The 70,178-nt window shown below is 50.3% G+C and overlaps 3 protein-coding genes across 4 annotated transcripts; 2 read left to right on the top strand and 1 right to left on the bottom strand.

The window, feature by feature from the left end:
* The first annotated feature begins 9,866 nt into the window (after positions 1-9,866).
* RUFY4 (RUN and FYVE domain containing 4) lies at positions 9,867-29,986 on the top strand. The gene is made up of 14 exons (XM_064587036.1): positions 9,867-10,576; positions 10,732-10,863; positions 11,959-12,115; positions 12,238-12,344; positions 13,728-13,853; positions 14,153-14,259; positions 14,601-14,744; positions 15,151-15,220; positions 15,686-15,823; positions 16,239-16,865; positions 17,693-17,799; positions 23,259-23,405; positions 28,518-28,628; positions 29,170-29,986. Exons 3-14 carry the CDS (start codon positions 12,076-12,078, stop codon positions 29,270-29,272), a joined length of 1,827 nt encoding a protein of 608 aa, XP_064443106.1. The 5' UTR covers positions 9,867-10,576; positions 10,732-10,863; positions 11,959-12,075; the 3' UTR covers positions 29,273-29,986.
* Positions 29,987-34,874: 4,888 nt separating this feature from the next.
* Positions 34,875-42,839, top strand: CXCR2 (C-X-C motif chemokine receptor 2). Of its 2 annotated transcripts, none has more exons than XM_064587038.1 (2): positions 34,875-34,973; positions 40,884-42,839. In XM_064587038.1, the coding sequence occupies exon 2, from the start codon at positions 40,909-40,911 to the stop codon at positions 41,977-41,979; it is 1,071 nt and encodes a 356-aa protein (XP_064443108.1). In that variant the 5' UTR covers positions 34,875-34,973; positions 40,884-40,908; the 3' UTR covers positions 41,980-42,839. The 2 variants fall into 2 exon arrangements, with proteins under 2 accessions (XP_064443108.1, XP_064443107.1); XM_064587037.1 differs by lacking the exon at positions 34,875-34,973 and adding an exon at positions 37,647-37,716.
* Positions 42,840-61,243: 18,404 nt separating this feature from the next.
* LOC123842718 (C-X-C chemokine receptor type 2) lies at positions 61,244-65,536 on the bottom strand. Its single transcript, XM_064587039.1, has 2 exons — positions 65,455-65,536; positions 61,244-64,485 (listed from the first exon to the last, which is right to left on the bottom strand). The coding sequence occupies exon 2, from the start codon at positions 64,475-64,477 to the stop codon at positions 63,410-63,412; it is 1,068 nt and encodes a 355-aa protein (XP_064443109.1). The 5' UTR covers positions 64,478-64,485; positions 65,455-65,536; the 3' UTR covers positions 61,244-63,409.
* Between the last annotated feature and the right edge of the window lie 4,642 nt (positions 65,537-70,178).

Consider the following 70,178-nt stretch of genomic DNA (forward strand, 5'->3'; position numbering starts at 1 on the left):
GTCAGGGGTGGTGTCAGGCTACCCATCCTCCCCAGGCTGAACTTGGAGATGGATGGCTCTGTTCAGGGGGGGAGGAAAAGAACAGCACAAGGCAGAGCCTGGATGCCCCCGGGGTAGGCCCTCACTGGCCTGATGCACCCATGCCTCCGTTTCCCCCCTTGGCACTGAGGCACCCCAAGCACAAAGGAAAGATGGGGAGGGGAAAAGAGGACCGTACCAAAGGCCAGGTGGCTCATCGCTCCGCCCCAGGCAGGAGCGCACCATTTAATATGACTAGGACAAGCGATACTAACTCAGCGGCCAGGATCCAGCCTGAGGCCAGATCCAGCAGGCCCAGGCCTGGAAGGGAGCAGGACAGCCTGGGGCCCCAGGCTGCTGCCTCCTGCCACATCAATGGGTCACTCCCCTCCACCCCTCCCAACCCACCCCGGACCCCCAGGCCCAAAGGCCTTGTCGTCCTCCCTGGCTCCAGGCCCTGGGGCAGCCACAAGAATGCACCTTTCAGACCTCCGGCTGCAGGGAGCCAGACTGGCCAAGGCCCCAGCCGTGCACTTTGAAATCACTACTGTGCTTGCTGAGGCCAAGCCTGCGGAGGGGCCCCACCATTGTCAGAGTGCTGGGGCAATTCTAAAGCAGCCTTGTTCCTGGTAGACACAAGACTTTCGGCCAGCTTGGGTTCATGGATTCCCTGTCGGCTTTGCTCCGGAGTGCGCAGAGGTCTAGGACACTTCCATCCAACCGGGGCTCCCTCGGCCTCCCCTTCACTCAGGGTGGGACTTAGGTGGCCATCTGAAGGCTCTCCCAGCCTCTCCTGGCTCCTCCCTTTCACTCAGCCATTTCCCCTAATAAAATCTTTACACATTTAATCCCAACTTGTTTCTCCAAGGACCCGGACTAGTACAACCGCTCAGTAACCATAACAACAGCAACAACAATAGCGACCCTTCATTAAATGTTAGCAATATGCCCCACACTGGTCTAAGTGCTTTTAAGGGCAGCAGAGGATAGCGAGGTACAGGGAGGTTACATACTGCGCTCAGCGAGGCACAGCCCTGAAGTGGCAAAGCCCAAAGCTGACAACAGTTTGGTCCCGAAGCCCACTGGGTCACCACCATCCCACACTGTGTCCTCTAGGAGAGAGATGCCAGCCCTCCTGCTTTCTGCCTTCCAGGAAAGAAAGAGGGTGCAAAAGGGAACTGCAACTCCTGAGGAGTGGGCAAGACTGACACGCAGAGAACCGAGCTGGAATTGAGAGAGAGAAAGAAGGCACAGTGGCCCCCTGGAGACTCCTGATTCCTACAAGCGAGAGCGCCTCCCCTCCCCAGGGCAAGGACGGGCTGAGCTCGGGGACCACGGGGAGCAGAAGAGGAAGGAGAAGGTGGCCCTGGAGCCCTTTCCAACCACGCCCACTTCTTGCCATCCTTGGCCCACCCCCTCCCGCCACCCCCCTTGGGCATGTGACTAGGGTGTGCCAGAGGTGTCAGCCAAGGGACTCCTGGCAGCACCCAGTCCCTGCAATCCCCATCCCTCCCCACCCCCGCCATTCCTCGTCCTCCATCCCTTGCAGGGCAGAGCCAACAGGCCTAGCCCGGCCGGGTCTCAGGGTCCCAACAAAGCCAGGCCTGTGCCCTGCCCGTGGGAGTGACATCTGGGCTGGGCAGCAGGTAAAAGTGAGCCAAAGGGACATGGCAGAGAGCCAGCTGTATGTCCTCCAGGTGAGTTCCCAGCTTAACCCCTGGCCTGCTGGACCAGAGTTCTTGAGGCTGTTGGTTAGGGGATGAAGGGGTTGTGAGAAGTGAACTCAGGGACAAAGATGGGGAACCAGCTTCCAAGGGGCACCCATACACCTGCACACATGGACACACACACACACACGTGCGCACACACACGTGCACACACACAGATCCCGATTTGGTCCAGCCATATGAGAAAGACCCATCATTGGCTCCAGGCACCCCACACCCACCTCTCATCCATCCTCCACCCTGTGCCAGGGATATTTTAAAAGGCAGACTCCACCCCCTCCCCATACACATACAGTCTTCCAGGGGCTTTTTATGACCCACGTAAGTCTGAAGTCCAAACTCTTCAGCTTGGTATTCAAGGCCCTGCCCATGCTGACCCACCTCTTCTCCAGCTTCTGATCCAACCTCTCCCTTCCCACCCTATCCTCCAGCTCACTGAGGGTACCACACACTTCCAGGCCCCTGAGCTTTCCTCCCCTGTGTCAGTGAACTCCTAGTCACTTTGTAGGACCCAGGTCAACCTGTCACCTCCTCTGCGAGGGCTTTCCAGACTGCCCCAGGCAAAGCAGGCCACCCCCTGTTCTAGAACCAGGGGACAGCTTATCCAGGCCTTTCTGCACATTGTCTCCCGATGATGTGTTTGGACATCCTCCCCGCACCACCAACCTGGGCCTCTGAACAGGGGGTGAGGACTTACTGAGGAAGACTAGTGTGTGTGCTCAGGACTCGGCAGAGGGCAGGTAAGTGGGAGAGAGAAAAGGTGATGGGCACAAGGATGAAGGGTGGGCAGGTAAAAGAGAAGGAGGGACAGATGGGGGGCAAGGCAGATTTGCTGAGAGGGGAGCAGACAAGAGAGAACAGAGAAGCTTCTAGGTGCAGAAGCCACATGTCACACATGGCACCAGGGCCCACAGGACTTCTGACAGAAGGCTTTGCCAGGAGGCTTTGAGGATTGGGCCCAAGGACACACCAAGGCATTCTTGACTCCTTGGCTTCAGCCGTGGCAGGCAGAGTGGGGTGAAGTGGGGTTTGATGGGGACCTTGAGAAGTTCCTGAGAAGGGGATGCTGGCAGGAATGACAAGAGGAGCTGGACAGAGGCATAACTCACACTGAGGCCACAGGACAACCCCCTGGGCCTCCTCGTGACTACCCCCACTGCTGGCCCCTGCGGGTCACAGGGTCTTACTCCCTCCCACACTCTCCAAACCTCGAAAAGCCCTCTGTCAGTGGACCTCCGACCGTGGCTGAGCTTGACCCCGGTGGTCTCATCCTCGCTCCCATCCCATCCCCACACCCATGCCCACCCATGGGGTGCCCAGAGGAGCTCAGGTCCAGGGAGAGCCCCAAGGTGGAGCAGGGATCTCAGCTTCCCAAGCAGGATAGCTCACCCAGCGTAGCAGGCCACACCTGCCCATGGCCAGACCCTGTGCCCAGCCTCCCCCTGGGTTCTCTCGCTTCTCTGGGGTCTCTGCCTGTCCCAGTCTCATATGTGGCCATCCTTCCGCTGGGCAGCCCTTATTGAGCCCATCCTCTGCTAAGTACCTAGGATACCAAATTCTCAAAAACTGGACTCTGGTCTAAAACCACTGGCTCCTTGGGATGCCTGGGTGGCTCAGCTGTTAAGCGTCTGCTTTCAGCTCAGGTCACGATTCCTGGGTCCTGGGATGGAGCCCCTACATCGGGCTCCCTGCTCAAGAGAGAGTCTGCTTCTCCCTCTGCCTGCAGCTCCCCCTGCTTGTGCACTCTCTCTCTGACAAATAAATAAATAAAATCTTTAAAAATAAATAAAATAAAAAAACACACTGGCTCCCAGACTTACTGGGGAGACAGACTTGTGAAGAGATGTCACCAGAGCGCCCTACCATTCTCACATCCTTGGTCCGAAAGAAACACTACAGCCAAAGTCCCTCATCCCCTATCCCCGGGGGAGGTTTGGAGACCCTGCCTCTGCTCTGGGCCCTAGGACTTCTCAGGCTAGGAGAGGGAGGGGCTGGCCCGAAGTGCCAGGGTTGCTGTGTCTGGTGGGGAGGGAGTCCACTTAGGGACCAGAGCTGGGACAGTCAGCAAGGGGACTGAACCCTGGACATTTTGCCCATGTTCCCTTTGCTCCCCACCACTTGGCTTCTTTGCAGATGGCAGCCTCCGCTTCCCACCCACAGGCCACTGCCCCTCCAGGGGCTGCCGTAGCTTGCCTGCCCTTGGCACCACGCTCTGTCCTGGTGCCAGGGGCCCTTGGCAAGTTCATACATCAAACCGGGAGGCAGCAGCTGGCTTCCTGCCCTTTGGGAAAGAGGAAAGGTTGGAGGCATGGCCCCATCCTCAGCTTCACACCCTCCTGACCCCACCAGGGACCCAGACCTGCCCCTAGAGAGTGGGTAAGTCTGAGAGAGGTGGTCAGCTGACTCCCACCCACCCCTACCCTAGTGCAGGCCTCTAGAGCTTCTTCCCCCTTCCCCTCCTACATCTGAGCCCCACCTTGAGAGGGAGGGAAAGATGAGAAGGGTCACTACAAAGGGACATATTAGGGTACTAGAGAATCTCCCCTTCCCCAAGATGTCTCTCATGCCCCAAAATGCCTGAAGTGCTCCCTTTATAGAATAATGCCCCTGATTCTTGAGATGCTGGGGTCTTCCAGAGACACCCATCACAATAGAGGGATGAATCTACCCAACCGAAAGCAGAACCAAAAGACAGGGCCAAAAATGTTCATAGCAGAGCTATTCACAATAGCCCCAAACCAGAAATAACCCAAATGCCTGTCAGTAGCAGAATTGATAAATAAACTGTGTATCTTCACTTGGTGGAGCACTGCCCAGCAATGAGAAGTAACCATCTACAAGCATGTGTGAGACAATGGATGAAATTCACACCCCTAATGTCCAGCAAAAGAAATCAGGCACAGAATAACGGCATTTGTAAGAAGCTCTACAACAGGAAAATCTATGTTGTCAGAAGTCAGGAGAGCCAGGACAGCAGGATAGGAGAACCCTCAGAGAGGAGCTGGCGACTGGAAGGGAGCAAGTAGAAAGACTTCTGGATGCTGGTAATGCTCCACTGTTGGCTGAGCACTGGGTCATGGGCACATGGGTGTGTTCAGTTTGGGAAAAGTTCGTGGGCTTCTCTGCATTATGAAACACTTCATATTTATAAGATACTAGACCGAAATGGAGGAGTACCTGATGCCGCCTTAGCAGCTGCCACGGAAGATGAAGGGGTCAGGTTCATACACACCTCCGCTTCGCCCCCACCCATCTCCAGCCCATGTCCACCTCTTGTCCTTGTCCTTTCTCTGCCTGAATCAGGCTCGGCCTCACCCCCTAAGCCCTCCCCATGGCCGGCCGCCTCTCTAACCTAAACCGCCACCCTCTCTCACCCAGATGACTACAACTGCCTACTCCAGGCAGGTCTCCTGGCTTTGCGCCTCACCCTTTCCAATCCATATCCACAGCGCGTGGATGGCAGGGTTCACGGAGAGCCAGGAGCAGCCAGAGAAAGCCTCTGTCAGATCCTATAAGGGCTCACACCTCTTCGTTTCAGGACCTTCAAGTGTGCTCTTCTCACCCCCTGGGAAAGCTTCTCTTCCCTATCTTCTGCTTGCACTGGTCTCCTTGCTTAAATAACACTTCCCCCACCTTCCCAGTCGAAATCTGGTCCTTCCATTGGCTCCCATGACACCCTTACTTCTCTCCCACGGCACTGTTTCCAGTAATGCATTTATTCATGCAACTATTCATTTGCGCTCCGTTCTGTCTGTCCCGCTGGATTGACACCGCCTCTGAAGGCAAGAACGGGGGCTGTCTGCTTTCCTGCCTTTCTCTCCAGCTCCTAGCTCAATGCCTGGCTTAGAGCAGGTGCTCAAAAATGCTTCTTGACTAAGGGACTAAATCTTAATTGTTCCCACTACAACAACAACAAAAAATGATAATGATGTGACTTGTAGAAGTGTTAGCTGAGGCTGCAGCAGTAATCATATGACAACACATAAATGTACCATATCGACACATTGTACACCTCATTAACCTTATACACATCAAATGTATCTCAATAAAAATAAATTTTTAAAAATACATTAACCTATGGGGCGCCTAGGTGGCTCAGATGGTTAAGCATCTGCCTTCGGCTCAGGTCATGATCCCAGGGTCCTGGGATTGAGCCCCATATCGGGCTCCTTGCTCAGCAGGAAGCCTGCTTCTCCCTCTCCCTGTGCCTCTCCCCCTCCTCATGCTCTCTCTCTCTCTCTATGTCTCAAATGAATAATTTTTTTAAAAACTTTAAAAATACATTAACCTACAATGAAATAAACTCAATTAAAAGCTAAGGTAATAAATACCCCAAACTCCTCCCCCCAAAAAAATTCTTGTTGAATAAATGAATGGCCAGGCCTTTGCAGGCAGCCTTTGGGGAAGGCAAAGCTGCCTCTGGAAACAAAACTTCCACCTGTCGGGGTCAAGACACCTGGGTCGTGGTCCTGACTCTGCCACTCACTTGTTTTGCGGCCGTGGACAAGTCACTTCTCTCTGGGCTTCAGTGTACTCATTGTGAAATGCAGGTGTGAGATGCATCGGGCCCCTAGGTGGGCTTGAAGAGGCATATGACGTGTGTGTGTGTACACATGCCCATGCACATTTCCCTAGCAAGAACATACATAGCTTTCATCAGATTCTTAAAGAGATCTATGACCTCAAAAGGTTCAGAACCACTAACCAAGATCCTTTTCGGCTCTGGGGGTCTATGATCATATATAACTAGAGAGAAAGAGGAAGTAATCCAACCCATAGTAGAAGGAGTTAAAGAACTTCCATCAGGGGTGTAGGACCCCACAATAGGAACACAAGGGAGGCTGCAGGACCTGGCCTCCTGGGGAACTCCCAAACTCAACGGGGCTCTAGGTGAGTGAGCAGAAGCCACACCAACTGACCCAGGGGGCTGGTTTTTCAAGAGAGGGGGCAGAAGCAATCCAGAGTCTCCTCCTCTCTGCTCCTGCCACCATCGGACAAGCACCCACTTGTCTTGGGATACGGCAGAAAGCAAGGAGGTGGGGCTGGCACTGGAGATGCCCCCCAGGGCCCTTGGCACCCAGGTCAGAGAAGGCTTGGCGGGAATGCTCAGGAGGGCTGCCAAACCCCACCTTTCCTTCTCCCGAGGTTGGCAGGCTGACATGTGGAACCAAAGGAGAGCTTAGGACATAGGGTGATCATGGGACCCTGAGGAGGCCACCTGAGGGGTGAAGGGCCTATACCTCCAGGCCCCAAAAATCCAGAGCTGGGGTTCTGAGGCCTGGGAAGCAGAGTGGACAGGTGTCCCCAGAGCAAAGCGGAGGAGCAGGCCACAAGTCCCGGACGGAGGAGGAGAGCAGTGTGGGCAGCAGAGGCTGGGAGGACAGAGCGGGCCACCAGAGGGAAGGCAGTGTGGTCTGAGCAGAAGACAGCCTGCTTCGGGACCGGGCTGGGGGCAGCACGCAGGGGGAAGAGGGAAAGTGGCCTGGGTGGGAGGGGGCTGCCCCGAGGGGAGGAGGTGATATGAGCCTGCGGCCCAAGGAGAGACGCTCAGCGTACCTACTGGAGGAGGACGGGGGAACACGGTCCGTGATGGTGGCATGCCAGTGGCAGGTCTGTCAGTGGGAGGGCCCTGGCTAGGAGCCCAGATGCCGGAGTAACTTCTAAGCCCTGACTCCTGAGGGGAGCTGAGCACCCAAGAGATGTTTATCCGCCACAAGAACGCGGTAAACGCCTCCTCCAGTGAAGTGATAGGCCGACCGGCTGTTTTTTCCTGGGTCAGGGGTCTCCTGAGAGTTGCAGGATAAATGGGGGCAGGGGGGGCCTGGCAAGGGGAGAGAGCAGCCAGCGACAGCATCCCCCCTGGAACCAGGGCCAGGGGAGCCGTGGGCACGGGCTGGGGCTGGGATGGAGTTTCATCCTGCAGATGAAGGAGGGGGTGAGTCATGGGCGAGCACCAGGCACTCTCAAGAGGCTGCTCAGAAACCAGCTCATCCAAATGCAGACAGACACTTGTCCCCATCCCTGTCCCTGTGGCTGTCACACACCCACGCACTCACTCCTCCCCCACCCTTCTCCTTGATCACCCACCTCCACTGCCCCTGGCTTCTTCCTCCATCTCAGCCCCGACTGCCTGTCCCTGTCCCTGTCCCTGCCCACCCTCAGGTGGCCCGCCTGGCCCCCAGCCCCTAGCTGTCTGCATCACGAGTGCAGAAGGTAGGGAGACAGAGAAAGTGAAGTCAAGAAGGGTCTGAGATAGGAACAGATGACGGAGGGACACTGTGAACTCACTTCCACCTGAAACCTCCAAGGACAGAGGAGGGTTCCTGAGGCTCTGAGGCGGAGAAGCCCTGATGACCTCTGGAAGGGCCTGACCGTTGGAGGTTGGGCCAGGTCACTTTCACTCTCCAGACCCTCTGCCCCTCTGCCAGGACTAAGAAGCCATGGTGCACTAAGTAGCTCAGGCTCCCATCAGAATCCCACCTGGGCCACCACGACAAGGTCTAAGACAACTAACTACTACGCCTCACCAAGCCTGTCCCTCCCTGTGATCAGTCATCACAATGATGACCAGGGCTAGAGCTCAGGAAGGACAGAGAGTTCAGCTGGTAAATGTAGCCTTATGCCTGGCACTGTGGAGTTAACCACGAATACGCTCTCATCCTGCTTGGAGGGGCATCTGGTCAAGTGAGGCACCAGCACACACATGCGCGCGCGCGCACACACACACACACACACACACACTCCTGGCTTCCCAGGCTGCCCCAGTGTGGGGAAGAAGGGCTGGGATACAGCCACATGGTACATTTTGAGTTGCCCAAACCCTATGTGCTCCAGGTGGAGGGATGTAAGACATCAGCATTTTCCAAACCCCGCACAGCAAACAAACCTGAGGAGGCTGGAAACTTCCCAGCCCCCAGACAGGGCGCAGGTTGGGATAAAGCAGGTAGCCTAGAGCAAGGTTATCTAGTCCTACCTAGTGACCCCAAATGTCTCCCTGTCCTCCACTTCCTCCTTGGAGAAATCTAGTGCCCACACCTAGTGGTGCCCCGACAGACGCCTCATGCTGAACAAACACCTGCCTCCCGGCACAGGCCTATCCCCAACCCTCTGGGTCAGCTGCGCACTTGCAAGGTGCCAAGACTTACTGGAAACGGAGAATGCAGGGGGGAGGGTCCAGCTGCCCAGATCATCTTCAGGTCAGCCCTTGCTCTGCTAGGGCCTTCCCGGTTCAGACGGCGCCCTCCCTCCTGCCTACAGAGGTGGGCGACCACCGCCACCGCTACCCTGGGACACACAGTCAACTCTGGACCAGCTCAGGGGATATAAATTCTTTCAGTGCCTTTCCCAGCGCTCCCAGCCCTGCCCAACTTGGGTGGCTCCTACACCTCACCTGAACCATTTGCCTTTTTAACCGTCAGGTCCTACATCCGCCTCCTCCCAAGGACACAAGAGACCCAGGAGAGACCTCGGCCCAGCTCGCGGCCCCTTCACCCGGGGCCGGCCCCACCCGCGCCCCCCGCCCCCAACCGGGGCCTCCGACCCCGACTACCGGCTGACAGGCACTGCCCCGGCCTGGCTCCCAGGTGAGCCGGGCTCGGCCCGCCACCGCCACCCGCTCCTCCCCCCCGCCCCCGGCCGCCCCGCGGCGCCCTACCTGAAGCCGCAGCCTCCCGCTCTCGGCGCGGGCGGAGGCCCCGGGCTCCCAGCGCTCGGCCCGCGCCGGGGCCGGGGGGCTCCCCGGGGGCTGGGGGCCGCAGGGGGGCCCGGGCTCCAGCGCCTCGCAGCACACCAGGCTCACGGTGCAGCCCATCCGGCCGGGCGCCCGGAGGGCCGGGGCCGGGGGCGGGGACGCGGGCGCGGGCGCGGGGCGGGTAGCGGGAGCGGGGGGGGAGTCGGCCCGCCCTGGCCAGCGCGCGGCCCGGGGGCGCCTTGCACGTCGGGGGGAGGGGGGGGTGACGCCCCCGGCACGCCCCCGCCCGGAGCGTCCTGGCCCCGCGCCGCCAGCCAGCCGGGGAGTGCGGGCCGGGCGAGGGGCGGCGACGCGGGCGCCCGAGCGCAGCCGGGGGCGGAGAGAGTCCGGGGGGCGCGGGGAGGGGCGGCGGCGGGGGTGTGGGGCCCGGGCGGCGACCGGCCGAGTCTGGGAGGGCGAGAAAAAGCCCGACGGCTGGGCAGATAGGAGAGAGAGAGCGAGGGAGAGACCGCGGACGCGAGAACGCGGGGACCCGGGGGACCGAGAGGGGGACGGAGCCTCTGCGCGGGGACACCAAGTCCCAGAGAGGGAGAGACGGGCAGGAAGTGGCGGCGGGAGGGCAGAGCAGGGCTCGGCCACCGCGTGTGCCACTGTTTACAGGCGGTTGCTGAGGTCTGGGGAACCGTCGTCTGCGCGGGTGCCTGCTCCTCTGTTCTCTGCCCCCAGTACCCGCCGTCGGGCACCCCAGCCTAGAAAAACGAGGACCGGGAGGTGGAAAGACCAGGCGGAGCACAGGCAGAGTGGGAGGGCCGCGGCCTCGCGGGGCCACCCAGCCGGCCCGGTCCTGGATCCAAGCGTTCACGGTGGTTTCACTTCCATTCTTTTAGCGGGGGGTGCCGGGTTGGGCAGGATGACAGTGGGGACCAGGAGGAGGAGGGAGATACAGGGGGAGGGGGGCTGTGCTCCCTCTCCCCACGTGCACCAGGCTTCCACCAAGAGACAGAAGCCAGGCAGTCTGGAGAAGCAGCAGTCACAGCCTCTCTGTGCCACCTGGTGGGGACGAGGGAGAAAGACAAGAGCTAGTGACCCCGCTGAGAAGGGGAAGGAAACTTGGAGAGGGGCAATTGCTGCCATCACTGGGGTGAGTTGGTGTTTGGCCAACAAGTGGCTCTACCCCCGGTTCTGCCCGAAGGGTACCATCCCCCAGCTCGCCCATTCTGCCCTGGCACCCTGGACCCTGCCTCTCCCACTTCTCCCCCCACCCACCCAGTTCTGTGCTCCTCCTGCTCTGAGCAGGGTTTCCCCCTCCAGGGTGCTGGGCTGGGCCTGAGTCACTTCCCAGGCAGCACCCTTGGGAAGGCTGCGCAGGACCCACAGTGACAAGTGACAGGCTCAGGCTGCAGTGCCCGGCTCTCCAGGCCTTCCCAGGTGAGTAGCAGGGAGGGGGTCTGGGGGAGGCTGGAGAAAGGGGGCAATGCCAGGAGCGGGGGGCAGAGGCTCCTGGACAGAAAAGAGGGAGCTCGGGAGGTACATCTAGGTATTCATGGATTTTATAGAGCATCTGGACCGGAAGGGGATACAGAGACCTTCAGTCCGCCCCTTGGTCTACAGATGGGGAAACTGAGGCCCAGAAAAAGCAAAAGGTCACACAATGAGTTAGTAGCAGGGCCAGGATGGAGACCCAGGTCTCTTAAGTCCCAGCTCAGTGTCTCCTGAACACCATCCCCACACACCCTCCCTCATTTACCTTCTTTTCTCTCTCCCTCCCCCTCCACGGTGTCCCCTGCTTCTTCACTCCCACCCACCCCAGAAATTCCAGCAACTCCACCCTGGGAGGCAGGGCATGTGGGTTTCCCATGCCTGGTCTTTACTCCAGGTTACATCAGGATAAGCCACCGGCCCCCAGCAGACACAGTATTCCTCTCTGCAGGCTGCAGTTCCCCGAGAGAGAACCACAGGATTAAAACCAGGTGCCCTGCTCCCCATACACACCCAGCATTCTGGCCCGGTCCCAACTCTAGGGCCTCATTTTACTTCTGCCTCCCTTTCCTCAAAGAACACACATTTTCCACTCAGCTGGGGGCCAGGAAAGGATGAATGTGCGCCTCAAGGATGATGACTGCTCTGGCAAGGCTCCCTGTGGGGGAGAGGGGTGACTTTCCCTCAGCCCAGCGTTCTAATGGCGGGAGCATTAACATGGCGGCTCATGTCAGGTTGCCCTGTGTGAGGGCACACTGACCTGAGTTCGAACTCTAGCTTCTCCACTTAGAGCTTTGTGGCATTAGATAAAAGACTTATCTGTCTGTCTGAGCCCCCCTTTCGCCTTGTATCAAATGGAGTTAATGACCTCCTAGATTATTATGGGGACTGAATAAGACAAGGATGTCAGGCGCGGAGCATAGCGCCTAGCACCAAGGAACCACTCTGTTAGTGGGGGCCACACTCTCACCTTCCCACGCTGGCCTACGAGGAAGAGCTAGGGTGTTTATCCTACCTGTGAACTCACTGTGTGACTCCAAATAGATCACATTCCTGCCCTGGGCTCTGATTCTTCCTTCGGATAAGGAGCCATCCAGGAAGGGGCTCCTTCCTGGGTTGACCTTCCAGAGCCACGAGGAATCACATCATTTTGAAATACTCATGGCAGAGGAGGGGGTCATCCTCACCAGGAACTTGAAAGGTGAGTGAGTCCCAAGGGGTTTTCTGGGATCGAGTTGGGGGAGAAGTGAGAGGCCTTGGGACCCCCTGTGTCAGAGCCCTCACGACCTGATGCCTGATGTCCACCATCCTCCCCCCACCCAGCTGCTGTCTCGGCCATCCTCCACGGCTATGGGGGCCGGCAGCAGCCGGTGACAGATGCCAGTGCTGAGCTACACAGACTCTGTGGCTGCCTGGAGCTGCTCCTGCAGGTGACCCCCTCCCTGCCCTCCTCCCACCCACCCCACACCCCACACCCAGAGCGCCAGAAGGGTTTTCCCAGATACTGAGGAAGAGCGACCGCCTCAGCCCCCTCAGGGTCAGCAAGCCCTTCCTGACATCCGACCTCACTCTAGGGGATTGACACCACAGCCTAGGAAGTGAGGTGGGGCCTGGTGGGGAGGGGTGGGGCGGGGGCGCCACCCTGCTCTGAGGACTGAAGTTTCAGAGGCAAGATGTCCCAGGGCTGAGCCTTCCTGCTGCTGGCCCTTTTGTTGAGCACTTACCATGGGCCAGGCTAAGCCCTTCTTATGCCCCACCTCATTAAATTCTCATTCTAACCCCCCTGAGGTGCTCGATGACCCTACCACCCCCACATACACACACAGAGCCTTCCCAGGTCTCTGTGTGTGATGCACATGTGTGGTGGGAGTGTACGTGTGTGCATGTGTGAGGTTTGTTGGGTGCACATGTGAATCTCCTGCCAGTCTAGCCTTCATCTGCTGCACTCCAGTCACACTGGCCTCCTTGAGCTTCCTAAAGCACACCAGGAATGCACCTACCTCAGGGCCTTTGCACTTGCTATTCCCTCTGCTTGGACTGCTCTTCCCTCAGAAATTTGGAGGGCACAATTTCTCATTTCCTTCAGATCTGGACTTGAGTAGTGAGGCTCTCTCTAGCCACTCTAATCCAAATATTTTGAAGATTACTTATTTATTTATTTGAGAGAGAAGAGCACAAGCGGGGGAGCACAAGCAGGGGAGTAGTGGCAGAGGGAGAGGGGACAGCTGAGCAGGGAGCCCAACTTGGGGCTCGATCCCCAGACCCCGGGATCATGACCTGAGTGGAAGACAGATGCTTAACTGACTGAGCCACCCAGGCGCCCCTCAAGTCCAAATTTTTAACACACACCCACACACCCTAAATCACACACACGCAGGCATACACACCACACACTGACACACATCACATACATACGTGTGTGCACACACCACGTACTTTCTGTTCTCTTTCCCTGCTTTATTTTTCTCCTTAGCAGTCAGCACTAACATACTATATGTTTTACTTACTCAGTTTGTTCATTGTCTGTCTCCACTACCAAGTGTAAGCCCATGCGGTCAGTTTGTTCATTGCTGAACTCCCAGGGCGCAGAACAAAGCCTGGAGGAAGTAAGTGTTCAACAGGTGTTAGTGGAATGCATGAATAGAATACCAAAGGCTCAGAGAGGTCCAGCACCTTGCTCATGGTCACACAGCCAGTAAGGGCGGAGCCAGGTCTGTCTACAGTAGCTCTTTCCTCTCTCAGCGTGCTGGAATGCAAGGTGGCTGCTGGGGGAAAACATTTCTATGCTTTCCTGTCCCTCATCCCGCTCCCAGTTTGACCAGAAAGAGCAGAAGAGCTTCCTGAGGCCTCGGAAGGATTACTGGGACTTCCTTGGCGCCACCCTGTGGCGGCAGCGGGCTAGCACGGAGCTGGCACGCTTCGTCCACGCACAGGACAAGGTATCCAGGGCCAGGGGGCAGGGTGGCTGGTCTCAGCACGAGGGGGCCCTGCCACCAGGCCCTTGACGGCAGAGGTCTCCAGGGGCCCCTTTCCCACCCATCCTGCTCCGCTGACCACAGACTGCCCTGGTCCTCCTGTCTCGTTAGCCCTGCCCTCAGCATCCCTCCGGCCACCCCTTTGCTCCCATGACAATACAAGTTCCCATCTTGTCTCCCTGTGCTGGCTGAGTTCCCTCCGATAGCACCCGGCCGCCCCCGGCCGCCCCCCCACCACCGTTCTCCCACTGTGCCCTCTGCAGTTGAGGACTCCTCTGGCAAAAGGCCGCGCCTTCATCCGCTTCTGCCTAGCCCACGGACAGCTGGCCGAGTCCCTGCAGCTCTGCCTCCTGAACCCAGAGCTCACCAGGTGGGGCTGTCGGCACATGCTCCTTCTGACTCCGCCTGAGCCCACTGTCCCTCCCTTGTGAAACATGCCTCTTCCCCCCACCCCAGGGATGGGTTAACATCAAGAACAACTAAAATGACAGCCATGAAAGAAAAGTCAAGGGAGAAAGGGCAAAGGGGGGTGGTCAGAACACAGGAGTCCCAGCAGCACCACGATGCTTAAGCCTCCTGCCCCCCAGGGGCCACAACCCTGCCGTGGGAACCATGCCATGTGGTGTACAGCAGAGGCAGATTCTCGGGGTGGGGGCGGCCAGCAATAACACCAAGGTCAGAGGCCAAGGCTGCTGATCACCGTTACCACAGGAAATGGTATGGCCCCCGGAGCCCTCTGGTGTGCCCCGAACTCCAGGAAGACCTCCTGGACTCTCTCTACACTCTCAATGGGGTGGCCTTCAACCTGGACCTGCAGTGGCCAAACCTAGATGAAGCCTGGCCCATGTTCTCAGAGTGAGTGGGTCCCACATGGAGGGAAGCCCTCTTTCCAGTGCCTTAACTCCACCACCCCCTGCAAGCTCCAAACTCAGCCTGCGCCCCATCGATTCACCTCCCCTTCTTGCTGTCTGAGCCCCTGATCCTCCACCCCCCTCAGCCTTCTGTTTTCCCGGTGTAATCCCATCATGTTGCATGAGGCTGCATACAGTACTCACTCATAAGGAGTTGCTGGATGCTTGGGCTGGACGGTCAGAAGGACGAACCCCATGGTGGATGTCGGGATGAGTGGTGGGCGGGGTGTGTGCATGGATGGGGGAGGCGCATCTGTGAGGATGGGAAGGTGGGAGGGATAGTGCGGTCAATGGGTGGTTGGACCCCTGCCAGAGAGAGGCCCCCGGCCCCCCTTGCCCTTTCACTGCAGGTCCCATTACTCCAGTGCCAGTCGGACCCAGGGAAGAAGACCCAGAAAGCCCAAAGATTCCCCAAAGCAGGTGCCGTTGCCCAACTTCACTCCAAGTTGCCTCCTCTCCATCTCTCTTGGGCCCCCCAGGATGAGCAGTAACCAAGCAGACAGACAGACAGCTATCGATAGGGAGAGAAGGGGACCGTTGGCACCATCCACGGGAGCCAGGGGCCCAGGGGGTCAGGGAGGTGGTGGGGTGGGTACCCAGAAGCACGTAGGATGCACACCAGGGAAACAGCCTCCGTTGGACAATGTGCAAATGTCTCAGTGCAGTTCAGGGAGCAACTGAAGAGCCAGGTTTCTGGGTTCAAATCCCAGCTCTGCCCCTAATCACCAAGGTCCTTGGCAAGGTACTTGTCTTGCCTCGAAGGAGATTGTGAAGATGCGTTGAGACAGACCGCGTGTAGAACAGAGCAAGGCCCCCAGCCACATGCTCAGGAAGGGGCAGCTTGTGACTATTGCTGTTCCCCAGTCTTGCTTTGCACCCCCTCAGCTTCCGGGCACCAGGTCCAGATACCATGAGGATTCAGCCTCTGACCAGAAGGGGGAACCCATCACAATACAACCTGTTAAGTGCAGTGATGCAGACATGCACAGAACTTGGGACCACAGAGAAGGCTGCTTGAGAGAGGTGACTCTTCACTGCTGGGGGTCTGTTTAAGCTTTCACCACAACCCTACGAGGCAGGCGTTATTATTCCCAATTCACAGACCAGAAAACTGAAACACAGAGAAGTTCGGGGGCAAGATGGAGGAGAGGAGAGAGTGGGAAGAACTTAGCGGAAGCCAGATGGAAGGTGCAGCTGAAGGAGGGAGGGAGGAGAGGAAAGAACACTGAGAGGCACCTCAGCTCCCTGACCAGACCGAAGCTTGGGCCCCGGATCCACCTAGGGTGATGGCAGGATTCCGGTTCCTGGGTCCTGTCCCGGATCTCCTGAATCAACATGCTCTTAGAGTTAGCCAGTTCCTTGGTTTAGGTCTGCGGCCTCTCCTACACACCCGGTCGGCGAATTGGTGCTGAGAGTGGCTTCGGGGGCTTCTCTGCAGATCTCAGCCCCACATGGAGACCCCTCAGAATTCCAGCCAGAGGAACCGCACACTAGCCAAGCCGGCTATCTGCAAGATGCGCCCAGGGAAGACGGGTTAGCTGGACTCCCCAGGTCCCAGCAACACAGGCATCCTCGTCCCTTTGTGGAAAAGAAGAGAGATCCCAGGAGGCTCAGGCCCCCCCAGAGCATGTGGGAACCAGAGGGGGAAGAGGTTCAGCAAGCCCAGGAGAAGGGAGCCCCAAAAACTGGGATCTGCCTGGAGAACTCAACACCCAGCATCCGGAGACAGGGGGAGTGGGCCGCCGGAGCTCCGAAGGAGGTGATAGGGACAGAGGCTGAGGGCAGAGGGGTTGTGCCGGGTGCAGAGGAGACTCACAAAGGGGGAGCAGAGTGGGGTCATGTCCACAGGCTGCCGGCCTCCAGCCTCACAGGGACAATAGAGGACACGATGTCAGGAAGCCCGCAGGAATGGGAGGTGCCTAGCATTCGGGGAGAGCCCCGCGTCCTACGGGACCTAGGAACAAAGGAAGACTCCACCTCAGAGAGACCACAAGAGGAAAGAGGAGTGACCAGGGTGACCAGGAGGAAGGAGCCGGCAGAGGTGGCCTTGCAGGATGTGGTCAAGGTGAGAGCAGCTGAGCACTGTACCTGCCTCTTCTCCCCTCTCTAACCTGGCCCACAGGTGAGAGTCTTCAGTGGTGATGTGGCGGAGGGACATTGCAGCCCACAGATCAATTCTTTTTTTTTTTAATTTTCTTTTTAGATTTTATTTATTTATTTCAGAGAGAGAGACAGAGATAGTGAGAGAGAGCACAAGTGGGGAGGAGAGGGAGAAGCAGGCTCCCCGCAGAGCAAAGAACCCAATGCAGGACTCGATCGCAGGACTCTGGGCTCATGACCTGAGCTGAAGGCAGACGCTTAACCGACTGAGCCACCCAGGTGCCCCCCAGGCGCCCCCCACAGATCAATTCTGATTGGTCTGCAAAGGATGATTATTCTTAGAGGGGGTCTTCTTACCGTAGCCTCACGCCAGGCCCACTTCATTCATCAGTCCTACCTGCCTGGCCCCTGAGGGCACTTGAGTCTGAGACCCCTCCCCAACAGCTCTTCGGGGCAGCCACGTAGCTGCCCTTGTTGTAGATGCTTCTCCTGGAGATCACAAGATTGATTTCAAGCTTTCCTTCAGCCTCCTCTCTAGCCGCAGTCTTCATGCCCCTTGAGCTCTGTAACTTTCATCCTTCAGCAAAGGAAGAAATGGTGGCCCCAGGCTCACCCAGGGGCAGAGCCTGGCCTCTCAGCTCCCAGTGCTGTCCCCAGTCCTGCCCTCCACCCAAGGGCTGTCTCACCTGGCCTGGGGTCTCACGGGGATGTTTGTCAGGTCAGACCTGGAGCTGGGATCTCTGCCCTCCTCCCTCAGCTTCCCTTTCCCTTCCTTTACCTCCCACCCCCAAGAGCCTGAGACACGAGCTCCAGAAGACCAAGGAGCAGGCCCAGTACCAGGAGCAGCTGCTGAAGGAGCAGGAAGGGGAGCTGAAGACACTGCAGGAGCAGCTCAGCAGGTAACCTTGGCAACCCCCCCGGCACAAACAGGCCTGGCAGGGAGGCCCGCAGGACCGGAGGCTCCTGGCTCGCCCCTTGGTGGTCACGCCAGTAAGCGTCTTCTGAGTGCCTCCCATGCTGGACACAACTTGGGGATGCTGCGGCATGCAGGGCATTACTCCTGGGGCTCCTCAAGCAGCTCCCACTGATCCCCACCCCTGCCAGCCCCCCCGCAGGCCTCCCTGAGAGCCTCCAGGAGAGGTGGATGCCTCCTGACCCTCCCTCCCCTCCCACACTCACCTCTGCCCCTCTGCAGCTGCTCCCCTCTCTTTTCAAGCCAGTCTCCCTCCCTGCCCCTCCACACTCCTGCCCTTCGCTCTCCATCTTTCCCCCGTTCATTTGTCTCTCATTTTCCTGCTCCCTGTTACAGCCGCTCGTTCACCCTCTCAAATCACAATCGTCATCATAACTATCACTTACGGAGCATTTACTGTTCTAGGCGTTTCCTCCTAACCAGACTATGAGGTAGGTTCTCTAAGAATGCCCATTTTATAGATAGTGAAACTGAGTCTCCAAGGTGCCACACAATTCACCCAGTGTCACTAGTTAGCAGAGAGCTGAGGTCTGCACCACAGCGGCTGACTCCAGAACCGGTGGGCTTCCACAAGGGCCCCCAGGCAAGATTTTGAGTGCCTGTATTATTTCAGTCCCCCCGTTTCTCCCGCTCAGCCCCCCTCACCACCCAGCTTCTTCGACTTCCCGGCATCACACTAACCTCAAGAGCCTGGAGCACGCTCTCTCAGGGTCTGAGTTTCTCTTTCAGAATTTTTAAAATATCTCTGCCACGCAAAGGTCTTGCTTTGTCTGACTCGGTCCCTCCGGGTCTGTCTCCCGGCTCTGTCCCTCGCACGTGGCTGACGCCCGCCCCGGGACACCCCCCCCCCGACCGCATCGGAGCCGGTGGAGCTGTGCTTCAGACTGAATCACTGGGCAGTTGACAGACTCTCTGCTTAAAAGGCTGAGAGAGGCTGTGGGCCCAGAAACCAACCCAAAAAGATCCCCCCGGGCTCCTCCCACCGGACACTCAGGAAAAATCCCCAGGCAGTTTGGTCAGGAAAGATTCCCGTGATCCTGGCCCTAGGTGAACGCAGGGGCCCTGCCCACCCAGGGGCCTTCTCTGGGAATCAAGATGGCCTGTAGGGAGCAGCTGGGAGGCTTCAACGAGACCACCAGGTCTGGGGGAGCTCCCTCGGCTGGGGGAGCCCCTGAGTCACAGACCACCACCCTGCGGCCTGTCATCCCATCCAGCATCCCACAGACTCTCAGCTCACCTTCTCTGTGCCGGCCCTGTGGTGCGTGCCACAAATCCTCTTGACAACACAGACCAAACCCCTGTCCCTGTGGAGCTTCCCTTCTAGTGGGGGAGGCAATCGGTAAACACGACAAGCAAGTTAATTGCATAGTGTCAGATGTGACAAGTCCTAAGAAGAAAAAAGTCGAGCAGGGAAAGGGGATGGGGGTGTCGAGGGCTGAAGTTAAATATGGCGGCACGGCCAGGGAGGGCCTCCTTGAAAAAGTGACGCTTGAGTGAAGACCTGAAGGAAGTGAGGAGTAAGCCATTTGGGTATGTGGTCGAAGAATGATCCAGGCAGAGGAACAGCAAGGGCCAGGGCCCGGAGGTGGGAATGGGCGTGGCAGGTCCCAGGAACATTCCTGAGGCCCAGTGGAGTGAGGAGGGAGAGGAGGTAGGGGCAGGTCAGTCGGGTAGCAGGAGACCCTTGCAGGTCATCAAAAGGACCTTGGCTTTGACTCAGAGTGAGATAGGAACCACTGACAGTCCTGAGCAGAGGAGGGACAAGATGCAACTGTTTGCTTTAATGTTAATATGTTCGCTTTTTTTTTTTTTTAACAATACAGTGGGGTTTTGTGTATTCATAAAATTGTGCCTCGATCAGACATTTTCATCACCCCAAAGAGGAGACCCTGTACCATTAGCAGTCACTGCCCATTTTCTCCCAACCTCCCAGCCCTAGGCAAGCGCTCATCTGTCCCCGTAGACGTGCCTATTCCAGACTGATCTGTGCTTTCGAGGGCTCGAGGCCGCTGCTCTCTGGAGCTAGTCTGTAAGGAAGCGGGGATGCTGACGAGGAAGGGGAGCGCGGGGGGAGCCCCCAAATGCTCTCTGGCAATGGAGGTGCAAAGAAGCTGCAGGATTCTGGGTCCACTGTGAGGCCGGGCTTCCTGGTGCGAGAGAGAAACAGATGTCAAGAATGACTCGTTTTTCCGCCTGACCCGCTGGAAGGCTGGAGTCCCAGCTGACAGTCTGCCGTGGCAGGGCAGGCTTGTGGGGAAATTTCAGGAGTTGGGGTGAGAGCATGTTAAGTTTCAGACACCCATTGGACAGGCAAGTGGAGCCGCTGGGCAGAGGAGGGTGTGGAGCTCAGAGGAGAGGCACAGGCTGATCTGCCGGAGAGCCGTCAGAACGCGGGTAGTGGGAACAGAAGCTTCTGCGGCTGGGAGGACGATGCGCTCCCCTGCCTCCTGGGATCCAGGGAATTCAGGAGGAACATCTCACTCCAGGGGCCAATCCCATCAAGCTGGGATTGGCTGTCTCACCACCGCCAGAGAGAAGTGCCATGGGGCCCACTGAGTCAGCCAACAATAGTATGGTGCCTCTACTGTGGCCGTGAATGGGGTGACAGCCATGAACAGAACAGGCAGTGTCTGCTCTCCGGGACCTGCGGAGACAGACGACAGATCAACAAATAGAAATGGAACATCAGCTAGTCATGGGTGCTGTGGGAAAACATCAGTCCAGGAAAGGGGATAGAGACAAGAGAGTCACCTAGACTTAGAGTCACAGGCTTCCTCGCTGAGGAGGTGACAGTTGAGCAGAAGCCCCGATCACTGGAACAACTGGACCATGCAGATATGGTGGGAGGAGTGCTCCAGGCAGGGGGACCTGCAAATGCAAAATCCCTGTGGGGCTGGAGCAGAGTCTTGAGCAGGAAGTGGGGGGTCCCAAGGGCTTCAGGATTGCTCTGTCTGTGGTGTGGAGAATAGAGTGAAGATGGACAGGGGTGCAGCCCTTGGGTGCAGAGCCCCAGACTGGACACACAGGGGAGACACCAGACCAGCCAAGCATCAGACCCCAGCAGACCAACCAGGGGCTAAGAAAATACACTTGGAACTGAGCTGTGGGGCATCCGACACCCACTTCCCAGCTCTCTGGCCATGGCACCTTGAGAAACTGACCTTCCCTCTCTGGCCTCTGGTGTCTGATTTGCAAAAGGAGATGGTTGGATCTCTAAAGTTCCTCCTTCCAGCTCCAATGCTCTGTGAGACCATCCTTCCAAGCAGGTGGGTTTCCTCTGCCCTGGGTAAGACCTCAAAGCAAAGGTGATTAGGTCAGGTATGAGTGGAAGAGGTCCTCAGATGGGGAATTAGGCAAACAACACACACACACCCCCAGCTCCCCCCTGAGTTCCTTTGAGGCACATCAGGGGCTCATAAGGATCTATCCCTTTCTCCCACCGGTTGCCCACTCAGCACCGGTGCCATAAACCACCGAAGTGTGGGGAGACAGCAAGAGTTGATGGCCTGAGAGGCCTGCATCCTGATTTCTGCTCCCTTCACTTATCAAGCTGTGTGACCCTCGGCAAGTGTGATTTCCTCTCTGAAGCTCTAGTTTCTTTCCTGTAAAATGACGATCATATTATCTATCCATATATTTCTGAAAATTAAAACGGAGCCAGGCTATAAAGCCCTGAGCTCAGGGTCTGGCATGTAGTAGGTGTTCAATAGACTTGAATTCCTTCCAGGTCCCCTCCTGCACCAGAGGTGTCTGTCAGCCCCTGCTTGAAATACTTAGGTGTCTTTCCATTGCACTGAGATTAAAGTCCACCCTTCCCGGGGCCCGCGAGGCCGAGATCAGGCCCTGCTCCTTCCCACCTCCTCTCTTGCCCACCCCCACCTCCTGTCCTTCGTGATATTCCAGCTTGCCTTGCCTTCTTTCAGTTCCTCAAACAAACCAAGTTCTTGCCAACTTGCAGACCTTCGCATGTGCCTTTCCGTGGCTCTCCATGGCCAACTTCTCATCTCTTGGATCTGCCTAAAGGTCACCTCATCTCAGGAGCACCCTCTCGAGTCCGTCCCCGCCTCTTCTTCATCCTGGTCATATACTTGGCTTCACGGTGTTATTGGCCCATCACTTGTTTTGAACACGGCCCCAGACACATTCTAAGCTCCACCAGGAGGCATAGGCACTGCTGTATTCCTGCCCCCTCCAACAGCCCCTGGCACATAGTAGGTGCTTAAGAAATGTTCCCTCCCCACCTCAAAGACACACTGTAACCATGGTGCTCACATCCGGACGAGCACCAGCCGCACCAAAGGCCCTGGGATCAGTGCGCAAGTAAACTAACTCAGGAAAATGAAACAGCAATACTAAGAAGGAAGGATACTGGAGACCGGAATGTTCATTAAAAGTCAGAACATGGCCCTGAGCACAAGAACACCCTTCCTTAGGGTTGCAGGGACTGACTGGTCTTTCGGAATTTCCATGGGTATCTGTTGTCGGTTTGATTTTACAGCCCACCCAGCTTTCTTCTCGGAGGCCTGCTACGCAGCGGCGTTGTAAAAATTCACAATTCAGTTCCAAGTGAAGCCTCTTGCAAGCCTCAAACACACTGAAGCCTAGGGGTGTGGCCACACACACACACACACACACATCTGAGGTCACAGGATATGCACCCGCCTTTGCAACACCCTCCCATCTGAGTGATGGAGGGAGGGGCTGGGACCCTCTTATTTCCAGTCCAGCAGATTTCTTGGAACCTGCTGGGACGCCACCAAAGACAAAAAGAAGAGGCCAGAACAGAGCTGAGGCAATGCCAAGCCCAAACTGAAAGAAAAATTTAAGAAAGCCGTATGTTTAATATTGCTTTTTTAACTGAGAAGACAATGTGCTGTAATTTTTCAAAAGATTTTAAAACCTAAAAATCACCCCAAACCCCACCCCACCTACCCCCCCTCCCAAACCAGTAATTGTTCTCAGCTGGGCACAGCCCATCCAGCCTGGTCCCCAGAAGAGCCCCCCTTCCCTCCAGACAACTGCCATGATTGTGAGTATGCCTTTCAAGAAAATCACATTTTAAAATGGAAATGTTAAAAAAAGAAAAGAAAAGAAATGCAAATGGCAACGTTGGCTACACCCTGTGTTCATCCCTCTGAACGGCTGGTAAGGAGTCAGCCTCCAGATGTCACGCCGTACACGGTGCTCCGCTCGGTGTGTGTGTGAGCATGTGTGGCATGGGAGGGAGTCGGGGTGTGGAGAATGTGTGAAGAACGTGCAGATATTTGAGTGTGTGTGTGTGTGTGGTGTGTGTGCGCACATCAGCTGTAGGAGGCACGGCCAGCTTCCCCCAGGAGCCCCGTGGCGGGCACGAATGCCAGCACTGAGTCCTCCTTCTGTGCCCAGGTGTCAGGAGGAGAGGGCCCGGCTGCAGACGGAGCTGGAGCAGAAGCTGCAGGAGGCTGAGAGGAGGGACACCATGTATGAGGAGGAGCTTGGAGGGCAGCGGGACCTGGTCCGGGCCATGAAGATGAGGGTGCTGGAGCTGATTCAGTAAGGGCGGACGCGGTGGGGCAGGAGTGCGGAAGGGGGGATGGCTTGGGATGTAGAGACTGGGGAATGAAAACTCTACTCCACTAAAGACTATCAAGCAGGGTTCTGAACCTTTTATGTATGCTAACTCATCTCCTTCTTGTGGCCACCCCCGCTGTTCTCCTCATCTTATAGATGGGTCAGAGAGGCTGACTTGGCCACCAAGGACACACAGCATATAAATTGCAGGGAGTCTTCTGGCTCCAAGGCACGCCACCACTCCAATGCAACCCCACACACATACACACCTACTTAAGGTTAGGGGAAAGGAAAGGAACCCATGGATGGAGAAGGAATTGAGAGAAGGGGGAGGTTAACCAAGAGTTAATCGTATGTCCTGTACCTGACTACCTGCTAGACTTCCACAGACCACTGGGCCTATGGGCCACCCTGGGGCAGCTGTCCTAGGTTCCAGAGGCTAAGCTCACCAGGATCGATTCCAAACCACTAAGCCACTGAGGGATGGAGGAGCTGTGTAAAGCCTGGTTTCTGCCCTAGTGGGGAGCTAATGTTATACTTTGACCCAGTTCAGGAAGCAGGACACCACTGGACTCAGGTTCCATTAGAATTAGAAGGTCGCTGAGGGATCATCTAGGACTAAATCCTCTGGCACAAAATCCAAGTGATACTAAAGAGGAGAGAAGGCAGAAGTCAACCTGGAAAGAACAAACCAGCAATTTAAGGAATGATCTCCTCCAAGGAGCTGTCAGCTGGGAGAAAAGAGGATATAAAATATTAGCTGTATATCTCACAAAAGAATTTGAGGTAGCCAACAATGAAAGACATATATACACATATATATGACTGTTATATATGATATATATATATGATTGTTAAATAAAAACAGGCAAAATGGAAGAGGAAAAATATATACTCCCAAGGTATTAGGATTAGGGTTAGGGTCGAAATTTAACTCTGAGCATCTTGGCAGCAGAATCAAAAATGGAAACACAGAAAGTTGCCTAAATGTCACTAGGCATTCCAAGGAAATACACCAGTGCATCAGGAGGGAAAAATGCTTTTCCTCATGTTAAAGAAACTCATCACAAGATCCCAAACTACATAATATAATGTTCTTTGCAGAAGCATCATGGAAAATCTGGCCCTAAGCAAAAAGGGGGGTGGGGAGCCATAGAGGCTGACTTCTGCATCAAGATGGTAGACTGACACATCACCTCTTTTCCACCCTGAGATCTCACTAGAATGATCATAAAGAAAGAAAGAAAGAAAACTTATAATAGAGAGAAAGATGGAGGAGCCAACCACAGAGAAGAGATTTCAGCTACTTTCCAGAAACTGGAAAATGGATGAAAAGGTAGATACTGGATTTAGCCCAGGTTAGAACTTCAGGGCCCAGAGACACCAGGAACTCAGATGGCAGGAATGAGATGAGGGACAGATATCAGGAAAATTAACGGATAAAGTCATCAGAAAGAGCAGTGTATACCCCCTGCTTTCTGCCTGCCTCCCCGACTGCAGAATATCAATCCCAGAGATCGATCTCCCAGGCAAAGAATTAAAATGTCCTTCTCTAAAAAAAAAGTTAGATGCCCCCAAATAAAAGAGCAGTGTGTTCTGACATTTGACAGTCCATGGGGCAGGTAGCTCCCTGTCCAGTCCATCCTAAAGGGAAGCCACAAGCCAACCAACCGTCCCTGTCAAGTACTTGAAACTCCAGCAGCTTAAACATGAAATAGTAACCAGAGATCTCCAGATGTTTGAGAAGAATCTAGAACATAAAAGGGAGAGACAAAGATAAGCAAACAAACAAAAAGATCCGTCTCCCATGAAACAAGATTCTGTGGTAAGGGACCATCAAAAGATGAGAAATGTTCTTGGAAATTAAAAATATCTCTCAAATTTTTTTTAAATTCATAAAGATTGGAAAAGGAAGAGGAGGCAGTCTCTCAGAACGTAGAGTAAAATGCATAAAGAGATGGAATGCATGAGAGAAACAATTGCAAACATAAAGAATCAATCCAGGAGTTTCACTATCTTCTCCAACTGACAAGAATTCCCAAGAAGGAGAGAATAAAATCAAGGAGATTATCAGATAAAAAGATGAGAGACTTTCCCAGCTCTGAGGGTCACAGGTCTTCAGATGTAAAGATGTCACAGAGTAACCAGCACAACAAGCAAAAGGAAGGGAAATGCACATCGAGATACACCGTTGTGAAATCTCGGTAAAATAAAGATGAGAACAATATACTCAAGACACGTCACTTATAAAAGAAGTAGGACACAGGGGCGCCTGGGTGGCTCAGTCGTTAAGCGTCTGCCTTCGGCTCAGGTCATGATCTCAGGGTCCTGGGATCGAGCCCCGCATCGGGCTCCCTGCTCTGCGGGAAGCCTGCTTCTCCCTCTCCCCCTCCCCCTGCTTGTGTTCCCTCTCTCGCTGTGTCTCTCTCTGTCAAATAAATAAATAAAATCTTTAGGAAAAAAAAAAAAGAAGTAGGACACAGAAAAACATGTTAAGGATCAATGGCGCCTGGGTGGCTCAGTCAATTAAGCATCCAGCTCTTCATCTTGGCTCAGGTCTTAATCTCAGGGTCGTGAGTTCAAGCCCTGCATTAGGCTCCAGGCTGGGTTGTGACGTCTACTTAAAAAAAAAAAAATGCAGCCATACTTTCAAGTTCTGAGGAAAGAGCTTTTGCCCTAGAATTCTAGGTCCAGCCAAACTATGAAGCAAGTAGGGAAGGTGACGCAGGAAAGACGTTTTTCAGGAAGACGGGTAATATAAAATGCACCTCCCACAAAGCCTTTCTTGGGAAGTTAATTAAGGATGTACTTCAGAAAGGGGCGCCTGGGTGGCTCAGTTGGTTAAGCAACTGCCTTCGGCTCAGGTCATGATCCTGGAGTCCTGGGATCGAGTCCCGCATCGGGCTCCCTGCTCGGCAGGGAGTCTGCTTCTCCCTCTGACCCTCCCCCCTCTCATGTGCTTTCTCTCTCTCATTCAATAAATAAATAAAATCTTTAAAAAAAAAAAAAAAAGGATGTACTTCAGAAAAACAAGGAAGTAAGCCAAGAAAGGAGAAGATGTAGAATTCAGGAAACAGTCACAGTAGTCCAGGAGAGAAGAAAAGGGAATTCCCAAGATGACAAGAGGACAGACAGCAAGCCCAGGGAGCAGTAAGTCCAGGCTGTAGCAGAAATATAGAGGACCCAGGAGGAAAGTCTCTGGGGAGGAAGAGAATCAATAAAATACCTATATGATGAAGGATTTGTTGGGGAGAGAGAATACTTAGGCTATGTTAAAGGCAAGTCATGCACGGAGCAAAAAAAGACAATTGGAAAGTCCTGGAAAAACAGAAAATTTCCAAGAAAGGAAATATGTAGAACACATCTTAGCTCTCCTTGAAGAAATATGTTTATATATCGTCTAATAATATAAATACTATTTATTGATTTTTTTAATGTTGGAATCAACCTAAAGACCAAGCACAGAAAACAACTGCAATGATAGAACTGTCAATATTATCACCTAAACAATATTAAGTATAGAATAGAATCCAATAGAACTTTCTATGAGGAAGAAAATGTCCTCTATTTGCCCTGTCCAGTATGGTAGCTACCGGTCACATGTAGCGACTGAGTATTTCAAATGTGTCTGTGACTGAAGAACTGAAGTTCTAATTTTAGTTCATTTTAGTCAAATTAAATATAAATTAAAGTAGCCACATGGGACTAGTGGCCACCATATTGGATGTTACAGGAAAAGGAGGTGAGCAAAGGAGGCTCTCTGAAGAGGAAGGGATGCTGCCGTCATCATATGACAGAATGGCAGTCGGGATGCTATCTGTGCTTCATAGGATGAGTGAGAAATAAATGTGTGAGTATATTCTGTAAAACTGTAATAGAGGAACCAAAAATAGGGATATTCTGGGGAGGAAGGAGGTAGAGTTAGTGAGGATGGTACTAAATAAGCTAACTCCCCTGACATCAAAGTAAAGAGCTCTGTAGAAGATGTTCCCTCTTGATGTATCAAGAAGAGAGGATATGAGCATATTACTTAAGGGTGGAAGTAATATCAAGGAGAAAAAGCTCAAAGTGTAAGAAGTGGTTTGCCACTGAAATTGGAAGGAGTGGGGAGGGTGTCTATTTCCTTTTGCTATAAGTACTTCTATACTGTTGGATTTTTAAGTCGTGTGTATGTATCATTTTGATTATAAAAAAGTTTTTTTAAAGTGGGAGACAGAGGGGGAGGGGCAGAGGGAAAGAGAGAGAATCTTAAGCAGGCTCCATACCCGGCTCAGAGATCCATGCAGGGCTCAATCTCACAAACCCTGAGATCATGACCTGAGCCGAAATCAAGAGTCAGAGCTTAACCAACTGATCCACTCAGGTGCTCCCTAAACATCCTTTAAAAAAAAAAAAAAAAAAAAACCAGTGAGGATAGTTTTGCAGGAGTGTAGCCTGCTTAACTAGAAGGGGATTTCCATCAAGTGCCAAATAAAAGCTAAGGGCATTATAAGAAACTGCTGGGGACGTCTACAATCAGGGAGCACTCCTTAGAGGAGGTGGGATATGAAGGTTATATTGGGCGAGGGGAACCCGGATGTTGCCATCCATCTTCCCAAAGACTACAGACTCCCTTACCTCTTATGTGGGGGGGGGGGGGTCTCCTTCATGGTCTCTTCATTTCTGTCTTTCTCTATCACTGTGTCTCTTTCTGTCTCTCCATCTTTCTCTGTATTTTTCTCTCCCTCTCTCTGTGTCCCTTACTGTCTCTGCATCTTGTTCTCTTGGTCTCTCTCTCTCTACATTTATCTCCCCATCTACCTCTCTGTGTGTCTCTCTTTGTCTCCCTCTCCAACTCCCTGACTTCCTTTCTCTCTGACCGTCTCTCTCTGTCCTTCTCTGTCTCCCTCTTGTTTTCTATGTCTCGGTCTTTCTGCCTTGCTGTCTCTCTCTCTCTCTCTTTTTGTTTTGTTTTGTTTCTTTGTGTGTGTCTCTGGGTGACCCACACCCTCTCTCTCTCTCTCTTCTTGGTCTCCGTGTTTCTCTTTCTCCCCGTCTTGGTCTCTCCATCTTCCCGTCTCTGTGTGTGTCTCCGCACCCCCGGCCGCCCATCAGAGAGAAGGACGACCTGTGGCAGAAAGCCCAGCATCTGTCTTCCACGGCCCCCGGATGCTGTGTGGACTGCAGCAAGATCTTTGGCCGGCTGTCTCGGCGGTACCCATGCAGGTAATGGGGAGGGCACAGAAGTCTTGGTCTGGGACAAGCACTGTTTCCACCAGCCCACCGCGCTCTGCCCCCGCTGGGACAGGAGGGACACAGCAACCGGGGGTTTATGAAAGCCACTTAAAGCCGGCCACTCACTTTACACAACACTTAGCATAGACATGAACCAGAACAGTGGAAAGGGGTCAGACAAGCAACAGTGTCTGGAAGACGGGACTGTGCAATCCTTCTGAGAAGAGTCTGATGAACAGGCTTCTGGTCTGGGAAGAGCTGCTCCCCTCACCTTTCTCAGGGAACGGGGTGGCAGGACAAGCGTGGGGGAGAGTGAAGGGGGCCAGCAGGAGAACCTGTCATTTGGACTTAAAGGACTCTGGAGGGGGTGGGGCACTGAGACACCCTTTAGGAAAGGGGAGGCCTCCTTGGACAGGCCTAGGGCCTCTCTGCTGGGAGATCAGGAACAGAAGGGACAGCACATGCTCAAGCCCCGTGTTCCCCTCCCCCATACACACCCATGAGCCCCCACTCTTCCCACCTCTGCTCCCAGGCTCTGCGGAGGCCAGGTTTGCCATGCCTGCTCTGTGGATTACAAGAAGAGAGAGGGCCACTGCCAACCCTGCTCCCAGAAGGGCGAAGCTCAATTCGACTGACAGGATCACCCGGACGGGGCCACCCACCCTCCTCCCTCAATCAGCTCCCTCCCCTCGCCCTTCCCACCTCTCTGGTCTGACCAGTCCTGCCTTCTAGAAGTTGACGATCTAAGGCAGACAGCACTTGTGTGCACATCCTGCAGCGTGGAGAGCGGGAGGAGCCGGCTGGAGCCCTACAGCCCTCACCCATGAGCGGGGCGGCTTGAGAAAGCTCACAGCTGTCCGTCTGGGCTTCTTCTGTCTGTGAGGGTGCCAGGCACCATCCTCCCTAAAGGCCCTCCACGCTCAGCACATCCTGGACCGAGAAGAAGACGCAGGGGCCCTGACATTTCTCCGCACCCCCACCTCACCCAGCCCACCCTTCACCACACTCAGGGAGCATCCTATCTGGAGTCGGCTGTGAAGGTCTGCTTTTGCTGTGTTTCATTTTTAACAGCTTTCTTGAGGTCTTGACATTTAACACACTTCACATAAATTGTACAACTGGATGAGTTTTGACTTTAATATACACCCATGAAACCATCACCATGTTCACAATAATGAACACATCCATCATCCCCAGAGTTTTTCTTCATGCCCTTTGTAATCTCTCCCTCGCCCTCCCCCTCCCAAGGCAACCACTTATCTGCTCTCTACCACTAGACCCGAGCTTTCCAGAATTTTATATAAACGGAATCATCTGGTATGCACTCTGTATTGTCTGCCTTCTTTCACTCAGCATACTTATTTTGGGATTCATCCATGTTGGTGCACATATCAATAGTCCCTGTTTACTGCTAAGTGGAAGAACTCTACTGCATGGAGAGACCACAATTTTGTTTACACATTCAGCTGTTGCCAGACATTTGGATTGTTTCCAATTTGAGGCTGTTACACATACGTTTCCTAAATCAGCTGCGTACAAATCTTTGTACAGACATTTGCTCTTATTTCACTTGGGGAAATACCTAGGAACGAAATGGCCAGGTCCTAGGATAGGTATATGTTTAACTTTTAAGAAACTGCTGAGTTGTTTCCCAAAGAAGTCGTGCATTGTTCCCTCCCACCAGCAGTGTATGGGAGTCCCAGATGCTCCCCAGAGCACAGACATGGGGCTTGGGCCTCTCTCTCTCCTTTCCTTCCAACTGCTATGGTGACTTGGTGGTCCCACGTTGTGAGTGCCTGGAGGGAGGGGCTGAAACCAGGTGACTCTCCATGCAGTGCTCACTCAGCTACATTTTAATAAAGAGGGTTGATGAGGACTTGTGTAGCTCCATGGTACAAGATCATATCCCCTGACTGCATGAGAAGTCTTTTTTTTTTAAAGATTTTATTTATTTGACAGAGAGAGACACAGCGAGAGAGGGAACACAAGCAGGGGGAGTGGGAGAGGGAGAAGCAGGCTTCCCGCGGAGCAGGGAGCCCGATGCGGGGCTCGATCCCAGGACCCTGTGATCATGACCTGAGCTGAAGGCAGACGCTTAAGGACTGAGCCACCCAGGCGCCCCCTGCCTGAGAAGTCTTACGTAAATTCTGTGTCATTCACTGGGCACCCAATTGTGGTGCTTCTGGGAATACCATTTCAGAAGAAGCGTGGGCCCCACTTGGTATCAAGGGGATTAGTTGCCGTATCTGAGCTCCAGGGCAGACTTTGTGGCCCCAAACAGGCATGGTGATTTTATCCCCATCCCCTCTGCCTCGCATGGGCTGCCGGGTCCTCTGCGGTGGTTGGGCAACCCTGTGGCTCAGGCCAGCGCCTATGCACCGCCTCTTGGGGTCAAGGCCACCCAGAGTTGCATCCCATTACCATGGCATGGAGCAAGAGTTTTGCAATAGCAGTTCCTGCCCTGGAGAGCTGGTGAGAACTTCTCCTTAGCAAAGGCTGCAACAAGGTGAGGGGCAGGGAATGGAGGGAGCGGAGGGGGGCAGGGCTGGGGCTCTGGAGCAATCAGGACAATAGAATCACCCCTACCCTAAGGGGCAGCAATCCCTTCTCGAGGGTCCAGTTTGCTCAGAAACTTTTATTAGGGCAAGGTTCTTATTCTAGTGGAAGACATCACGTTCTAGTGGAACTCCAGGGTCAAGTTCACACCTGCCTGAAAACTGAGGGAGCGAAGAGACCTAGCAGAAGCCTATGTTCAAAGAGGAGGCAGAGTTCTGCTCCTGGATCAGAGCTCATCCAAAGGAAATCAGGGGCTGGGAATGGGGGAACTTGACCTTCTCCCTGTCTGGGAGGGATGGAAGGACAATGCTGACCACCAGCCTCTAGCTCAACACTGCCCCCCAGAGAGTCCCCACCAAGTCCAATGAAGAGCGCTAAACCTCCACAAAGACATTAGAAGACTGGCGATCCTCTGGCAGAAGGTTCCATGGTCACCATAGGCTGCAAGGGCGTCGGTCCTTCAGCAGTGACTCAGAGGCGAGTCTAGCACAGCAACACCCAGAAGAGCCCCCGGGGGACACTCCCAACAGACTCCCTCAAATTTCTGGGGGAACCTTGTGGGGGGATGAAGCCCTGCATGAGCACAGAGAGTCTAAGCTAGTACAATTTTGGTCACTGCCATTGACGTGACCTCACTTGTGCTCACAGGCTGGGGATGCCCTGAGAAATTTGGGCGACGTAATTATTTCTTTAAATAAGATGTCACTTGGATCCTCCCATGTATAGCAGTTCCCCCACTTTGTCAACTCATTCGGTGCTCAACAAAATGATATGAAGCACTCAGAATATGCCCAAAACACTGTGATTGGTTTGGGGATACAGAGATTTTTATCATAGATTTATCATATTTATGCATATTATTTATATATTTTTCTACATTATATATCATATTTATATACTGTTTTTATATATTATATATATAAGATATAAAATCCCTATTTTTAAGAACCTCACAGTGGGGAGGAGGGAGTGACATGATGATTACAAATCCCATAACTGAAGCCGTGATAGAGATAAGCCCTGGGGGCGGTGTGGACAGCCCAGAGAGGGCTGCGTCCATGGAGGTCATGACCAGCCTGAACCTTAAAGGAGAAAGGAAAGGTGGCCAGACCAAGAGTGTAGGGAAGAGCCTTCCAAGGGGAAGGGAAGTGCATGCCGGGGCCGGGGGGGGGGGGGGGGGGGGGGGGCGGGTACCAAACGTCTCTTCGGGAGCTACGCAGAGTTCCCTGTGGTTGTAGTTGAGGGGTCCCGGGGGTGTGGCCTGGAACGAGTCTGGGTAGGTACACAAGGGGATGCAGAGGCACCAGGTGCCAAGGTCAGGCGATTGACCTACCTGAGGACAATGCGGGTCCTCAGAGGGTTTTAAAAGGAAAAGAGCACGATCAAATTCACACTTTGGGAAGATTGTTCTGGGAGCAGAGTGGAGGATGGTTTGAGGGGGGAAAGACTTGAGGCAGAGATGATTTAGACTCTCCCTCTGCCCCTCCCCCACCGCTCGTGCACACGCGCTCTCTTTCTCTCAAATAAAAAAATCTTTATAGACACATTTAATCTGCATGACAACACTATGCAGCAGGTGCTTCATTAGCCCCGTTTTACAGATGATGAAACTGAGGCCCCGTGAGACTGAATAACTTGCCCAAGGTCTGCAGTCCAGCTCCAGAATCCACAGCTCTTGCGTGCATATTGCAGTAGTTTAGGTGAGAGAGAATAAAGTGTTGCCTAACGCTGTCAGTGAAGATGGTGAAGAGGAGATAATCAAGAGAGATGCTAAAGACATAGCCTCGTTTGAGGGGCGTGTAAGGGGCGTGCAAGGGGCGGGCCGTTTCCGGTTGGCCAGATGCCCGGCTAGGAGGGTGGGGCAGGAAATCCAAGAGACAGGTTTTCTACCTGCTGAGCTTGCAGCACCTGTGGGACTTCAGGGGAAACGTCAAGAGATGGCTGCATGAGGAGTCTGAGCTGCAAAGAGAAGTTTAGGAGGGAGGTCAGGCGCTGAAGGTGTGGGAGACCCCGGCACTTACTGGGTGGTGGCTGAAGCCAAGGGAGCAGGTGGGCTGGCCTGGGGAGGGCAGGGAGAGAAGAGGACCAATGCAGAGCCCCAAGGAACATCCAGATTTGAGGAATGAATGGAGTACTAAAGCCACAAAATGAGACTAAGTTTCAGGAGAAATAAGAAGAGAATGAAGTCAGTGGGATTAAATGCTGCAGAGGTCAAATGAGACTTGAATAATAACCATTTCACCATAAATACAGTTACAAGGCATACAGCAGACCGGAAAAAAATATTTTAACATAATTGACAACTGTGAGATAGTATGAGTAGATAGGGTAACAGGCCCTTTTATAAAGCACCAATGGGAGAATAAATTGATACAGTCTTTTACTGAAGCATAGTTGATACACAATGTTATATTAATTTCAGGTATACAACACAGTGACTGGACAATTCTGTACATTATGCCATGCTCACCGCAATAAGTGCAGTCACCATAAACTGGTACAGCCTTATTAAAATTTAAATGTGCACAGATATGACCCAGCAAAATTACACTTAAGCTACACAATCAAACAAGTTCCCAAAGACCTGCATCCAAAGATGCTCGTAGCAAGACTTAAATATTCATCCATAAGGTAATTATTGGATCAATCATGATACATCCGCACCATGGACTAGTATGTTGTCACCGTAAAGAGTAAGGTGCATCTACATGCATGCCCATGACAGCGTGTTAAGGTGCAGAATGACATAACCAGTTCAATATCATTTGTTTTAGGGGGAAAAGGAAGGAAAACATGTCCGTATATGCGTGGGGGGGGGGAAGTCTGGAAAGATGGACACAAGATATGTGAGAATCTAAGGATGGAAAGGAGTCCTTCCAGTTCAACTTTAGACGCTTTTGAGGTGTCTGTATTCTTTACAGTATGCAAGCTTTGTTGTCGCAACTGTAAAGCCGCTTTATTTAAGAGAAGGGCTTATTGGATGTCGCGGCCTGAGGTCGTCGGTCATGTTGGCAAGAGCTGTTTCAGCAGAGCAATGGGAAGGGAGCTAGCTACGGTGGGCTGAGCGGTGAACGAGGGGAGGCGAGGTGGAAGCAGCCCCTTTCTCTAGAAGTCCAACCGTGAGGAGGGCGCTGGGGGTGTAGTAGCGGGAGGGGTCCCGAAACAGAGGGAGGGTGAGGGCGACATGAGCAAGCTCAGGAAAGGAGATGGCAGGTGGGGCAGAAGGGCTAGGAGGCAGGACCCTCAAGGATGTGAGAGACAGGGTGTCCCGGAGTCAGGGCAGGAATTCACCAGAAAGAGAAGGAGGGACGCTTCTCACGCTGACCCTAGAAGGAAGGAAGAGAGTGTGCAACAAGTGCAGGCAAGTCTGCTCACCGGGAGCTGGGGTGGACTGTATCTTCCTTGTAAAGAAGGAGGTGCATGTTCGAAACGCTCCGAGACGGAGGTTGACCAGCCACACCTCCCCCGTCAGACTGGCAGGCTCCTCCAGAAGCCCTTAGACAGGTAGGCGTGAAAATCCCCAGTGCCCATCACAGAATCTCCAGGTGGGCGGATCCTTGGCCCGGAGTCAGAGTCCCAGGACAGACCTCATTGCTCCTCGGAGGGGACGCCTCCTGGTGGGCCTCCTGGAATTCACCCTGGTGACCCCAGGTCAGACGTTTCCCTATAAAGTCTGCTTCTCTTTTTTGCTGCCCAAAAGCGCTGACTGGTCCCAAGCCCCGAGACACAGAGGAGATCAGCCCCTCCAACGACAACAGCAGCTGTCAAAGCAAACAGCAGGTAAGTGAGCTGTTCGGTGTTAGGGCCACCAGGGCCCCGCGTCTGTTGGAATTTCAGTCTCCTCTCTGAGTCCCCTGAGAACTGACGTGTTGAACTGCAGAAACGTAGAGCTAAAGAGAACAAAGTCTTGGGGCGCCTGGGTGGCTCAGTCGTTAAGCGTCTGCCTTCGGCTCAGGTCATGATCCCAGGGTCCTGGGATCGATCAAGTCCCGCATCGGGCTCCCTTCTCCGCGGGAGGCCTGCTTCTCCCTCTCCCACTCCCCCTGCTTGTGTTCCCTCTCTCGCTGTGTCTCTCTCTGTCAAATAAATAAAATCTTTAAAAAATAATAAAATAAAAAATAAAGAGAACAAAGTCTTCACTTAGACAGCATGGCACAAAAGAACTTTCTGCAGTCCTGGGGAGTGTTCTCGATCTGCACCGTCCAATACGGTAGCCACTTGTCACGTGTGGCCCTTGAACCCTTGAAAGGCGGCTAGTATGACTGAGGAACTACATTTTTCGTTCTATTTCAACTAAATTTAAGTAGCTACATATGCCTAGTGGCCATCGTACAGGACAATAAGATCTAGAACAATTGCCTCATTTTCTGACAGACCACATCAAGGCCCGGAGAGAATTGACTTGTCCAAGCTCATCCTGACCATAAGCAGCAGAACTAGCCACTTCTTTATTCACCCCACCATCCACATGCAGGTGGTCGGTTCAGGGGAAACGAAATCAACCTAATGAAAATCAAGAAGTGAGCCGGTGGGGAAATGTCAAATCTGGGCTCCCCTTTCTACACCTTTTTATTCCATTGTCTGGGACAGAGAGGTTCCTAACCGAGCTCAGAAAGCTGAGACTAGGATCCAGGCCCTCGTTACAGTGGACAGAATACAGGATTTGAGGTCAGGTAAAAACATTTCTTAAAAACTGTTTAAAACCCAGTTCCTTGTGTCACTCTGATGAGGTTGCTTAACTCCCAGAGTCTGGTTTCCTCATTCAGAAAGTGCACACTTCATGGCTTTGTTGTGAGGATTAAATATGTACAAATTCTTTTTTTTCAAGATTTTATTTTTAAGTAATCTCTACACCCAACATGGGGCTCAAACTCACGACCCCAAGATCAAGAGTTGCCTGCTCCCCCAACTGAGCCAGCCAGGCATCCCTAAGTGCAAGAATTCTGAAAAGCTCTTTTCGCAGAAGCTGGACCCGAGTAGGCACCCAACGTTACGGTTAGTGTGACGGTTGTTATTCACGCCAGAGCCGATGAAGATGTACATCAAAGTGAGCCCGGAAAGCCGACCCGCTGCTATTCCTTCCTTGGGGGGTGTAGTGGGACAGACGTCATGACGCTAGTTAACAAACTGTTCCAGAAATGAAGATCACCACGACAGACGCTAACATCATGCTTGCTCTAAGTCTTAAGCGCTTTACGGGTAATCCCTCATTTGATCCTCAGCACAACCCGACGAGTTAGATGCTATCACTGGCCTCATTGTACAGATGAGTAAACTGAGACTTGGAAAGGGAAAGTCACTGGCCCCGAGCTGCTTGGCTTGCTGAGCAGCTTTCCTGGGCCTCTCTCTGTATAACAAGCCTCTGTCTGGTTTTAGCATCGCCTGGCCAGGAGTCACGGCATTCTTCTCCAAGCATGGGAAAGAGAGAAGTGACAAAGAACGGTTGCAAGGTTCTTCCCTAGGGGTAGGCAAGTTTGTTGCAGGCTTCGAGCACTCTGCGGGCCCTGGGATGCAGGGACAAGAGGCGAAGTGGAGAAGCCAGAGGTATGGTTTGCTGGGGTGGGGGCTTGGGAGGGAGCCGTGAATTAGTGGTCACTGTTCTGCCTGTATTTATCCTTGCCACTGTAATCAATAGCAAAGGTGACAAAAATACATTCTTAGTGTCACTCAACACTGCTTTCAAAAATGTGTTTGGATTTGGATAAGATGCAAATTTTTCCCAAAAGGCTTTCTTTCCAAATTAGATGGTCTTGGCTCCAAAGGTGGCCAGCTACTGCAGACCCAATCCCAAGTGTACAGGCCAAGAAAGAAGAGCAATGCCCCTCAGAGGGGCCCCTGGGTGGAGCAGATGGTTGGGCAGGGAGGTGAATGACAAGAGAAGTGAGTGGAGCCCCCACTTGGGGGTGCGGGTTCTCAAAGGGATGTGACATGGAGAAGGAATCTGTGAGACTTCAAAGCCTCCGGGGTGAATGGGGGGGGGACAGGGGGCATTAGGTCCAGGCGCACCAGAACCTCAAGTTCCATCTCTGTCCAATCTTCATGAGCTGCTCTCCTTTGAGATGGGAGAGATGTTCAAGAGCAGGAGGGCAGCTGGCTCCCGAGCAGGGGGCAACCCGAGGCAGCTGGGGTGTGGGGAGAGTCAGACAAGGCAGCTGAAAGAGCCAGGGACTGCTGAGACCAGGGCAAAGATGAGAGAAATCCATGCCATCCTGGGCAAACCACTGCCTTTGCGTGGGCCTCAGTTTGCTCAACTGTGAAATGGAAAGATTGGCTAGAAAACACCACAGGTCCCTTACCAGTATGGAACTCTGCCAGTTCAGAAAATGACTCGTGATCCAAGAGCTGCCCTGAGAATTAATTATTCAAGTTATCAAAAGCATCCAGCAGCCTCAGAACTCCACCCTAGAATTGAGCAATCTAATCCACCACTCACTTCCTCCACTCTCTTAACCACCACCACCCTGTCAGTCAGGCACATCTGCCCTCCTGGATGTGTCCTACAGGTGAAAGGCCCAGACTCCTGGTAAGTCTTGGAACACCCACCCTTCTCACCTTCCAGAATTCTCTGTTCTCTGTCCCCCTTGACACCCAGCCTCCATTGATCCCAGACATCTCTCCTGGCCCTGGGGTGGGCTTCATTCCTCTTAAGGCCTCCCTATCCCCAAAGGGAGAGCTCCTGCCCCTCTTCCTTACACCTCTCTCTGATAACCACTTAGGGCAACTCTCTGGCCAGCCCCTTCCCTTCCTGACTCAGCCAGTTCTCCTGCTTTGGCTCGGATGGGGTCCGAGGAAAGGCCAGACATTGTCTAGTCCCTCCTGCTCTACATTAAATGCAAATATGTGTGGATTATATTCATAGAAAGAATGCTAGAATTGTATTAAAATGACTGAATTTTCCATTGTTATTGAAAAGATTGCCTTCAATGTTCGGGATCTTGTAAATGTCTCCGTTGTATAGCATTTTCATAAAATAAATTAGAATCATCCATGGCATTTCTGAATGGCCGTGAGTCATTAAGGGTCTGGCCATTTCACTCAATGAGGGAATCTCCTGCTTGTTCACCGAGAACATGACCAGGGGGTCAGTAGGAATCAGCCAGTTCAAGGGTGTTTGGCTAATCATTTCTGCAAGGGCTGTCTCTTGCATTCTGGGCCTACAGAATAGGTAAGAAAGCAACACACAAAATATCAAACAATAGGAGTAAACTGTATACAGTCTGACTTCATGAGATCTCAAAAACTTAGCTGACAAATATATTTTAAATATGCTTAGTATATGAGGTATGATTTTTTTTTTTTTTTTTCAAATGAAGCAGGTCAGTAGACTGAAAGTAGCACATGGAGCCATGCACACCTACATGGAATCCCGGTTGCAGCATTTGTAGGTTCTGTGACCATGGGCTGGTGTCTGAGCCCCTCTGTGCCTGTCTTCTCACCTGCACAAAGCAGACCCTTCCCTTAGTTTCTCCCTTTCACTGTCAACGCATCCTTCCTAGAGATTGGTAAACTGAAAAACCCACAAGCATCCACAAAGCATTATCCCCTCCAGTGACTGGAGGTCACTGCCCTGGCCTGCTTCTCTTGCCCGAGTTCTCCATCTCCCGTCCTGACTTGCAGGGTCTCCCTCTGGACCCTTAAGCTTATCCCTCATGCCTGGGAGTGGGAGCTCCCCGTGTAACCCCAGCCCATCTCCCGCACAGCTGAGCACTGGATATTCCAGAATGAGGACTTATCAGTGAAGTATGCTTGGCTGCAGCTATCCCCTGATAAGGCAGTTTCTGCCACCACCCCAGCCCTGCCTTCTCACACTGTAAAAGTCACCCATTTCCAGTGTACAACTAGTGGTTCTTAGTACATGCACAAAGTTATACAATCCTCACCACTGTCTAACTCCTGAACACTTTCATCAGCCTGAAAAGAAACCCCTCCAGGGCCTGGCGACCCCTGATCTACTTTCTGTCTCTACTGATTTGCCTATTCTGGACATTTCACCTACATGGACTCCTACAGTATGAAGCCTTTTATGTCTGGCTTTTTTTTTTTTTTTTTTTTGCCTGGAATAATGTTTTCAAGCTTCACCCACGTTATAGCATATATCGGTACTTCATTCCTGTTGTTGGTTGAATAATAGTCCATTGTATGTGTATGCTTCCATTAGTTTCTCCACTTATCGGGTTGAGGCACATTTGGATTGTTTCCACTTTGGGGCTATTACACTGTTGTGAACATTTGTGTACAAGTTTTTGTGTGGACATAGCTCTCCAATTCTCTTGGGTACATATCTAGAAGTGAAATTGCTGGGTCATTGGTAACTATGTTTAACGTTTTGAACAACTGCCAAACTGTTCTCCAAAGTAGCTTCACCATTGATACATTCCCACAAGCAATGTACAAGGGGTCCAATTCTCCACATCCTTGTCAATCGCATTACTGTCCCTCTTGTTTTATGATGATGATCCTACTGAGTATTGAGGTAATTCTGGAGACTTGTTACTTGATGTTTTTCTCTTTAATGCTGGTTCCATTTTGAGGTGGGTTACTGACTTGCATATGGTCCCAGGATGGTCATACCTTGTTATAAAGAAATGGCACAATGGTGATAGATCTGGTGGTTCACAAGGAACTCATTTGGGAGCTGGTTTACTTTAATTTACTTCCTCTTTGAAAACTGGGTAAATATTTCAGAGTGACTGCAGCTTCCCCCAGAAGCAGACTTTGGGCTATCCCCATAACAAGGGCAGAGCCAACAGAAGCGGGCTTACCTGGACGTAGTCTGGGGGTGTTGGGGAGTCAGGGATGGATGAAGGCACTCACTGGCAGGACACAAAGTGTCCCCACCAGAATTGAAAAGCCACCAAAACAAGGATAGTGTGTCTCCACCTGTCTCCACCTGTCTCCTCTGCTTCCTGCTGCCTCTCCTTGGGCTGGGAGCACCCTGTTTTTCTCTGCTCACCTCCACATGGCAGAACATGGCTGCTCGGAGCTCCCAAGACAGTCCGTTACATTTCCACCTGCTTGGAGAATCAGTCAGCCACCCACTTAGGATTTTTAATATATTTTTTTCAAACTGCACAAATACTCCCACAGCAGGTCTTTTGCATCCTGAAAGAAAAACGCTGGGCTGTAAATAAGCTTTCTTCTAGCTCCAATATCCTTCAGCTGTATGCTGTTACCGCTAAATCTATTTTTCCACACACTTCTTTTAAAGACTTTCAGAAAGTGGGACAAAGGGGTTCCTCCCTCAGCTTTCTAGTCAAACCTCCATCTTTTTCTAGCAGTCAAACCCAACTGGATTGCCTGCTTAATCCCCCACATCAAGAACCGAATGGCACCTCATATTTCTGACATTAAATTCAGCCTCAATAGCCAGAGATGCTCACCACTGAAGAATTCAAGACATGTTCTGTAGGGATTGTTTGCAGGGAAGTTTCAACAATGTTTTGGGTGATGGTGATGTCATGGAAAATGCTCAGAACCTCTCTGGTTTTGAGGGAACTATACGCTTTGTGCAATGTGCCATTTATCACTAAATGTGGCTCATAACCTAGAGCCACGACTATGTCCTAATGTGAAAGTTGCTTCCGTGTAATATACAAGCCAAGGCAAAGAATCCCATCCCAGGTTCATGGGCAAATAGGCTAGAATCGGGGGAGAGATTATTGTGCAGTAACTCTCATCTCTCTTCTCTAGGCTAGGATTTAAGTTTGCCTCCAATATGGAAGACACTGACTGGGAGACTTATGACTTGGAAGATTTCTTCAGTGAAAATTACAGTTACAGCACAGAACTGCCCTTTATTCCAGCAGACTCTGCCCCATGCAGGCCAGAATCCCTGGAAATCAACAAGTATGCAGTGGTGGTCATCTATGCCCTGATCTTCATGCTGAATCTGCTGGGAAACTCCCTAGTGATAGTGGTTGTCTTATATAGTCGGATCAGCCAGTCTGTCACTGACGTCTACCTGCTGAACCTGGCCATAGCCGACCTGCTCTTCGCCCTGACCTTGCCTCTCTGGGCTGCCTCCAAGGCAAAGGGCTGGATCTTTGGCACACCCCTGTGCAAGGTGGTCTCGCTCCTGAAGGAAGTCAACTTCTACAGTGGTATTTTACTACTGGCCTGCATCAGCGTGGACCGCTACCTGGCCATTGTCCATGCCACACGCACGCTGACCCAGAAGCGGCACTGGGTCAAGTTCATATGCTTAGGCATCTGGGCCCTGTCCCTGATCCTGTCCCTACCCATCTTCATCTTCCGCAGGGCCATCAATCCCCCCTACTCCAGCCCAGTCTGCTACGAGGACATGGGTGCCAATACGACAAAACTGCGGATAGTGATGCGGGCCCTGCCCCAGACCTTTGGCTTCCTCCTGCCGCTCGTGGTCATGCTGTTCTGCTATGGGCTCACCCTGCGCACCCTGTTTGAGGCCCACATGGGGCAGAAGCACCGGGCCATGCGGGTCATCTTCGCTGTCGTGCTTGTCTTCCTGCTCTGTTGGCTGCCCTACAACCTGGTCCTGGTCGCAGACACCCTCATGAGGCTCCGGGTGATCAAGGAGACTTGTGAGCGCCGCAATGACATTGGCCGGGCCCTGGATGCCACCGAGATTCTGGGCTTCCTCCACAGCTGCCTCAATCCCTTCATCTACGCCTTCATTGGCCAGAAGTTTCGCCATGGACTCCTCAAGATCATGGCCTTCCATGGGCTCATCAGCAAGGAGTACTTGTCCAAGGACGGCAGGCCTTCCTTTGTGGGCTCTTCTTCAGCAAACACTTCTACTACCTTCTAAGCGCCCCCGGCCCTGTTGCAGCCCCTCGGGGCTCCTCCCTCACCATCAGCATCGCGTTCCGAGCCTCATGTCCACTGGCTGTTCACAGTCTCTGTGTCAAGGCAGCCCCCGGGTGTGGTTACAGGAAGTTACTGGGGCCACGTCCTTTTCAGGCCCTTTGTACAGTTTAGAAAGCCTGCCCTGGTTCCCCAGCCCTGACTATACTTACTCTGTCAGCTGCTAGAGCTCAGTCCATCCTACCACTGAGCCCACAGCACTCTGTTCTCTGAGGCAGTTAAAGACACTTCAAAGGCATTCCTTCAAGTGACTACAGAAAGTTCCTACCATGGGGAGGCATCAGTGGTGAACGGCATTAGCTGCTGCCCCGACTGTCCCTTTCTTGCTTGCCAGCAAAGCCCACCTCCCTTGAGAGAGGCTGAGAAGGACAGATACTCACTTTCGAAGACTCCCTTGGCTAGGAGTGGCCCTGCCATTCACTTTGGACTAATTAGATTTCAGGGCAATGGTGTGCTGGTAAACCACTCTCCTGGGGGAAAGAAGTCCTGATTTGTAGCATTTACCGAGTTGCCTGGTGTAAATGCTCCCGCCATGGCGATTTCAAGGGTTTTCAAGTAATGTAATGAGCCGCTTTCACAAGCAGGTACAAACTGGCCCTAGTGCACCATTGCTTAAGAGGAAGTCTGCTGGGTCCAGGGACTCCTGGGAAGTAGTCCTGATTGAAAAAAGAGAGAAAGACACACACACACCCTTGGTTCTCACCTTTGAATATGGCTGTAGGATATGATGTGACAAAGAGGCAAAAAGTGTGCTCAACACACTTAGGCAGATGGAGCAGATGAGAATAAAGAGCCCAGAAAGAAGCCTAAGTGTAAATGGTCAATGATTTTCAACAAGGGGCACCAAGACTATTCAATGGGAAAAGGATAGTCGTTCAACAAATGGTGCGGGCAAACCAGATATCCACACGCACAGGAATGAACTTGGTCCCTTTCCTTACACTATATGCAAAAGTTGACTCAAAATGGGTCAAAGACCTAATGATAAAAGCTGACACTATAAGGAAAAGTTTCATTTGGTTTGAGGTTGGGGATGGAGAGAAGTTCAGAGATGAGGTTTAGATCAAGGTTAAGAGTGGAACCAGGGATGAGGTTGGAGTTAGAGGTGATGTGGTGGGGAGCCAGAGATGGGGTGGCAGGTTAGGACAAGGTGGAAGGTCAGAAAAGGATGAGTATCAGGAACAGGGGGAGATCCAGAATAGGGAGAAGCTGGGGCTGGGGTTAGTGAGATTCAGGGAGGTTCAGTGGGGTTGTGACCAGGTATGGGGTGAAGTGTAGGAATGGGATGAGTGTGCGAGTGTGGTGAGTCTCAGGGAGAGATGTCAGAACTGGAGTGAATGTCAGGGGCTACTATTGTAGTCTAGTTAGTGGCTGGAGCAAAAAGACATCACTGGTAGATTCACCATTTTCTGGGGAGCATTGTCTAAAATGCTTTTCTGGGGGCCAGGATGGAGGTACCTTGGCTGTCCAGCTGAGGGTCTCCAGGTGGGTTGATGAGAAAGGAGTTAGGGCTCAAGCCCTAAGAGATAGATCTGATTCAGGAGAGAAGCCAGAAGAATGCTGAAGAAATCCAGGGAGGAAGACTGGCAACAGGGTCTGGGAATCTCCCCTTCCTCTCCCTCCCTCCTTCTCCTAATGGCCTTCCACCTCTCAACTGCATGCTTAAATGTCCATTTCCTCCATCCTCTGATGTCCCAAAGACAACTCTGTTAGGGGCTTCAGTAAGTAAATATGGATCCATATTGGGTCTGGGGAAACACAAATGACAAATATGTATCTGAAAAGATGCTTGGCCTCGCTAGTAACCTGGGAAGTGGGAATCAAACAGCAATAAAATAACTTGGAAGTATTTTAAATAGGGAAGGTTATATAGTTGACTCTCAAACAACATGGGTTTGAATTGTGTGGGTCCACTGATAATGTGGATTTCAAAAATAAATACAGTACTGTAAATCTCTTTTCATCATGATTTTTAAAAATTTTAAATACAATCTACTCCCCCAACATGGGGCTTGAGCTCATGACCCCAAGACCAAGAGTCCCATGCCCCACTGACTGAGTGAGCCAAGTGCCCTCTCATGATTTTCTCAATAACATTTTCTCCAGCTTACTCTATTATAAGAATATAGTATATAGAACATACAAAATATGTGTTAATCTACTATGCATGTTATTGGCAAGGATTCTGGTCAACAGGAAGCTGTTAGCAGTTAAGTTTTTGGGGAGTCAAGAGTTTACATACAGATTTGCCATGGCATGGTGGGGTCCATGTCCCGCACCCCTCTGTTGTTTAAGGGCCAACTGTAGTCAGAACTCCCTTTGAACAAGGGCAACATTGTTCCATTAGATTTTCAATGCAATGTGTAATTCTCTGGGTAGAGCTCAACACAGAAATGATTTGGGTTTCAGATCTGTAACAATGCCAGGATGTGGGTACTGAAATAACAGGGCATCCTGAAATATCAAAAACAAGTGTTTCAACCACTAGATAGGGCAAGGTCAAGGAGATGTTTCACCTCAGGGAGGGGATCAGTGTCCAGGGTGAGGCTGGGATCAGGGATGGAGTGCATCTTGGGGGGGGACTGGAGTGTCAGAGACGGTAGTAAGCCAGGGATGGGACTAGGTTAGGGATGTGGGGAACATCAAGGATAGAGTGGAGGATAAGGATTGGGATGTGAATGTATGTTCTGTTCAATGCTTGCTGCTTGTAAGTTTTGAAAATTTGATTTGGGGGCACCTGGCTGGCTTACTGGAAAGAGCATGCGACTCTTGATCTCAGGGTGGTGGATGTGAGGGAGATCTGGCTGCGACATCTGTCACCCCATTGATCGCCAGGGTTGATTCGGCTGATCTGGCTGGCTAGGCAGGTGTCCCCTTCCTCCCTCACCGCTCCATGTGCGTCCCTCCCGAAGCTGCGCGCTCGGTCGAAGAGGACGACCTTCCCCGATAGAGGAGGACCGTTCTTCGGTCAAGGGTATACGAGTAGCTGCGCTCCCCTGCTAGAACCTCCAAACAAGCTCTCTCAAGATCTCAGGGTGGTGAGTTTGAGACCCACCTTGGGTGTAGAGATTACTAAAAATAAATGAATGAATGATGAGTGAATGAACTTAAAAAAAATAAAGTATATAATGTTTTAAAAAAAAGAAAGTTTGTTTTGTGGGCTAGGTTAACATTTTCCAGCCTCCATGTAATTATGTTGAAATATACTACTTTCCCCTACACTAGTTATCCATCTGACCAACCGTGGCCTCCTCACCATCCCTTGCCCCCAGTCCAGTGGCCCGTTCTTACTAGTTTCAGCAAGAACATTAATTGAGAGTCCAGGTTTTATCTATAGGGGTTTAAGATGGTCCCTTTCCCCGCAACCTGCATTTGAACTAGGGACTTTCAGAGGAAATAAAATGATGCAGACGAAATAAAATGACCACCTCCTCTTTGGTCCAAGGGTCTTTCCCGAGATGTGTCTTCTCTGAGATGACCACTAACTGAGAAATCATGATGGACTACAGCCTTTTGCTGTTTCCACGCAGAGGTTGGGGCGGCCAAAGATCTCTGGGTTTGGCCCTTCTAGAAAGCCACAAATGGCTAACAGCTATGTTCTCACCACAGTTGCTTTTATGTAACCTGGGACTCTGCTTTTAAACTCAAGATTCTTTTTCCAACCTTGAGGGTAAACATGAATTTAAGAATTAAAAATATATAAAATAAACAGAATATGTTTTAGATTTTCTAAAATTAGTTTTTTTAATCAAAATATTTCATGTACATTGTTAAAAAAAAAAAGTGAAATAGCTTTATAAAGCTTATAATGAACATCAGCAGCAGCCCTTCTGCCATACTCCCTGCGGGAGAAGGAAACAACTTTCAACTCTCATAGCTGTTTCATTTAATAGTGTGTACACATTTCTAAATATCATGCTTATTCAGCTGGCTCTTGATTTTTTTCCCCCAGATTTAGATATCATTTATTGACTTTCTCCTTTGGCTTCTGTGGCTTTAACATTTTTTCAAACTCTCTCAAGCATTTACCCTATCCAAGCAAACACAAATACCATCCCTCCCTTTCTCCCAGGACAGATAATCACACTTTTTGGTTAAATCAACATTCAATGTTTTTGTTATAATGACTAGTTGGACACAATGTTTACATTTCCTTTCTTTGTACAAGTTCTGTCTTCCCTGGAATTAATAATAGGATTTTCATCGTTACTTCTTATTACATCATTTTCAAATGTCTCCCTCAATACATTCACATTCATCAGATAACCTATATATATATTTTTCTTTCTTGGAGACCTCCCTCCTGGAGCCCTTCCTAGTCCTGTTTTCAATCCGGACAGGTTACTTTTCAGGCCTGTGCTGTTTAAATTTTTTTCCTAAATTGCTTTAACTACCTTACCAGATTAATTTTAGAATCTGATAGCCAATTTCTATAAGATTACCCTACTGGGATTTTAATTTGGATTATGTTGAATCTGCAGATCAGTTTGGAGAAAGTTGACATCTGAAAAATATTGAGTTTTCTAATCCATAACATGGTACTTTCTCCAATTTTTCACATCTTGTCTAATTTATGTAGGTAATGTTTTGTAGTTTTCAGTACATAGATCTTGTACATGTTTTGTTAAATTTATCCCTAAGTATTTTGTGGTTATTTGGATACTATTATAAATGCTATTTAATTTTTTTCCAGGTTTTTTTCTTACCAGTACATATAAATATAATTGAGTTCTATATATTGACCTTGTATTCTGGGAGCTCAAGAAATTCTCTTATTAGATCTAGTGGTTTTATTTATTTTTATTTTTTATTTTTTAAAAATATTTATTTATTTGACAGAGAGAGAGAGAGAGAGAGGGAACACAAGCAGGGGGAGTGGGAGAGGGAGAAGCAGGCTTCCCGCTGTGCAGGGGGCCCGATGTGGGACTCGATCCCAGGACCCTGGGATCATGACCTGAGTCAAAGGCAGACGCTTAACGACTGAGCCACCCAGGCACCCCAAATGGTTTTATTTTTAAAGATCCTTTTGGGTTTTATATGTACATAATCATGTCATCTGAGAATAAACAGTTTTATTTCTTCCTTTTTAAAATGTCTTTTATTTATTTTTCTTGCCTTAATTCATTAGCTAGGACCTCCAGTACAATGCTGAATTGAAGTTGTGAAAGTGGACATCCTTGCCCTGTTCCCAGCCTTAGGAGTTAAGCATTCAGTCTTTCTCTATTAAATATGATGTTAGCTGAAGATTTTTCATAGCAGACCTTTACCAGGTTGAGGAAGTTCCTTTCATGAATGGGTGTTAAATCTTCCTCTTTCTTTAAGTGCTTACAGGCTTTGTGACCAAGGGCAGATTACTTAGCTTCCCTCTACTACCTTATAAAATGTGGATAATAACAATGTTCAGCTATTTCCTATGGAGATTAAATTAAATGAGCACACATACACACCTATGATATTTAGAGGAATGCCTAGCATACAATAGGTACTATATAAATGTCATCAATAATAAGCATTATTTTGGTTTATCCCTTATTTTGCTGGATTACTAGATTTTGCTAAGGAAGGATATATGGGAAATAACTTTTTGGAGACCTTGAATTTCCAAAAAATGCTTTTTTTTTTTTTTAAAGATTTTATTTATTTATTTGGGATAGAGAGAGAGAGCAAGAGAAAGTGAGCATGAGTTGGAGGGGAGGGCAGAGGGAGACAGAGAAGCAGACTCCCCGCTGAGCAGGGAGCTGGACATGGGGCTTGACCCCAGGACCCTGAGATCATGACCTGAGCTGAAGGCATACGGTTAACCGACTGAGCCACCCAGGCACCCCCCAAAAAAGCTTTTATTCTACTCTTACACTTGATTGGTATTTTGGCTGAGTATTGAATTCTAGGTTGGAATTAATTTTCTTTCAGAATTTTTCTGTCTCTTGATTTCATCTAGCTTCTAGGGTGCTGTTGAGACTGCTGATGCTCTTCTAATTCTTGATCTGCTGTAAGAGACTGACTTTTCTCCTAGAAACTTTTAGGGGGCTCCTGGCTGGCTCAGTTGGTAGAGTGTGGATCCCTTTTCCCTATGGCCTAGGGCAAGCAGCTCACTTTCCGGTCATGTCCCAGAGCTACCTGGTGTTTTTCTATCTCCAGACAAGGGTGGGCCAACTCCTTCCTGGTTCTTAGCCTTTTGCTGGTGTGTGGGGTCTGTAGACCTGCTGCTGTTACCATTCCCATCCTTGAGGTGCATGACCAGTTCTAGCATCCTTCTGGGTTCCTCTGGCTTTAATTCCTTCCTGATAAGTCCATACATTTCTAAGTTCCTTTCCATCTGGCCCTTAGATCTCTCTCTCTCCTTTTGCTTTTGATCTCTGGCATTTATTTAAAAACTTAAAAATACGTGTAATCTTTTTTTTTTTTTAAGATTTTATTTATTTATTTGAGACAGAGAGCATGAGAGGGAGGAGGGTCAGAGGGAGAAGCAGACTCCCCGCCGAGCAGGGAGCCCGATGCGGGACTCGATCCCGGGACTCCAGGATCATGACCTGAGCAGAAGGCAGTCGCTTAACCAACTGAGCCACCCAGGCGCCCAAAATACGTGTAATCTAACATATTTCTACACAGATTGTGTGTGTGTGTGTGTGTGTGTGTTGTTTCTCATGCCTCCTCAGTCCACCATCATGATGACAGGGTATCAGTAAAAATTCAAATAGCACACAAAATAAAAACAAAGTTTCCCTTCCTATTCTTTACTTCCTTTCCATAAAGATAAGCACTGTAGGGCGCCTGGGTGGCTCAGTTGGTTAAGGAAGGATCAGGGAGTCTGCTTCTCCCTCTGACCCTCCCCCCTCTCATGTGCTCTCTCTCATTCTCTTTCTCTCAAATAAATAAATAAAATCTTTAAAAAAAATAAAAATTAAAAAAATTAAAAAAAAAAAAGATAAGCACTGTTAAAACTTTCTCCCAATACATCTTAAATGTCAACCTGGAAAAGGCATTGATCAGATTTCTAGTTAACTCACAGTGTGGATGCGTATGTGTGTGTTGGAGGTGAGTGATATTGCATTATCCCAGAATAATGCACCCCCTTCTTTTAGCCAGGTTCAGATGGGGGGGGTGGGAGGGTGGGAGAAGTAAGATAGAGAAGGTAAGTAGGAAGGTGCTTCTGAAGAAATCCGGTTACTTCCGACATGGGAAGAAGTTGTATTGCCCAACAGAAATATGAGGCCACATCCGTACCTCTGTTGGTTCCCATGTTGTAAACAAGGCTGTCTTCCTGAAAGAGCTGGCTTTGCTCCAGCTTTGAAAGGGTGGAGGGTGGAGGGAGACTAAGCATGCAGTGCAGGGCTCCCCAGTTTGCCAGTGTTCTGTGCACTCCTCTTAGCTGGGATCCTGATGATACTTAGCACGCACTATTCCCTGTGTACATTGACCAACGTGTTTTAGAAAACATACATGAATGAGTAAGAATCAAATAACCAGTTAACCGATTATGTATCAAATGTCTACTATGTGCCCAACTTTGTGTTCAATCCTTAAGATGAGGGCATATCCTGTAGAAATGAAACTGAGGGGATAAAGGAAACTTGTGAATGGAGAATGTGTGAAGAGTTCATGAAATTTCCTATAGTGTCATGGTGATCAGAACAAAGAGGTCTATCTGGGGGTCCTAATGTACCACCAGCTCAATCTGAAGATTTGGGGGAAATACTTCTAATTAAATAAAAGAGAAAGAAAAGAAAAGAAAGACTTAGCAGCTGTGTGACTTTGAACATTCACTAAAACTTTCTGAAACTCAGTTTCTTCTTTTTTGAAATGAGATCTGATTAGGTAAGCGCCCTTCCAGTTCCAGGAGGTGATCTAAATCTAAGAGTCTACTGAGATGTACAAATGCATCCATATTTGTGCAGATGTAGAGTTCCATGACTTGATAGAAAATTTTTCATCTTTGCTCAGATCACGATCATTAGTGATTAGATACATCATAGAAAGCCAGTTCTTTGTGCTTTCCAGGAAGCTGCTGACCAGGTCTAACATGAGTGGTTCCGGAAAGGCCTCCCTTCTTTCTCCTGCTCTCCCCTCCTTCCTCCTTTCTTCCTCCTCCCCTTCTAATACTTTCTTTTCTTATCTGTCAGCAATTCATTATTTGGGGTAGGCAGGCCCTCTGGAAAAAGGGCAAATACCCCTGGGTGAGGGAAATACTTTTCTTCCAGGCACTAAGCCTAGAACAAGAATGGTTGGAATCATTCCCTCACACAGAAGACTCTTTTTCTGAGCCATGAGGCTCAGAGGTTAACTTCTCAAGGTCATGAGAAGCTTGCATGCAGCTGTCTGACATGTCAGCTTAGCCTGTCACTAACAGATGTGTCTGCTAATTGAAAACCTAATCTGTGCCAGGCACTATGAAAGACACTTCTTACATTCATGATTTCATTTAATGTTCACCGAGACTTTATGGTAGGAATTACTATTATTCCCATTTTACAGATAAGGGAAATAAGAGCCAAGGAGATTAAGTACCTCGCTCAAGGTAACACAGCAGCAGATAAGTGGCAAAACTGGAGATTAAATCAAGGACTAAGTGCTTTCAGAGTCTGAGCTCTCAACTGCTCATGGTACGTGAAGAAGCACTGCAGTAGAGCGAGAGCCATGGTAAGGATTTGAGTCAGGCTGGGTCTTTTTTTTTTTAAGATTTTATTTATTTATTTGACAGAGAGAGAGGTAGCAAGAACAGGAACACAAGCAGGCGGAGTGGGAGAGGGAGACGCAGGCTTCCCGCCGAGCAGGGAGTCTGATGTGGGGCTCGATCCCAGGACCCTGGGATCATGACCTGAGCCGAAGGCAGATGCTTAACGACTGAGCCACCCAGGTGCCCTGAGTCAGGCTGGGTCTTGGTCTATCTTGACTTCTATGATCTTGAGCAAGTAACTTAACTTCTCTGAACCCCTGTGTCCTTGAAGGGATGGTAACATTAAATGCTTGTCAAGGTTCAAGGTAATATATGCCAGACTCTTGAAATAGACCAGGGCTTTGACAAATGGCAGACATTATTACCATAGCAGAGAGTCTTGGGAGGGTGAGTCAGCTGAAGAACTGGCAAGTATCCCCAAACCTTCTAACTTTAATGGCAGTGCTTCCTGCATGATGTCGAGAGGGCAAGGGGCTAATAGGAGAGTTGGGATAAACCACTTTCATAGGCATTGGGCAGCTCTGAGATGAAAGGACAGAACTTGGAAAGGGGATCAGTGGTCTAGTTTCATGTTCCTACAACCATTTTTTTCTCTTCTTCTGAATCATTCCCATTAGCATACAAGCTCCTTTCTTATAATAAGCCTCCCTTGACCCCACCACATCCCTGTCAGCTATGGTCCTATTTCTCTGCTCCACTTTGCAGCTGAGATCTAAGTCTCATGGCTCGAGGGACTCTTCAAGCCTATGAAGGGAGATGAGGGACATTTAGCAGAGTCTCAGGGAACCTGAACTGGGCCACTCTGGGGGTTCATGTAAGTCTGAGCACACTTGAAAGGAACAAGAGGCCAAGGGCCTTTTAGGAAATGAGCTCATTTCTATGGGACAAGAGTAAAGTCCATGGGCCTGCAGAGCGTAATGAGTCAGTATTGGGGGCAATGGGAGTGGACACTGTGGTTAAGACTATGGACTCTGGCCCATGGATTCTCACCTAAGGGTTTGGGGGTTGGGCTGGGAGAGAAAATTAAAAACGCTGGGAAGTTTTGCTGGTGCAAGCAACACACTCACTCAGGGAAACTGGCCCTGTTCTTTCTAGGTCGCCAGGCTGGAATTGGCAGAGGGATGCAGGCCAGCTTGACAAGAAAGCCAAGGAGCCTTAAAGGGACAGGTGGGAAGAGGGTCCCAGAGAGGTTCCTTGAGGTGCCAAATCACAGCTTGCTCATTGGGTGTCCTTATACTGGTTGTAGACAAAGAAGGAGCTCAAGAAAAAAATGATGGTTAGATTTTCAGTCCCACCAGTAACATAGGAGAGCTATTTCTCCACACGCCTCACTTCCTCACTTCCTCCTTCTTAAAGGTTTATTTTCCCCTGGGCTCCTGCTTTCCTCCTGTATCTTTGTCTTCTTTTCAGTCTCTTTGGAAGGCTCCTCTTCCTCTCCCAGACCCTTAAATGCTGGTTTTCTTCCAGATTCCATTGCCCCCCTTTTCCTGCCCTTTCTCTATTATCAGCTTCCCCTGGGTGATGTTATCTACCCCTGTGGCTTTAGTGATCTGCCACCTCAGTGAAAATGATCTTCAAAAATGTGTTTCTAAGCTAGCCATTTCTCTTGGGCTTCCCGAGCTAAATTTTCCAATGCACATTGACATGCCTACTCGGATGTAACCATAAATCCAAAATGAAAGCCAGTATCTTCTCTCTAAAACCTACTTTCTTCAAGCTGTTAGTCCAAGCTATGGGTGGAAGAAATCTTTTTGACCCACTCCCTCTTTCTCGCTGCCCTACCCCGATCCCTGATGGCTAACTCCTGTTGTCTTGCTCTTAAAGAGCTCTTAAACTCCACTCGCATTGTCATTACTTTGCCCAGACTCTCACCATTTCTGCTATAGCCTCCTGACTGGACTCCTGCCTGAACCTCTAGCCATTGTGGTCCATTCACACAGCACTCAGGAAACGATCCGTTTGCATATTCATCTGCTGAAAGCTTTTCCAGATCTCCTGTTGCCTGTGGGATAAAGCATCAACTTTTGGCATAGCATTCAAGGTCCTCTGAGGTTTGGCTTTGCCTTCTGGCCTGGTCCTATTTATCTTATCCCACATCTGTTATGACCTTTGCTTTGGCCAGACTGTTTTCCTTAAATTTCCCCTAATACATCATGCTGTCTGCCTTAGTCTAGATTTCTTTGCTTGTAAGTAATAGAAATCTGCTTTAAAGAGACTGACGCCTAAAAGGAATTTAGTGGAAGGATCCAAGGGTCATCTGACGGACCCTAAGGGTCAGGAGATTCCAAAAGGGAAAAGAACAAGGAACAGGAAGGTAGCTCTTTTCTTGGGCTATCTCTCTTTGGGGACTACTGATTTTTCATCTCTACTACATTTAGCAGTTCTGTTTCACTCCTCTTTCCAGGCATACCAGCTTTCTCTGCTTCTTTCTGCCCACAGCTACTGCACAAGTTTACATCACCCCAGGTCAATTGAAAATCCCAAGTAACATCCCAGCCTTCCATTTCCAGAAAAGCAACTCTGATTGGCCCAGCTTTGGCCATGGAGGCAGCTTCTGGTAGAACACACAGAGCTTGGAGAAGGGAGGCTTGGATGATAACCTCAAAGAAGTCTCAAAGAAGCTCATCACTGAGCTTTTGTGTCTACTATTCCCTTTCACTGGATGCCCTTTCCTGCATCTCCATCTGTTAAATTCTATTCACCCCTCAAAAGTTAGTTCACAAGCTAGACTGTTTTGAAAGCCTCCCTACATTGAGTTATGAGTCCCTCCATGTGTTCCCATAAAGCCATGGCATACCTTGATTCAAATGCTTATTGCATTTGGGTTGTGTTAATTGATTCCCTGTGTTTCTCCGTTAGACCATAAGGTCTTGGGGGTAGACACTGAACCTGTTTACCTCTTCTTATTTAAAGTCAGGGGAAGAGTGAGGTCTAAAACAGGGATTGATCAACTTTTAAATGAATGAACAGAACAGCTAATTAGTCTCCATCTACTGCATGCAAATATTTTTCTGGGCAGGATCCAGGCATATGATGGGAAAGAGAACATACCACACTGGCTTTCTCCAATGACAGCATGTTCTCCGCTGTTCATCAGGGTCCTGTGAGTGTCAGCCCTCCGGAAGCTGTGTGATTTAAGATTAGTCTTCTGAAAGTTTATGCAGTTCTGACTTCCTAGATAAAAACTGCCTAATCTGACTTATTAGCAGATATAAGAAAATGGATGGCTAAAAGCAGAACAGATTGGGTCACAGGACAGATTTTCAAAATGTCACCACCTTTATACACCAGGTAAGTTGATGGTCGTTGTGGTCATTTCATATTGACACTCTAGCTGGGAGCTCATTTGAACTTTGCATCAGTGTTGCTGTGCATACAGTTTAGCCCAAATTACTACATCTGTGAAGTTGAAGCAAAATTTTTAATTTTAATTCCGGTTAGTTAACATACAGTGCTGTGTTAGCTTCTGGTGTAGAATACAGTGATTCCACAATTCCATACATCACCCGCTGCTCCTCATGACAAGTCCGCTGCTCCTCATGACAAGTACACTCCTTAACCCCCATCGCTTATTTCACCCATCCCCCCACACCCCGCCCTTCTGGTAACCATCAGTTTGTTCTCTATAATTAAGAACCTGCTTCTTGGTTTGTCTCCCTCTGTCTCTTGTTTTTTCCCTTTGCTCGTTTGCTGAGCTACGTGCTTTATACGTGCTCACTAACTAATCTAATCTTTAAAACTACCTTATGAGGCTGGCTCTGTAATTAGTCTATTTTATAGAGGGGGAAACTGAGGCACAAGAGTTTAACTAGAGTTGGGATGTGTATGTAGGAATCTGGTCCCAGGGCTTACCACCTAAGCTAAACCTACTTATAGGTGGTGAGCCCTGGGGCCAGATCCCTAAATAGCTAAATCTACCATCTAGACCAGCTCCAAATGTTTATGGGCTTCTCATGATGGATGCAAATAAATGAAGAAGTAAGTTTAGGACTGCCCTCTAAGTCTCTAGTTTTGGGTTTTCCTTCCCCTTGGATCTTTATCTATAGGTACGAGAAGAAAAAGGTCAGGGGCACGTTCTCATGAATCTTGCCGTCAGTCCTATGGGAATTAGGTTCCCCAGCAACTTGACAGGATGCTTCCTGGTATAGTGAAGGCGGCAATGGATGAGGGACCTAGAGAACAGGGTCTAGTCCTGCTTCTTTCACTTGTAGTTCAAGACCTTTGGCAAGTGTCCACCTGTTCTTGGTCTCAAGTCACTCACCTGTTAAAAGGGGAGTTCAGTCCAGAAGGGGATATTTTAAGCTCCCTTCCACCCAGACCGTGTAGATTTAGGTAGGGCAGTTCAGGGCCACCACTCACAGATGGGCAGATTTGACGCGGCACAGCCTAAGGGGTGCCATTTGCATAGAGTATGGTGTGAATAACACTTACATGTATGTGTCCTAGGCTGAGTTAGCAGGATCTTCCCATAAACAGAGAGGGTTTTTGTGCAACCCTGACCCTGGTCCCTGGGAGCTCCTATGACATTGAGACTCCTGAGCCTTTCAGAAGCTCCCTGGGAGTCATGCTCCTGCATTTTGGCAACTGAGTTAGACTCAAGTGTGGACTTACGGGGCAGCAGAGTTGTCCAAATTGTCATAGGCAGCTGTGCAGTCTAGTGTAGTAAATCCCTTAGCATAATGCTGGCCATCCAAGAAAGTCCTCTAGAAATGTTAGCTGGTCTTATTACTGTAGTGGAGTAGAGAAGAACATGGGACAGGTCCCCTCATGGGACTCAAGAGTTTGACCCCATCTCTGAGTCGGCTTGGCACAGAGCCAGCTTTGATAGGAAGCTGACCCTGCTGTTTTTGGTCAGGGGAACATGTCTGACATCAGACTTTGCAAGACTCTATTGAGAAATCAGTTGTGTGTCTGTCTTCTCTGGGAAGGTGACTTGTGAATGTCTCTGAAGCTGCTGGGGGAGGGGCCTTGAGTTGGGGCAGGATCTCCATTCCTCCCCACATTCCCTCCCCATCCCCACATTGGTTCCACCTTGGGCAGGTAGAGTGGTCCGGAGGAGGCTGCAATGCAAGGCCACCTTGCTTCGGGCTCAGGGTCAGCAGGGGTTGGAGGGTCTTAGAGAGTGGAAGCGTACAGTATGGAGAGAGAGAGGAAGTAGAATATAGACCTGTAAGGGAAAGACTGACCTTCACAAACAATTCTCATTCCAACAGTGCGTTTCTCATTGCTAGTTTGGGCCTCTCTGCCATCATTGCTTCTGGGGGAGTGGGTTTTAAACTTGAGTCTTGATCAGACTCATCTGGGCCTCCAGATTCCCAGGACCCACCCTCACCTACTCAGATTCAGTAGCACTGTGACCCTCACCTTACATTAACCTTAAGCTGGGGTGGTGAGTCGGATACCTTCCATTTGTCCTCTAGGTCCACTCTCTGCCTTTCTTACCCTGCTCTATGCCCTGGGAATCTGACCGATATGGACTACCTCAATGGATTCCCCTGTCCTCTGGATTCTGAGTTCAGCCAATGGGAACCCTTGCAGCAGATGGATGGGCAGGAGCTTCAAGTCAGGCATCCCCCAGCTCTGTCCCTGCTAGTTGCTGGGATTGGCTCCTGCCAGGGAGCCCTCATCGTACAGCTTCCTCCACATAATGGCACCCTCGCCTCACCCCTTAGGCCTAGTGGCATTAACAGCTCCCAGCTGTTACTGACCCTGGGGTAATGCACCATTGCTCATTACATTCCCCAAATTCTTTCCGCACTTTACTAAACTCTCAGGAGTTTGATAAAACGCTCTCTCCTGGCCCAGCTCCAGTCTGCCATCTGGTTCTGCCGGGGTTCCGATCCATTCAGGGGTTGTCCGTAAAGCTGCCTTCGAAGCAAGGGGCCCATTTTAAACATGGCACACTTTTAGAAACACTGCTTCATGGCCTTTAATGCTCTCTAGTTCTTTTCTGGCCCCTTGGTGCTTAACTCATTTGAGACTAAGGTGACGTTTTGCGAAAGCAACTTTACCAGAAATGAAGTGGAAAAAAAAAAAAAAAAGGACTGTTCACTGAGAAAATACAAAGGCCTAGAAACATATCCACAAAGCCTAGCCCCCTTGTCTGTGAGGAGGCCGATATGTGTGCTGCCTGGCACGCCCCCTGCACGGACAGTCAGGCCTCAGTTCCCGCATTTTGGAGAAAAGTCCACCCCAATCAAATACACTGAAACAATGCAAAACTGTATGAATTAATCCTGCATATCACTCTACCCTCCAGTTCTCTTTAACTATAACTCCTTTCAACAACTGTGTGTATTCTCCCAGATGTTTTCCTGAACACTTATTATATATATAGTTTTTATTATTATGTTATGTGTTTTTACACACATGGATAAGCCATTTACTACACACACTGCCCTACTTTCCTTTTTCATCCAGCATTATTTCTTTTTCTTTTTTTTTTAAGATTTTATTTATTTGACAGAGAGAGATACAGCGAGAGAGGGAACACAAGCAGCGGGAGTGGGAGAGGGAGAAGCAGGCTTCCCGCGGAGCGGGGAGCCCAATGCGGGGCTCGATCCCACGACCCTGGGACCATGACCTGAGCCGAAGGCAGACGCTTAACGACTGAGCCACCCAAGCGCCCCCATCCAGCATTATTTCTTAAAGATCTTTCCAGGTCCTCTCGTATCACTACTCATTATTTTTTTAAAGATTTTTTTAACAGCTTTATTGAATATAACTTACCTACCATAAAATTCACCTGCTTTAAGTACACCATGTGATGACTTTTTAGCAGGTTTGCAGAGTTGTACAACTATTACCACAATCCAGATTTAGAATATTTCCACTGCTCCTAAAAGAAGCCTTGTGCCTGTCTGCAAGCATTCCCTGCTCCCCTCCCCAACCCCACCACGCACCTGCTCTCTGTCTCCATAGATTTGTCTTTTTGAGACATTTTATGTCAGTGGAATCATACAATATGTGGTCTTCTGTTCTGGCTTTTTCCACTTAGCACCACGTTTTTGCCTTGTGTTTAAACCACTGAATCCAATGTATTCCATGGCCTGGATGCTCCTTCACTGTCTATTGGACCCTTTCCCTCTTGTTGAACATTCAGGTTGTTTCTAAGCTTTGAGTTTTAGAAAGAACGCCATGACAAATATCCTGTACACATTTGTCTACCTATGTGGGTATTTCTATAGGGTGGATTTCTAGAAGTATAATTCCTGGATCAGAAGGTATATGCACTAAAATAGATATGATCAAATTGCCTTCTCTCAAGGTTGTACCTATTTACCCTGCTACAAATGTGCATGATAATATTGTCTTCTAATCTGGTGGATTCTGACCCCAAAACTATAGGATGTAGTAGCCTCCACTTGGCTCTCTGCAGTGGTTCCTCCAAATGACCAGAGTTGTCCCTTTGTTCTTCTGATAACTTTCTTCATATTTTTCCTTTATTTTACTAATCAAAAGCATAAAAATAGGCGAATAGGACACATACTACAGGTCTTGAAAACTAATGACTATAGCTTTAAGAATAATAAACAACTAATCCCAGGTAGCCATAATCTAGGTAAAGAAAGAATATTCCCAGTACTCTCAAAAGCCCAAATGTGTTCCTCCCTGATAGATTCAAACTCTAAATAAACATTATTCAAACGTTGGTGGTGATCATTCTTTCTCTTTATAGTCTGCACTTAAGTTTGCCTGAAAGATTTCCAATGAGTCAATTTAGTTAAGCTGGAATCATGTTTCATCAAATTCCCTCCCTTTCTCGCCTAGTTTCACGTTAGCGTCAGCCAGAAGAGACTTTTGTGTGAGCTTTGGAAGGTGGAAAGTGGAGCAGAAGTGACATTCTTTTTTATGCTCTGGAAGGTCAGCGCAAGGCACCAGACGCTGGTCTCTGCTGTCCTTAATTTGCTGGCTCCTCTCGTTAGTGTGGGGCGGCAGCTGAATCAGCCGTACCTCCTGAGCCTCGTGTGTTCTGACCTTCATGATGCAGTCATCAGCATCTCCAGCAGTCCGTCCGCATGTTGAACTTGGAGGCCACGAGAGACCGGGGGCAGGTTTCGGTCTGTCCTTGCAGGTTCCAGCTCGCCCTCACTCTTGTCTGCTTCATGGGATCTTTCCTCCTTGGCTCTCTGTCCTGCCACTTTCGGGTCCCAGCACCAGAAGCAAAGACAACAGCCTGACCTAGACTATTTAGCCCACTTCCACAATCCCATACAGTCAAATCCCTATAATGAATCTCTCCTCCAAGCGGTCCTGCTTTTCTGATGGAACCCTGCCTGATAGAGGCTTGTTTTGCCTGTCTCTGAATTTTGTGTTGGGCTCCAACTGTCTCTTTTCTTTTAGAGAGAGAGTGTACACATGTGTGGGTGTGTGAGCAGTGGGGGGGGGGGGGTGGGCAGAGGGAGAGGGAGAGCGCGGACCCCCTCGTAAGGCTCGATCCCACGTCCCTGAGATCATGACCTGAGCAGAAATCAAGAGTCAGACGCCCCACTGACTGAGCCACCCAGGAGCCCCGTCCGACTTTAACTGTCTTATGTACCAGCTCAGAATAGGGTAACCCCATCTGAGCCTGCTCCCAAACCTGGGCCCCAAGCCTCAGTTGGCCCTTGACTCTATCAGATGAGTGTAGGCACTGAAGAAGTGGACCAGCCCTACCTATAGGAGTGGAATGCTCTGGGAAGTTCCTATATGTATTTTCCCATCTATTTGGAAGGTGCCTGAAGTGTCACCACTAGAAAAGCGAAATATCTGAAAAAATGAACCGCACTAGACATTTTTATTCCAGCTCTACCCAGCCACGAGATCTTGATCAAGTTGCTTTGCTTGGGCCTCAGTTTCCTCATTTGTGTATTGCAAGGGTTGGCGGGGGGTGGAGGGGAGCTCTAGGTATCCTCTGGCTCTGCTATGGCAGGGTGGCCGTTTTCCACATGGGTCAATGTGGGATGAATTTCAATGTGACTTGCCACCTGGGTGTACGTCTTCATATCACCCAAAGAGACACTGGAGGCTGTTCCGATTTCGTGACCAAAGGGAGCCCATTCCTGCAATGAGGAGGGACTGCGTTGAGGAAGACGGCCTAAACTGGGGAGACAGAGAAACAAGACGGAGGGTGTTCATGTAAGTAGGGCAGTGTATCTCAGAAGCAAGAGGGGCTGGCTCAGACTGAGCAGGCAGTTTTGGGCAGAAAGGAGCTGGGCCCTGACAGTGGGACTCAGGCTTGGAAACATCGGAGGGAAGAAAGAAATCAACAACTCAAAGACAGGCCCTGGATTTGCCTCCTCCCGGTGATGGCTTGGTTGGTAGGTTATTTGTGCCAAGACTGTCTTTATGTGAGAGAGGTAGAGAGGGAGGGAGAGAGAGAGAATGAAAGAGAGAGCCCCAGAACCAGAGTGAAACTTGGTTTGGCCTCCTCCCGCTGACAATGATCTCAGGGAGCCATCTGGCCCATCCGCCCTGCCAGGTCAGAACACCCCCGGTCCCTCTGGCAACTCGGGTGTTCCCTCCAGTAAATACACGTTCCCCTGCTGAATCAGAAGCTGCTCTGAAGGCTTGGCCAGAGCAGCTAAGTCAAGCTTGAACCTGAGCTTAGCACAGTGCCTGGCACAGAATGGGCTTGGAACAAGGGATTAGCGGGGCCGGATTAATCCTGTTTGTGCTTTCATGAGTCAGGAGAGGTAGTTACCTGCCCCTTGAGCACCCCAGCTCAGAGGTTTGCTCCTGCCTCCCTGGAGAGGCCTCTTGGTCAGAACCACAGCAGCTGTCTCTTTGATTTAGTGGTCGGAGAGTTGTTAACAGGAAGGGGATCGGAACCTGGTAAAGCTTGGGGACTGTGCCCTTGGACTCCCCTTGCAGTCTTACTTCCTTAGTAGGCTTCTCTGAGCCCAACCCCCTCCTGCCAAAGCCCCCGCAGGGACGAGGCCTGTGAACAGGAGCTCAGCCTGGGTAAGGCTCTGTCATGTCCCAGAGCCCTGGGATGGCAGGCCCTCAGGAAAGACTGCCCAAGCAATGAGTCAAATCCTTGGTTTTGTGTGGAAATCATTTCCCTATTCTGCAAGGTGTGCTTTTGTCTGTCCTGCATGATGGGTGTGTGTGTGTGTGTGTGTGTGTGTGTTTTGAGTGGAAGAGAGAAGAGAGTGAAGACTCAAAGTAGGGGCAGCTGGTTGAGCTCAGCAGAGCTGTCTGGCTTCCTGCTCCCCAATCCAGCTGATTTGGTAAAACACACTGACCCTTGATGCTCTTGACTCTGGTTTCACCCAAAGACATAAGAAGCACTAGATGATCCCGGGACATATCTCCTTCTATAGTACATGTGCAGCAGCAACAGGCTTGGGCTGGGGATGAAGGAGGAAGAAAGGCTGGCTTCTCTCTTGATTTCAATCCTTCTCTCTATCTGTGCACCCAATAGATAGCAAAGGGATTTAATTATTGTAAATAAATCTACGTTCGGGACCTCTGTTCACCCTTGCCTGACTTCTCTGTAGCATTTCAGATGCTTTTTGTTGCAAGTAATGAAACACTCAACTCAAAGTGGCTTATACAAAGGAAAAAAAAAGACATTTAATTATCTCCCCGAACAAGAAGTTATAGGTAGATGGTTCCACGATTGGTTCAGTTGCTAAAATTTGTCTTTTGGGAACTAGTTGTTTTTTTTTTTTTTTCCCATTGTAGTAAGATACACACAACATAAAACTGACCATTTTTACCAGTTTAAACGTAGAGTTTAGTGACATTAAGCTCAGTCACACTGTTGTACCACTGTCACCACTATCTATCTCCAGAAACTCTTCATCATCCCCAACTGAATTGTGTACCCATTAAACAATTACCTCCTATTTTCCCCTCTGCCCAGCCCCCGGTAACAACTGTTTGTTCTTGTCTCTATGAACTTGACTATTGCAGGTGTTTCCAATAACTGGAATCATACACTATTTTTGCCTGGCTTCTTTCACTTCGTATCATGTTCTCAGGGCTCACCCATGTTTGTAGCTTGTACCAGAAGCTCATTCATTTTTAAGACCGAACGATATTCCATTGCATGTATACCCCACATTTTGTTTGTCCATCATCCATTGATGGACATTGGGTGGTTGTTGTCTTTTGGCAACTGTGAATAATGCCGCTAGGAACATTAGTATACGAACATCTGTTTGAGTCTCTGCTCTCAGTTCTTTTGGGTGTACACTTAGACATGGAGGTGCTGGATCAGATAGGAATTCTGCTTCATCTTTCAAGGCACTGTTTTCCACAGTGGCTGCACCATTTCCATTTCCACCAATGATGCACAGGGGTCCCACCAGTATTTCCGTATCGTTGCCGACACTTGTTATTATCTGTCTTTGTTGTTGTTGTTCTTGTTGTTGAATGGTAGGAATTCTTTGTATATTGTGGAGAGTAAACTGTATGAAATTTGATTTAAAAATATTTTCTCCCATTCTGTGATTTCCCTTTCCACTCTGTTGATAGTGTCCTTTGATGCACACAAGTTTTTAACGTTGCTGAAATCCAATTATCTATTTATTCTTTTCTTACCTGTGCTCTCGGTGTCATATCAAAGGAATCATTGCCAAATCCAATGTTATAAGACATATCCTCTACGTGTCTACTAAGCGTTTTATGGTTGAAGCTCCCCTGTGTAGGTCTTTGACCCATTTTGAGTCAACTTTTGCATATAGTGTAAGGAAAGGGACCAAGTTCATTCCTGTGCGTGTGGATATCTGGTTTGCCCGCACCATTTGTTGAACGACTATCCTTTCCCCATCGAATAGTCTTGGTGCCCCTTGTTGAAAATCATTGACCATTTACGCTTAGGCTTCTTTCTGGGCTCTTTATTCTCATCTGCTCCATCTGCCTAAGTGTGTTGAGCACACTTTTTGCCTCTTTGTCACATCATATCCTACAGCCATATTCAAAGGTGAGAACCAAGGGTGTGTGTGTGCCTTTCTCTCTTTTTTCAATCAGGACTACTTCCCAGGAGTCCCTGGACCCAGCAGACTTCCTCTTAAGCAATGGTGCACTAGGGCCAGTTTGTACCTGCTTGTGAAAGCAGCTCATTACATTTCCTAAATTTTTGTGAGCTGGTTGCTAAACACTTGAAAACCCTTGAAATCGCCATGGCGGGAGCATTTACACCAGGCAACTCGGTAAATGCTACAAATCAGGACTTCTTTCCCCCAGGAGAGTGGTTTACCAGCACACCATTGCCCTGAAATCTAATTAGTCCAAAGTGAATGGCAGGGCCACTCCTAGCCAAGGGAGTCTTCGAAAGTGAGTATCTGTCCTTCTCAGCCTCTCTCAAGGGAGGTGGGCTTTGCTGGCAAGCAAGAAAGGGACAGTCGGGGCAGCAGCTAATGCCGTTCACCACTGATGCCTCCCCATGGTAGGAACTTTCTGTAGTCACTTGAAGGAATGCCTTTGAAGTGTCTTTAACTGCCTCAGAGAACAGAGTGCTGTGGGCTCAGTGGTAGGATGGACTGAGCTCTAGCAGCTGACAGAGTAAGTATAGTCAGGGCTGGGGAACCAGGGCAGGCTTTCTAAACTGTACAAAGGGCCTGAAAAGGACGTGGCCCCAGTAACTTCCTGTAACCACACCCGGGGGCTGCCTTGACACAGAGACTGTGAACAGCCAGTGGACATGAGGCTCGGAACGCGATGCTGATGGTGAGGGAGGAGCCCCGAGGGGCTGCAACAGGGCCGGGGGCGCTTAGAAGGTAGTAGAAGTGTTTGCTGAAGAAGAGCCCACAAAGGAAGGCCTGCCGTCCTTGGACAAGTACTCCTTGCTGATGAGCCCATGGAAGGCCATGATCTTGAGGAGTCCATGGCGAAACTTCTGGCCAATGAAGGCGTAGATGAAGGGATTGAGGCAGCTGTGGAGGAAGCCCAGAATCTCGGTGGCATCCAGGGCCCGGCCAATGTCATTGCGGCGCTCACAAGTCTCCTTGATCACCCGGAGCCTCATGAGGGTGTCTGCGACCAGGACCAGGTTGTAGGGCAGCCAACAGAGCAGGAAGACAAGCACGACAGCGAAGATGACCCGCATGGCCCGGTGCTTCTGCCCCATGTGGGCCTCAAACAGGGTGCGCAGGGTGAGCCCATAGCAGAACAGCATGACCACGAGCGGCAGGAGGAAGCCAAAGGTCTGGGGCAGGGCCCGCATCACTATCCGCAGTTTTGTCGTATTGGCACCCATGTCCTCGTAGCAGACTGGGCTGGAGTAGGGGGGATTGATGGCCCTGCGGAAGATGAAGATGGGTAGGGACAGGATCAGGGACAGGGCCCAGATGCCTAAGCATATGAACTTGACCCAGTGCCGCTTCTGGGTCAGCGTGCGTGTGGCATGGACAATGGCCAGGTAGCGGTCCACGCTGATGCAGGCCAGTAGTAAAATACCACTGTAGAAGTTGACTTCCTTCAGGAGCGAGACCACCTTGCACAGGGGTGTGCCAAAGATCCAGCCCTTTGCCTTGGAGGCAGCCCAGAGAGGCAAGGTCAGGGCGAAGAGCAGGTCGGCTATGGCCAGGTTCAGCAGGTAGACGTCAGTGACAGACTGGCTGATCCGACTATATAAGACAACCACTATCACTAGGGAGTTTCCCAGCAGATTCAGCATGAAGACCAGGGCATAGATGACCACCACTGCATACTTGTTGAGTGTCTCAGGGTCTATCCTACAGGGACTATATGTTTCTGTGGGTGGTGTGCCGCTGAAATTTCCAAATTCATCATAATTCCACTCAGTATCATTCCATAGATCATTCATCAAGACAATCATGGTTCAACCTGGTTGAAAGATTCAAAGGGAAGAAATATAATTTAGTAATTCAGATTAAAGTCACTCATCAGGGATGGGAGAATAGTTACTGGGATATCTTCTGCTTCTCTGTTGGTTTGGCAACAGGAGGTCCTTTAATTCTCCTCTATTTTGGAATTCTTTAGAGGTCAATTTCATAGCATCACCATTTGAGAGAAGTCCCCATCTTGTTCCCTGTTATCACCCCTTACACATCCACAGAACCACCAGCAGTGCTCAGATACCTTCCTAAATTGTGAAACACTTTAGTGAAGCAAAATCATACCAGAAGACCAATATGTAAAACCGACAAAAATTCATTTGCTGGGAAGGAGGGGGTGCTGCTATTTCTACCCAGACAGCTGCTCAGGTGGCTCCCCCAAAACTCCCCAGATCTCCAGGAAACAGTCTAAAGACTTTGGAAAGTTACTGGACTGGAAATAAGGATACCTGGTATCCAGTCCTCACTCTATCCTGATTTATCAATACTAAGCTGTGTGACCTTGAGTGGGTCATTTTACCTTTACAGATTTCTGTTTTCTCCTCTGCAGCTTGAGGGAGGCAGAGTATTTAACCCCTGACTTGCTTGCAGGCCTGAGGTTCTATAAGTTCATTCCGATCCACACATTTTAGTATGTTCTCTGCCTGCCGATACTGCATTTTTACAGAAGACAACATTTGAGGGCAAAGCAATAAACATTAGATTGGGAAAATGTAAGCCTCTTCCTCCAAAAAAAGGGAGAGGCGTGAAAGGGGGAAGTGACAAGACTGTGGCCCCCTTGTTACCGACTACAGCCATGTATGAGATCAGAATTGAATAGGTGGTCACAAGGGAGGAGGCAGGAAGCCAAGTGAGCAGAAGTCTTCAGGTCTCAGAGAAATGAATGCATTTTCTAAAACACAGTCAAACCAAGTCTCCCTCCCCAAAGAAAGTCCTGGCAACAGAGGTGGCTTCCTACCTTAGGCACCGGCCAGGTGTGTCCAACTGTAAAAGGTTGGAGCTCAGAGACCAGTGGGACTTAACAGTCAGAGGAAACTTGATGAATAAAGGGAAATAGGGAAGCTTCGTCACCGCACACCTCCTCTCTGAGCCCTGCCCTTGTCCATATTTGGAGAACAGATGAAATCAAGGGACCACAGGGCATCAGAGACTCCGAGGACCCAGATGTTCAACCAGACATGAAGATGGAGTTAAGGGTCCACTATCTGAATTCTCCACTCAGATGACTATGTTTGTTCTCTTTTTCTTGCATTTGTGCCCACTTGTTTATCCTTAAATTCCCTTAGATCACCTTTGAAAGCTTCCAACTTGCTTGGACACGAATAAAGGAGAGAGGATTTTACTTTTGACAGTAGAAACTTCAGGAGTCCACTGTAGGCGGGCCTGGTAGGAGCCCCCCACTTAGGAGGGACTGGGCCCCCCTCGACCCCTGCTCAATTTTGTGGGAAGGAGGTGGAGGTCTGTCCTCAAGCTGTGTTTGGACAACAAGCACACAATTTTTACTTGTCCTGTAGGCTTCTTTGGGGTGGCCCCAGGGGGTGGTGGAGACGTCATGAAGATCAGAGGGAGAACCACCCCCCCCACCCCGACACACCACACAACCATTCTCAACAGTTGGTTGATTAGAATGGCCGAGGCTGGGGGCTGGGACCACTCCCGCAATCTGGCTGGACAACAGGGAGACCACTGGAGCTGGGGCAATCTGTGAACGAGGAGTTGGGGTTAAGGTCATCTTGCTCCTCTCCCAGAATGAAGGATGGCTTCTCAGAACCTGCCTCAGCTGTTCCCAGCAGCTAATGTGTGTCCCCTGGCTTTACTCCTCTGGTACAGTAACCCATCTCTGTTACAACATGAACCCTACTGCATTATAACGACGTGCTTACAAGTCAGCCTTCCCCACCAGACTGTGAGCTTCTAGAGAATAGAGACCCTCTCTGATCCATCTTCTGATCCTCTGTCAGGGAACAAAGTAGGTGCTCAATCCATGGTTGTAGAAGAAATGACATTAGATACACCTGCTGTGAGTCACAGATCAGGTCACCACCGTGAGTCAGAGCGTCTATTGCTTTCGGCTGCACGGTCATAGATGAGGTAGGCCTGAAAGCTTCACTTCCACACAGCCGGGCCGGTCTGTCTGGCATCGTTCTTCTCCAACCACCCTCTTGAGTTTAAAGTTAGCATCAATCTATTCAAGTATAAAGTCTGCCCCTACCATAAATGCCAATTAACCATGCCCCCGGTGCCTAAGCTCTGTCACCGGCAAGCGTACTTTCTAAGCTAAGTCATGCTCTCCTCCTGGGTTCTCTTCTCATTCATAAAAAGTAGCAAGAAGTATAAGGAGACAATTGCCCTGGGGCCACCCATGCTTTGCTTTTACTGGTGTTGGACTGTTGTGTTCTGATGCCTAGACCAGAAAGGACTTGAAGGTGGGGAGTCCCTGAAGGGAACGGACATTCCCTTATTAATCATCTAGGGGAAAAGTAATTCTGGGGCAGCAAACAGTGACTGGTAACACAGGAAAAAACAGACTGCCTGGGGCCTGTCTGCAAAACGCGTACGAATACTCAAGTGCAAGCAGAGGCCATGGGCAAAGAGAGTGTCTGCCACAAGGGGGCGGTAGTCGCAGGCCCGGACAGTCCTTGCAAGGGACCCAAAGGGAAAGACCAGGGCAGGAGCCGCCCTAGCTAATACTTTAAGTCCTTCTTTGTATATAACTCCCTTCTGCTTTTCTTAAGCCCTGACTCTAGTCAGTCCAACATTCCAGTCTAACCCAATGAATGACTGAGGTATGAGGAAAGGGTCTGGTCCTCCCTCAGGCCCAAGGAGTAAAGGAGAAGCAGTCCCTCTGGGTGGTTGTGGGGGCAAGTGTGGTGGTAGCTTAGGTCTCCAGTGGGAAGGCGATCTGGAGGACAAGAGTTAAAGACTCTCCCCTTTATGGAAGGAGAGAAAGGAAAGAGCATTTCACTGAAGGAGGGGAAAGGCACATATAGATGAGCTTGGAATAAAATGTTACCCACTTGAAAATGTTCCAGCAAGTCCGCCCACCCAACATATCTTCCGTACGGCACCTTCCCACTTAGAACTGCTCCCTCTTCAATGGATCTATAAGGTTCCTAATGGGAAAGCATTTACTATTCTGTGCAGAACATCCGATGCCACCAAGATTGTTGTGACATGTGTCACCTGGATGCCAGTCCTCTGGCAAAATGCAGAGGCCTCTTCTTGCCACTGTTTTGAAAATGGAAGCTTCTGTGCAAGAGCATGTGAGCCGCACAATACAGCCACAAGTATATCTATTCCGTCCAGTGTCAGCTTTCATGCCAACGGCAGCATCTCTTCACATCCCTGCAGAAGGGTCCACTTGGACCTGGGGACCGAAAGAGAGGTAGGGGAGGTGGAGGAGGGATTCGCCCCTCTCCCCAGTGATCACCCCCATTGCCATAGTGACAGGTGCGCGGTAAGCATGTGACTAAGATGACCCACGCAGAGCCAAGTTTGGGACGACTATTTGGTGACAGCGGAAAAGCAAGGATGTCGTCTTAGTTACAGCTGGAAGCCATTTGGTATATAAATGGCAAACCAGTCCAAGGACCAAAACTAACACACAGAGGAAGGCAGAACTGAGAGAATCACAGGGAAACCGAGCCAGAGTCCTGAACAAACCAGAGGCAATCTTCCCTGGGTACTTTTCAGTTCTCTATTGTTAAGACCAGTTCAGGCTGAGTGTCCTGTGACTGGCAACCAAAACTGTGACCAACTGAAAGAGTTCTAGAAAACGAGGTGATCTAGGATGAGAGGAGAGGGGAGGAAAGTCAGTGCATCACAGGGTCCAGGCTGTGAGAGTCAGGGTAAGTGAGGACTTGACAGAGATATGACCTGGGCAGGTGCAGACCTCCGAGCCCTGATTGCCGAGCTCTGGCAGAAGCCAAAGAGGAACGTTGAAAAGTAAGCACATAAAAACCCAGCTGAGAACACACTCCTGAATGAATTCAGACATCTTCATGAAGGACCCAGCAATCTCTGCTTTGGAGTCACACAGATGATGCTTCGAATATGGCCCTTCCTTTATTGGTTGATGATCTTGGACAAGTTTCTTAATGTGTATCAAAATATCTTTATCTTTGGAATTAAAATTAAAACTTAAAAAAAAGGCTAAAAAAAAAATCCTTACCCATAAAAATGGGGATAATGATACTCGCCTCATGGTGCTACGTGATGATGAACTGGGATAGAGTGCAGGCTCTGGAACCGAACCACCGTGGTGCAGATCTCAGCCCTGTCCCTGGACAGTTGTTGCCCTTCGGAGCCTTGGATACTGGCTCAATTGCCCCTAATTTTCTCGTCTGTAAAATGGGAAGAAAAGTAGCACCTAGCTCATAGAACTGATATGAGGATCGATGAGTTAATACGTGTAAAGTGCTTAGCATAGTATCCGGCAGATAATAATTGTTCAATCACATTTTGCTGTCTTTGTACCCGCCCCCTCCACACACAGTCCTGTTGGGAGAATATGCATCAAACACACTAAACAATGCAGACCCTCTGACCCTGAAATCCCACTTAATGTGAGGAATGGAAGGCAGGGGGAGGGAGGGAGGGAAGACAAAGCTTATCACAGGGTTGTTTATATAATACAGGTTGATAAACTTCAGTGCCCTTCCAAAACTTTTATACAAATTAAAGTAGATCTATAAAATGGAACACTGTGTGTCCATTAAACACAACCACTGATAGCTACAATTAATGTTAGGGAAAGGTAGCTATAATAGGATGCCAAGGGCAAATACGGGTTAACAAGTAGAATGTACAGTAGGATAACACTTTGTAATAAATGCATGTGTGCGCCCAGGGGAAAAAATAGGAAAGAGAGTCAAAATGTTAACAGTGGTTCTCTTTGGGTGGTGGGATTACAGATAGTTGCTTTCTTGTTTATATCTTTTGATATTGCCCAATTTCTCAAATGAGCATGACTTTTGCAATTAAAAAAATATGTATTTAGCCATTTTCACACACACACAAAAAAAACAGTAAATAACCTTCTAATGGTCATTTCCCCTTCTCCTCACTCCAATTTGCCGGTCCAGCTAGGTTCATGAGCAGACGCCCAGGACGTTGAGTCTCCTGTCCACTGAACTCCCAACTCCTCAAGCCCTGAATGCCCTGCATCCTCCCTCCCCTCCCTTCCTGTGTCACCCGGCCGGGTTCTCCACTGTTGTGGTTTCCAGACTGTGTTATTGAATCATTTTTAGAAGTCTTTCCCTCCCACTGGGCTGTGAATAGGCAAGACTCTGGTACAGAGTAGTGATTCATAAACCATCCCTTCGTTCCTCACCCCTCCTTAAAGGCAGGAACTATAAAAGATTCTTTTTTGCATTCTCGGTGCCCCGCAAAGGGTGTGACACATACAAGTAGATGCCAAACAGGAAGTGGGTGGGTGACCAGCACAGCCACATGGAGTCCTGTGCTCAAAAGAGCCCTGAGCTTGGGGCAGAATGCTCTGCAGTCACTGCCTTGAACTTCGTAATACTTTATCTCGGAGTTGGTGTCTTCTGAGTGAAGTCTGGTGGGACAGTGGAGCGCACACAGGGGCTTGGAGTTCAGCTCACATGCAGTCCCACCCTTATTGCCTCCTTGGGCTCAGCCTCCCACTCCCCCACCCTACAGGGCCCTATGCCTCGGGGA

Source organism: Mirounga angustirostris, unplaced genomic scaffold, assembly GCF_029215605.1.
Source record: "Mirounga angustirostris isolate CCGP_5_RB_7025 unplaced genomic scaffold, mMirAng1.0.hap1 SCAF_3, whole genome shotgun sequence".
NCBI classification, from domain to species: Eukaryota; Metazoa; Chordata; class Mammalia; order Carnivora; family Phocidae; genus Mirounga; species Mirounga angustirostris.

Coding starts and splice junctions, on each gene's coding strand:
- RUFY4 (XM_064587036.1), top strand. CDS start 12,076: ATGGCAGAGGAGGGGGTCATCCTCACCAGGAACTTGAAAG. Junction 14,260..14,600: donor CTGAACCCAGAGCTCACCAG/GTGGGGCTGTCG, acceptor CCGTTACCACAG/GAAATGGTATGGCCCCCGGA. Junction 16,866..17,692: donor CCTTGCAGGATGTGGTCAAG/GTGAGAGCAGCT, acceptor CCCACCCCCAAG/AGCCTGAGACACGAGCTCCA.
- CXCR2 (XM_064587038.1), top strand. CDS start 40,909: ATGGAAGACACTGACTGGGAGACTTATGACTTGGAAGATTTCTTCAGT.
- LOC123842718 (XM_064587039.1), bottom strand. CDS start 64,477: ATGATTGTCTTGATGAATGATCTATGGAATGATACTGAGTGGAATTAT.